The 51,964-nt window shown below is 32.1% G+C and overlaps 6 protein-coding genes across 9 annotated transcripts; 3 read left to right on the plus strand and 3 right to left on the minus strand.

Moving 5' to 3' along the window:
- Nucleotides 1-758: 758 nt before the first annotated feature.
- LOC148236216 (uncharacterized) lies at nt 759-6,179 on the plus strand. The gene is made up of 4 exons (XM_088185008.1): nt 759-908; nt 1,762-4,514; nt 4,577-5,743; nt 5,812-6,179. The coding sequence occupies exons 1-4, from the start codon at nt 881-883 to the stop codon at nt 6,094-6,096; spliced, it is 4,233 nt and encodes a 1,410-aa protein (XP_088041134.1). The 5' UTR covers nt 759-880; the 3' UTR covers nt 6,097-6,179.
- A 1,628-nt stretch (nt 6,180-7,807) lies between these two features.
- On the plus strand, nt 7,808-13,827 carry LOC148236217 (uncharacterized). Its single transcript, XM_088185009.1, has 4 exons — nt 7,808-7,944; nt 9,143-11,895; nt 11,958-13,124; nt 13,189-13,827. Exons 1-4 carry the CDS (start codon nt 7,917-7,919, stop codon nt 13,471-13,473), a joined length of 4,233 nt encoding a protein of 1,410 aa, XP_088041135.1. The 5' UTR covers nt 7,808-7,916; the 3' UTR covers nt 13,474-13,827.
- Nucleotides 13,816-24,451, minus strand: LOC148236218 (myosin-VIIa-like). Of its 2 annotated transcripts, XM_088185000.1 has the most exons (11): nt 24,301-24,451; nt 23,973-24,233; nt 23,711-23,895; nt 21,439-22,646; nt 21,123-21,355; nt 19,491-20,330; nt 19,026-19,358; nt 17,841-18,040; nt 15,450-17,779; nt 14,680-15,176; nt 13,816-14,607 (listed from the first exon to the last, which is right to left on the minus strand). In XM_088185000.1, the coding sequence occupies exons 1-11, from the start codon at nt 24,316-24,318 to the stop codon at nt 14,401-14,403; spliced, it is 6,312 nt and encodes a 2,103-aa protein (XP_088041126.1). In that variant the 5' UTR covers nt 24,319-24,451; the 3' UTR covers nt 13,816-14,400. The 2 variants fall into 2 exon arrangements, with proteins under 2 accessions (XP_088041126.1, XP_088041127.1); XM_088185001.1 differs by lacking the exon at nt 24,301-24,451 and having other exon boundaries at nt 23,969-24,096.
- Nucleotides 24,452-25,463: 1,012 nt separating this feature from the next.
- LOC148236219 (inosine triphosphate pyrophosphatase) lies at nt 25,464-26,254 on the minus strand. The gene is made up of 2 exons (XM_088185043.1): nt 26,182-26,254; nt 25,464-26,112 (listed from the first exon to the last, which is right to left on the minus strand). Exon 2 carries the CDS (start codon nt 26,108-26,110, stop codon nt 25,544-25,546), a length of 567 nt encoding a protein of 188 aa, XP_088041169.1. The 5' UTR covers nt 26,111-26,112; nt 26,182-26,254; the 3' UTR covers nt 25,464-25,543.
- A 1,895-nt stretch (nt 26,255-28,149) lies between these two features.
- Rpn8 (regulatory particle non-ATPase 8) lies at nt 28,150-30,950 on the plus strand. Its single transcript, XM_088185033.1, has 2 exons — nt 28,150-28,410; nt 29,942-30,950. Exons 1-2 carry the CDS (start codon nt 28,200-28,202, stop codon nt 30,751-30,753), a joined length of 1,023 nt encoding a protein of 340 aa, XP_088041159.1. The 5' UTR covers nt 28,150-28,199; the 3' UTR covers nt 30,754-30,950.
- Nucleotides 30,951-31,723: 773 nt separating this feature from the next.
- atk (artichoke) lies at nt 31,724-50,388 on the minus strand. Of its 3 annotated transcripts, XM_088185005.1 has the most exons (5): nt 50,205-50,387; nt 43,645-43,740; nt 38,388-38,599; nt 33,528-36,151; nt 31,724-33,460 (listed from the first exon to the last, which is right to left on the minus strand). In XM_088185005.1, exons 3-5 carry the CDS (start codon nt 38,516-38,518, stop codon nt 31,818-31,820), a joined length of 4,398 nt encoding a protein of 1,465 aa, XP_088041131.1. In that variant the 5' UTR covers nt 38,519-38,599; nt 43,645-43,740; nt 50,205-50,387; the 3' UTR covers nt 31,724-31,817. The 3 variants fall into 3 exon arrangements, with proteins under 3 accessions (XP_088041131.1, XP_088041130.1, XP_088041132.1); XM_088185004.1 differs by lacking the exon at nt 43,645-43,740 and having other exon boundaries at nt 50,205-50,388; XM_088185006.1 differs by lacking the exon at nt 43,645-43,740 and having other exon boundaries at nt 50,280-50,387.
- Between the last annotated feature and the right edge of the window lie 1,576 nt (nt 50,389-51,964).

Below are 51,964 nucleotides of genomic sequence, written 5' to 3' on the forward strand. Positions count from 1 at the left end.
GCTCTCCTGTTGACCAAAATTCGGTTTGAATATACTTTGATCAGCCCTCTTATATTAGAAGTCCATAGTAATATCGGTAAGGATAGCTATCATATTTTTAAAACATAGAAAAGTTGAAATTATATCATTTTACTAGTACCTGCCAGAGCAAACTGACGCTTTAGAGAACGATAGAGTGGTGTTTTGAATACACATCGCCTTATAAAAGATTATCATTTGGCTCATATTTGTACATTAGTATCAAACTTTGGCGACCGCTCGGCAAATTAGATAACAACGATTCTCGGTATCGCTTTAAAACTGCACACAAGCGGCTTCCATAAATTATGTCACAGTTTTAGGAGGAGGTAGGAGAGCAGAATTGTGACAGTGTGAAACAGACAGGAGCCTGGCCCAATGACATTTTGTAACATATAATTTAATAATAATTTTTACAATGGTAAAAATTCACAAAAAGTCTGACATATTTTATGGAAGCCGCCTTAAAGAAAGATAAGTAAGTAAAATTAAAATTAACTTATTCAAAAAAATATTATTTATAAGTGTCTAGGCAACGCCAGACAGTTTATTTTGGATCGTAGAGCAGAAAGGATAGCGTTCTTCCCTTCTTCTTGGTCTGACAACAGTTTATTTTACCTTTTAGCTTATCAAGCCAGATTGCAGTCTCCACGCTGCATCCACAAGGCAAGAACTTCCTTAGAGAGTCAAATAGGATTATGCGCCGCCTCGAGAACGACGACAGGATATCACCATCTAAATATGTGATAACCTATTCTAAGGTTATCACATACTTACAATTTATAAGAAACACGATCAGTATTTATAAACCAGTGTGCCATTGCTTCGTTACACTGTAAGTCGCTTATTTAGTGGTTTCAAAATGGAGAGACCATTTTTTCTATTATTATGTAAGTGATTTTTACATTGTACATAAAACATAGTCATCTATCCATCGTTAAAAACAAGAAAAAAATAAAATAAATAATAAAAAAACAAATTTGAAATAAGCATAAATATTTTAAGACATTTTTAATGTTAAAAATAATACAACATTTCACATTATTTTTTTGATAGCTAACTGTTAATTATATAATACCACTTTTAACCTTTATACCTTAATAAAGTATTGTTATTTTAAAAATAATTTGTATGAATTATAAATATTTATAATCTGATTAACATAACTTTATACTTATTTATTTGATATAAGCTTTGAGAATAATCGAAAATATTGTTATATAGGATTATTTCCTTTAAAATAATTGATGTCAATAGTTTAATTAAAGACACGCATGGTAATATATCATATTAAAAAATATATTATATCTATTTATATAGTTTTTTTTAACAAAGTAAAATTGAACATAATCTTGATTTAGCTTTTTTGCAACGGTTATTTATACCTAATAAAACCGCAGATTCCCTATTCGGCTTTTGAAATAGCATAGGACTTAAAGATTTGTCTTCTTTTGGATTGAGATAATAAAATTTTGCGAAAACTAATCGCAATACATTTTTAAGTACACAGTTAATTAATGCGTAAATTTTTACGTTTTTTTTTTTTTAATTTTTCACTTCTTATGTTAGGCTCAAATTATTTCAAAAAAATTAATAAAAACGATTTTTTTGTTTATGTTATATATCGAATGCATGCTCAGTTTATATTTGTTTAGTGTAAAAATTGGCTGTATTAAAAAATAAATAAACAATAACTATATAAATATATATATTAGATCAATATCAAATGTTTTTTTATTTCAGGTGTTTTATCGACATTTTATTTCGTGAACTCGCAATTATATCCAGTCAATCATGAAGTGGTATACAACTATAAAGGTATTGTGCAGTCTGGCACTGGAGAAGCAATTACATTCGTGTCAGATTTTGCGATCGATGCTAAAGTGCACGTTAAAGGATTCGAAAATTATACTTTAGTCACAATCGAAGACATGACTTACGGCCTTTATTCTGGTAAAAATAGCGAATTCTCAACTGAAAAAATGAACTTTCATGATATACCAGAACCGTCTAAACATATTTACAAGCCGTTCATTATCAAATACAACATGTACGGAAAGACCATCGGAATCCTCACCGAAAACGACGACAAGACTTGGTCGGTTAATATCAAAAGAGCCATCGCCTCTCTGCTTCAACTCAATGTACATCATTTAGATTCGACTACTGCAAAATCAAGCGGTTTTCAGTCTGAAGAACATACCGTTTATGGAATTTGTAACGTGCTTTACGACGTCGTACTAACAGAAACGAACAAGTATAATATCACAAAACATATCACCACATCGGAATGTAAAGAATACACGTGGAAAACTAACTTTAACGTTCAACCCAATCATTGCGATGTCGAATTCGAAAGTCCAATCTCCACGTTCGCTTACATAGACTACAATGTCGAAAAGACCGATAGCGGATTTTTGATCAACAACATAAAGGCTAAGAATAATATTTATTTGAATACGTTAAACGGGCATACCGATACGCAATTTGTATTAGTGGATCAAACATTGGATTATGAACGACAAAGTGAATTCGTAACGAATCCGAAATTAGAAACCATCACTAACAGTCACAAGACGAGACTGCATTTCCTCAGTCATTCTCCAGACGATAAACTCTCATCTGACGTCACAGGAGGTAGACCGGAAACCGTCGATATGGATGTAGCAATGAAAGATGCTATGATCGGTCTCCATAATGTGGTCGACCATATGCATCAACACCAAGTAGAATTGTCGATTTCTTTTGAAAAGCAAGGAAAAGCAGTGCATTTCTTACTCTTTAAGCTGAGGTTCCTGAACGAAAAATATTTAAGACGCTTCCATAAAAATTTAGAGGGCGACACTACCGAAGTCAGAAAAGATTTAATAAGAGCGTTCCTTCAAGCTCTTCCGCTTCTTGGAACTTACGAATCTCACATATTTATTCGCAATTTAATTTGGCAAGCTCATGTAAACGAAGAACAGTCCATCGAATTATTGAAAGAACTTCCGTTCAATATAAAATATTACAGCAAAAAAATATGGAAGGAGTTCAGTCTCTTAACTTATTCGACAACTAACGTGACAGAGCCGATTCGGTACACAACTATGCTCGCAGTATCAAATTTAATCTCTCGATACAATCACATGTATCCCGACGATGCTGTCGTAACAAACTACGTAGACAACTTCATAGATCAGTTTAAAAAATCTAAAACCGAAGAAGAAAAGGTTCTCATGATAAGCGTTTTGAGCAATATCAAAACGAGGAAAGTTCTCAAGTTCGTGGAAGAAGTAGTACAATCCGAGAGCAAAGATATCACACCACATATAAAAACGCTAGCTACGTTTGGATTTAAAGACGAATTCATTAAAAATAAAGATCACCTATATAAATTGTACTGGCCGATTTTCAGAAATAACGATGAAGATATAGAGTTGAGGTCCGCCGCTGTAATCGTGTTGATGGCGGATGCTTCCATGGAAACTATGCTGAAAATGTATTGGTATATGCAATCGTTCACTGGTCATAATGCGGAATTGTACAAAATATATTACACTACAATGGAGAGTATGTCGCAATCGAAGACTATTTGCAACCAACTGTCATCAGTACGCGCAAAGCGCATTTTTAAACTTCTAAAGAAACCTACAAAATGGGAACTCTCAAGCTTTACGAACATGATGTACGATTACTACGATTCAATGTTTGGATTCGGGGCAGAAGTGAAAACATCAGTGATTGGCAACATATTCAAGAGCAACTTCATGTCTTTCTACGTCCAATTATCTCCTCAAATCGCAAATATGAATCTGAAACCTATGGGTTTTTATTTATACCTGAAATCTGGCAATAAACTTGAACTAAACATGGATTATCCACAAAGTCGAGAACCTTCGGTATGGTTTGACTTAGCAAAACATTTAACGAACGAGAATAATAATATCGAAGTTATCACGTTACATCATGGACAAATTACATCTTTAAGATTTAACGATTATTTTACCTCTTTTTTAACAACAGAGCACATAAAAAATGAATTTTTCAACATAGCACAAATGGTTACTGGTGAACATGTTATGCCTACGCTCATGGGCGTTCCTGTAACATTTAACATACATATGCCTTCAATCAGTAAAGCTAAATTTGACTTAGAAGTTATAGATAAGTCAATAACATGTTCAATAAACTTTAATATTAATAGTACTACATGGAAGCAGCAAATTTACGGTATTGAAGTATATAATCCGATAGAAGACAGCTGGCATGGATGTAGGCGTTTCCACATATTTGAATCAAACTTTCCTTTGGAATTAAAAGTTATGAATAATGGTGAAAATTCTGAATTTGAATTCAACAGCGATAAAAAAGTAAAACAATTTGGAGTTCAAACGTTTGTCTTCAGCGATGTGTTCTTATTCAGCGACCACCAAAATTTGGAAAGCATGAAGAGCTTCTGCGGGGACTGTAAACCTAGATACATTGTGTCACAAGGAGAGCACAGCAAAAAAAAGGTATTATTTTCTTATTCAAAATATACATTTAACTTTAATAATATTATTAATATATTTTTCAGCACGTCCTAATTAAAAACAATGATGATTCTAATTTCGTTTATGAGGTATCGTACTTCGAATGCGAGCAAGATCTTACTATGAACGATATATCCGCAATTAGGAAAAATATTTTCCAAACACACAATAAGAACTGGGGTGGTAATTCCGCAATGGTAATACCGATAACTCTTCGTCACCTTTGGGGGTACTCTTCGCTGTTGCCAGGAAAAGGAATGTGTGGATTTGGGATAACAATCAAACCGAATTTTAAGCGCATAATTTTAACCAAAAATTATTCGTTCCGGTATAACTTTAATAATCTGCATACTTTCAACAATGCAAGTCTTGGCATGTCGTTCACAATAGAAAAAAATGATGGCGAATCTGATTCTTGTGAAGTGCAAATTAAGACCGACAGTGACGACTTTGATATGGAGGCTCTATATACCGGGAAGAAAAACTATAAAATATGCATGCATGGCAAAAAGTTGTGGCGTCAAGATGAGTTCGATCAAGAGGTGGCTATTTACGCTGGTCACAACATTAATGACAAGTGCGACTACAACGGAACGTTTATCGGGATTGTCACAAAGGGAATGAAGTCAGAAAAACAGACAACTAATGAACAAGACGTCCCGTTTGAAACATGCAAATCCGTCAAATCGACCGTAAATCCTCATAGCTGCATTGTCGAACACACAAATTTGAGACGATTTGAATATCACATAAGATACAACAGGTTCCCATCGTTTGTCCAAAAGTACGCCGATGATTTTAGCGACATGCTTAGATACTATTTTTCTGATTACTTTGAGCGCATTCACGAAAGCCAAGACACCGATGATCTCAAATTAATAATCGAGTATCCGTATGATCCGAAATACGAATCGAAATCGATGGATTTATACGTCCAAACGAAAACTGAGAATTACAAATATAAAAATGTGCCTTACGATTCATTTGCATGGTTGCCTTTTGTACAACCTTACAGTATATATTATAAATATTATAAATCAGTCTTTGGTGGAATGATACAACACGAAACTTGCCTAATTGAAGCGGACCATATGACGAATGTCTACGGAGAGTATGCTACTATTGCTAATTCCTCATCGTGGGTCGATTTGCTCCACGACATAGATGCAAATAATATCTTGATATCCATTAAGAAAGTAGATGATAAAATGGTACGTATTTTTATATTTATAATATAATCAATAACATTTAATTTGACTATTTTTTTTTTTATGTTAAGGTTCTACATACAAGTGAATATAAAAATACGTTGGAGGTAATCGTAAAAGATGATGGCATAGAAGTTTCACTAAACGATCAACTGGTAAATGGAACTGAACCTCATCACGGAGAATGGTTCAATTTCAAAGTATCAAAATCAGAGCATAAGATCTTCCATCAAATTATACGCTTCGGTATCTTTATTGAATTTAATGGAGAATATTTAAAAATGCTCATGGAATATAAGAATCATCCCATGACAGGAAGGTGTTTCGAAAGACTGAATACATTTGAAAAAGTATAAGAAATATTAAGATATTGCACATTTTTTAATGTGAATGTAATTAATGTACTGTATAAAACAATAAAGTCGATCTCTACTGAAAACATTTTATTTAACTTATAATCTTTAGATTATATTCATATAAAAATAATGATATATAACGTTTATCACAAACATAAATAATGCTACCAAAAAACATGCAAAATTGATAAAATTGAAATCGAAAGTCTTTGAAAGGTTATCTTCATATATTACATAATAACAATAATTTTTTCCACAAGTTATATAAGAACACGGACTTAGTTTATTTATCACAGTGTGCAACTACCCATGGCCGCCGAAAACGAACCTAGGCCTTGGGAAAACAATGATTTCAGACCTCATGACAAAAATGGCATTTTGTATATTTTTAACATGTAATATAATTTCTTGAATAAATAATAATAGGTTCGAGCTAACATTTATATGCTACAAATAATTATAAAAATTAGCCACCGTTGCGACATATTTTCTGAAATCATATTTTATGCGAAATTTTATTTAATTTTAATTAGGCATTAAAAATTATTAAAAGTAACTACTCATAATTAGTCGTGTTTTCTTTGCTACTCCGTGTTGCCATATAGCGAATTTCCAGTCCAGGTCAAAAACAATAAAATCGTGCCATCGCGGTAAAAACGCTCGATCATCAAGCGTGAGACTCGAATAAAGCACATATAAACCGAATTTTGTCCAATAGGAGAGCGCAAAAAACAATTATCCCTTCTCAGAAGGCAAAAATTCACGTCAAAACCAATAAAAAGTGGGAACGGTCGTTGCCAAGCGTTCCCACTGCGACAGCGCCGACACTATTTTATTGCTTTTGAGGTGAATCTTTGCCTTCTGAGAAGGGATAATTGTTTTTTACGCTCTCCTGTTGACCAAAATTCGGTTTGAATATACTTTGATCAGCCCTTTTATATTAGAAGTCCATAGTAATATCGATAAGGATAGCTATCATATCTTTAAAACATAGAAAAGTTGAAATTACATCATTTTACTAGTACCTGCCAGAGCAAACTGACACCTTAGAGAACAATAGAGTGGTGTTTTGAATACACATCGCCTTTTAAAAGATTATCATTTGTCTCATCCTTGTACATTAGTATCACACTTTGGCGACCGTTAGGCAAATTAGATAACAACGATTCTCGGTATCGCTTTAAAACTGCTCATAAGCGGCTTCCATAAATTTTGTCACAGTTTTAGGAGGAGGTAGGAGAGCGGAATTTTCAAGTGTGAAACAGACGGGAACCTGGCCCTATGACATTTTGTAACATATAATTTAATAATCATTTTTACAATGGTAAAAATTCACAAAAGTCTGACATCTTTTATGGAAGCCGCCTTAAAGAAAGACAAGTAAGTAAGATTAAAATTAACTTATTCAAAAAAATATTATTTATAAGTGTCAAAGTGTTTCCCAGAAACCCTATCCTTTCGCTAAGTGCCAGGGATATCAACAGCTTTGGGCAACGCCAGACAGTTTATTTTGGATCGTCGAGCAGAAAGGATAGCGTTCTTCCCTTCTTCTTGGTCTGACAACAGTTTATTTTACCTTTTAGCTTATCAAGCCAGATTGCAGTGTCCACGCTGCATCCACAAGGCAAGGACTTCCTTAGAGAGTCAAATAGGATTAGGCGCCGCCTCGAGAACGACGACAGGATATCACCACTTAAATATGTGATAACCTATTCTAAGGTTATCACATACTTACAATTTATAAGGAACACGATCAGTATTTGTAAACCAGTGTGCCATTGCTTCGTTACACTGTAAGTCGCTTATTTAGTGGTTTCAAAATGGAGAGACCATTTTTTCTATTATTATGTAAGTGATTTTTACATTGTACATAAAACATTGTCATTTATGCATCGTTAAAAATAAAAAAAAAATAGAATAAATAATAAAAAAACAAATTTGAAATAAGGATAAATATTTTAAGACATTTTTAATGTTAAAAATAATATAACATTTCACATTATTTTTTTGATAGCTAACTGTTAATTATATAATATCACTTCTAACCTTTTTACCTTAATAAAGTATTGTTATTTTATAAATAATTTGTATGAACTATAAATATTTATAATCTGCTTAAAATAACTTTATACATATTTATTTGATATAAGCTTTGAGAATAATCGAAAATATTGTTATATAGGATTATTTTCTTTTAAATAATTGATGTCAATAGTTTAATTAAAGACACGCATGGTAATATATCATATTAAAAAATATATTATATCTATTTATATAGTTTTTTTTAACGAAGTAAAATTTAACATAATCTTGATTTAGCTTTTTTGCAACGGTAATTTATTCCTAATAAAACCGCAGATTCCCTATTCGGCTTTTGAAATAGCATACGACTTAAAGATCTGTCTTCTTTTGGATTTAGATAATAAAATTTTGCGAAAACTAATCGCAATACATTTTTATGTACACAGTATATTAATGCGTAAATTTTTACAACGTTTTTTTTTTAAGATTTTTCACTTCTTATGTTAGGCTCTCATTATTTCAAAAAAATTAATAAAAACGATTTTTTTGTTTATGTTATATATCAAATGTATGCTAAGTTTACATTGGTTTAGTGCAGGCATGGCGAACCTTTTTGGGTTCGCGTGCCAAAAATCCTCCAAAAAAAAAAAAATATTATATCTCGATTGTGTGGCGTGCCCAAGGAGTAAAAAAATTACGAAGATAGAAAAAATAAATAATTATTTTTTTAAAACGATTGTCGTTTATCTTAGAAAACATTTGATAATTAATAAAATGAAATAAATTAATAATTCACGGGTCATTTAATCAAGATTTTCATTTTTAAGTTTCAAATTAAAAAATATTATTGAACTTGGAAATCGTTCGCGTGCAATCCAAATTCTCAAGCGTGCCACCTCGGGCACGCGTGCCCTAGTTTCGCCATGCCTGGTTTAGTGTAACAATTAGCTGTATTAAAAAATAAATAAACAATAACTATATAAATATGTGTATTAGATCAATATCGAATGTTTTTTTATTTCAGGTGTTTTATCGACATTTTATTTCGTGAACTCGCAATTATACCCAGTCAATCATGAAGTGGTATACGACTACAAAGGTATGGTGCAGTCTGGCACTGGAGAACCGACTACATTCGTGTCAGATTTTGCGATCAATGCTAAAGTGCACGTTAAAGGATTCGAAAATTATACTTTAGTCACAATCGAAGACATGACTTACGGCCTTTATTCTGGTAAAAATAGCGAATTCTCAACTGAAAAAATGAACTTTCATGATATACCAGAACCGTCTAAACATATTTACAAGCCGTTCATTATCAAATACAACATGTACGGAAAGACCATCGGAATCCTCACCGAAAACGACGACAAGACTTGGTCGGTTAATATCAAAAGAGCCATCGCCTCTCTGCTTCAACTCAATGTACATCATTTAGATTCGACTACTGCAAAATCAAGCGGTTTTCAGTCTGAAGAACATACCGTTTATGGAATTTGTAACGTGCTTTACGACGTCGTACTAACAGAAACGAACAAGTATAATATCACAAAACATATCACCACATCGGAATGTAAAGAATACACGTGGAAAACTAACTTTAACGTTCAACCCAATCATTGCGATGTCGAATTCGAAAGTCCAATCTCCACGTTCGCTTACATAGACTACAATGTCGAAAAGACCGATAGCGGATTTTTGATCAACAACATAAAGGCTAAGAATAATATTTATTTGAATACGTTAAACGGGCATACCGATACGCAATTTGTATTAGTGGATCAAACATTGGATTATGAACGACAAAGCGAATTCGTAACGTATCCGAAATTAGAAACCATCACTAACAGTCACAAAACGAGACTGCATTTCCTCAGTCATTCCCCAGACGATAAACTCTCATCTGACGTCACAGGAGATAGACCGGAAACCGTCGATATGGATCTAGCAATGAAGGATGCTATGATCGGTCTCCATAATGTGGTCGACCATATGCATCAACACCAAGTAGAATTGTCGATTTCATTTGAAAAGCAAGGAAAAGCAGTGCATTTCTTACTCTTTAAGCTGAGATTCCTGAACGAAAAATATTTAGAACGCTTCCATAAAAATTTAGAGGGCGACACTACCGAGGTCGGAAAAGATTTAATAAGAGCGTTCCTTCAAGTACTTCCGCTTCTTGGAACTTACGAATCTCACATATTTATTCGCAATTTAATTTGGCAAGCTCATGTAAACGAAGAACAGTCCATCGAATTATTGAAAGAACTTCCGTTCAATATAAAATATTACAGCAAAAAAATATGGAAGGAGTTCAGTCTCTTAACTTATTCGACAACTAACGTGACAGAGCCGATTCGGTACACAACTATGCTCGCAGTATCAAATTTAATCTCTCGATACAATCACATGTATCCCGACGATGCTGTCGTAACAAACTACGTAGACAATTTCATAGATCAGTTTAAAAAATCTAAAACCGAAGAAGAAAAGGTTCTCATGATTAGCGTTTTGAGCAATATCAAAACGAGGAAAGTTCTCAAGTTCGTGGAAGAAGTAGTACAATCCGAGAGCAAAGATATCACACCACATATAAAAACGCTAGCTACGTTTGGATTTAAAGACGAATTCATTAAAAATAAAGATCACCTATATAAATTGTACTGGCCGATTTTCAGAAATAACGATGAAGATATAGAGTTGAGGTCCGCCGCTGTAATCATGTTGATGGCGGATGCTTCCATGGAAACTATGCTGAAAATGTATTGGTATATGCAATCGTTCACTGGTCATAATGCGGAATTATACAAAATATATTACACTACAATGGAGAGTATGTCGCAATCAAAGACTATTTGCAACCAACTGTCATCAGTACGCGCAAAGCGCATTTTTAAACTTCTAAAGAAACCTACAAAATGGGAACTTTCAAGCTTTACGAACATGATGTACGATTACTACGATTCAATGTTTGGATTCGGGGCAGAAGTGAAAACATCAGTGATTGGCAACATATTCAAGAGCAACTTCATGTCTTTCTACGTCCAATTATCTCCTCAAATCGCAAATATGAATCTGAAACCTATGGGTTTTTATTTATACCTGAAATCTGGCAATAAACTTGAACTAAACATAGATTATTCACAAAATCGAGAAGCTTCGTTTTGGTTTGACCTAATAAAACATTTGACGAACGAGAATAATAATATCGAAGTTATCACATTACATCATGGACAAATTACATCTTTAAGAGTTAGAGATTATTTTAGCTCTTTTTTTACAACAGACCATATAAAAAATGAAGTTTTCAACATAGCACAAATGGTTACTGGTGAACATGTTATACCTACGCTCATGGGCGTTCCTGTAACATTTAACATACATATGCCTTCAATCAGTAAAGATAAATTTGATTTTGAACTTGTATATAAGTCAATAATATTTTTAGTAAACTTTAATATTAATAGTACTACATGGAAGCAGCAAATTTACGGTATTGAAGTATATAATCCGATAGAAGACAGCTGGCATGGATGTAGGCGTTTCCACGTATTTGAATCAAACTTTCCTTTGGATTTAAAAGTTATGAATAATGGTGAAAATTCTGAAATTGAATTCAACAGCGATAAAAAAGTAAAACAATTTGGAGTTCAAACGTTTGTCTTCAGCGATGTGTTCTTATTCAGCGACCACCAAAATTTGGAAAGCATGAAGAGCTTCTGCGGGGACTGTAAACCTAGATACATTGTGTCACCAGGAGAGCACAGCAAAAAAAAGGTATTATTTTCTTATTCAAAATATACATTTAACTTTAATAATATTATTAATATATTTTTCAGCACGTCCTAATTAAAAACAATGATGATTCTAATTTCGTTTATGAGGTATCGTACTTCGAATGCGAGCAAGATCTTACTATGAACGATATATCCGCAATTAGGAAAAATATTTTCCAAACACACAATAAGAACTGGGGTGGTAATTCCGCAATGGTAATACCGATAACTCTTCGTCACCTTTGGGGGTACTCTTCGCTGTTGCCAGGAAAAGGAATGTGTGGATTTGGGATAACAATCAAACCGAATTTTAAGCGCATAATTTTAACCTCAAGTTATTCGTTCAGGTATAACTTTAATAATCTGCATACTTTCAATAATGCAACTCTTGGCATTTCGTTCACAATAGAAAAAAATGATGGCGAATCTGATTCTTGTGAAGTGCAAATTAAGACCGACAGTGACGACTTTGATATGGAGGCTCTAATTACCGGGGAGAAAAACTATAAAATATGCATGCATGGCAAAAAGTTGTGGCGTCAAGATGAGTTCGATCAAGAGGTGGCTATTTACGCTGGTCACAACATTAATGACAAGTGCGACTACAACGGAACGTTTATCGGGATTGTCACAAAGGGAATGAAGTCAGAAAAACAGACAATAAATGAACAAGACGTCCTGTTTGAAACATGCAAATCCGTCAAATCGTACATAAATCCTCATACCTGCATTGTCGAACACACAAAGTTGAGACGATTCGAATATCACATAAGATACAACAGGTTCCCATCGTTTGTCCAAAAGTACGCCGATGATTTTAGCGACATGCTTAGATACTATTTTACTGATTACTTTGAGCGCATTCGCGAAAGCCACGACACCGATGATCTCAAATTAATAATTGAGTATCCGTATGATCCGAAATATGAATCGAAGTCGATGGATTTATACGTCCAAACGAAAACTGAGAATTACAAATATAAAAATGTGCCTTACGATTCGTTTGCATGGATGCCTTTTATACAACCTTACAGTATATATATTAAATATTATAAATCAGTCTTTGGTGGAATGATACAACACGAAACTTGCTTAATTGAAGCGGACCATATGACGAATGTTTACGGAGAGTATGCTACTATTGGCGATTCCTCATCGTGGGTCGATTTGCTCCACGACATAGATGCAAATAATATCTTGATATCCATTAAGAAAGTAGATGATAAGATGGTACATATTTCTAATTTTATAATATAATCAATAACATTTAACTTGACTATTTTTTTATGTTAAGGTTCTACATACAAGTGAATATAAAAATACGTTGGAGGTAATCGTAAAAGATGATGGCATAGAAGTTTCACTAAACGATCAACTGGTAAACGGAACTGGACCTCATCACGGAGAATGGTTCAATTTCAAAGTATCAAAATCAGAACATAAGATCTTCCTTCAAATTATACGCTTCGGTATCTTTATTGAATTTAATGGAGAATATTTAAAAATGCTCATGGAATATAAGCATCATCCCATAACAGGAAGGTGTTTCGAAAGACTAAATACATTTGAAAAAGTATAAGAAATATCAAGATATTGCACATTTTATAATGTGAATGTAATTAATGCACCGTATAAAACAATAAAGTCGATCTCTACTGCAAAACATTTTATTTAAATTATAATCTTTAGATTACATTCATATAAAAATACTACTTGTTCTATATTTATTATAATGTAGTTTTAAAATGTAAATTATATCAATAGCTAAAGTTACGTCTACCACTATCAACAAAAAATAATGTACAATTTTTTATTTTTATTTCACTAAAAAATATGTAAATTATACAAACATAGTAAATATATCATATAACTTGTAAACATTACATATATGTATGTACAGATTAAGCAATAAAAAAGTGTTTAATGAACATTGTACTAATAATTTTATCTTGTACAACTTACGTACAACGTTAAAACATAACATTATGAAAAAACTCAACATTAAGTATATTATATTTCATAATAACATAATTAGATGAGTATTACATAATATGCATAGATTTAAATAGAATAAATTTAATTCATATTAAACATAAATATTTTTATTATCAAACATTATACTTAGCTTTGTTAATTATGTTAATTTAATTTATTTTGCTAACATTTTATAACCTTTAAAGGAAAGCAGATTCAACATTTTGCCTTTAGTTTATTTATTTTAATAATAAATTAACTATGCGAAGCTTTAAAAATAATGAGCTTTATACTTTATTTTATTATCATCTTATTTTGCAAACTATGCTATAATGGTGAAATTTTGGTATTTCAAAATAATAAAGAAATATAAAACACAATAAAAACGTTAAGAATTAATTCATTTCATATACATTAGAATGAGTTTTACTTGACTGTACTGTAAATAAGAAGATTTGATCTGTTAGAACAAAATAATTAAGACAATTTACTATAATTTTCATATATTGACTTAACACTAGACTATCAAATACTAAAATTTAAAAACATAATAATTCTTATTAGTGTTTTCTTGCAGATAGTCGATGTACGATGTGATAAGATCGTCCATTTTATATCCCAGTGACGTTTCACATAACAATTTCGATCCATGCATCACATTACCAATAGTCATGTGGAAGAATGTATTACCGGAAGACCAATTATACAAATCTGAGAACGGATGTGTGATCAATACGTCCTAAAAACATATCACAATTCATAATTAGATCAAATCAAATGAAGTTCAAAATATATTGAAACGTTACTTTACCTTGCTCTGAGGATGTATAATACTAACACCGTTTTTACTTATACCAACAATTACATATTCCGGATATGTAAAATCAGTTGTCTGTTTCACTTCGAAGAAAGCCATGCCAAATGTCGGTAAATTAAAAAGCATTTTAAGGAATTCTTCCTTGGCATCTTCAGGTGTTTTACCAACGTCTTTGCTATAATCTGATATGATTTTTTTACGCCATTCAGAAGATGATTGTAAGCGAATCATATCGTTAGGCAACAATGTTTGCAAGTTAAGGTCAGAATGGGTTGAATTTTGTTGATCATCTCCAAAGTGTGATCTATATATTAACGCTGCAAGTTTAACAACTTCTACTTTTCCAAATCGATGATAGCCACGCAAATATTTAGGTAATTCTTGGTTAAAGTAAAATATTTGATCTGCGTTACTGTCTTTGCCGGGCGTGGTATTAATCCATAACTTCTTCATAAAGAATATCTGATATTGACATTGAATTTGTGATGCAGCTAGAATATAAATTATTTATAAATACATATATTTTAAGATTTTAAAAGAAATGCAACAAGGAGGTTTCTTATTACCAATTAAGTTCAATAAAAATAAAAGTTGGAGAGATGAATGACTCATATGCAAATAAGATACATTTACATAATAGGAAGATCTGAGAAAATGGTTCAAGTGAAAGCTGAAGCGGAATTATACTGAGAGATTGAGCAAATGAGAGGATGAAGCTTGGGATGAAGCAATTAGGTAAAAATATAATATATTCACATGCTTACCATTTCTTGATGGTCTTGTTTGTTTCATATAATCTATCAATTCATAAATATAATCAAAGAAGTAGTACGATTCAGGAACTGAAAATACTTTGTCAGCTATTTTAACAAACAAACTAAAACCATCACCGTTTTTCAACTCGAATCTATCGCAAATCTGCATACATAAATCTTTAGCTTTTGTCGTAGAATCGACTTCAAAAGCTTCATTTGTATCATCAGGGAAATAGACTTTATGATAAATTTGTAAACTACGGTGTTGAATTGCTTCAACTTCTACAACGTAAGGAGGACATTTACGCTGTCCACATTTCTGTAGTCTAAATAACCTCTGTGCACATTCCTTAGCAATTGAATGCACCCTAGTCTTCAAAAACTCGTTTACTTCTTTGAGTAGATTTTGACTGCAGCAAAGTGAGCCGGTAAGGAGCCACATCAATTCCCAGCCTCTCTCTTCGCTCAGTTGAATCTTATTATTCGTCAATTGTTTTAAGATTTGACAGTACACTTCGTCTCGGAGAACTTCGTGTTTAATCGCAGGAATGAAGATTTCATCGGTGTATTCAGAAGCGTATATCGGACGCGGAGCAGGTATATCTCCCATGTATTTCAATATGTTCATATAAATAGAGCAAGCCTCTTTGCAAAGAACATCGTTCCCTTGTAGTTTTTGTAATAGCGGCATCTTGATTGGAATTCGACTGTGCCTCCAAAGTTCCTCGGTAGATGATTTTTTAATTGACGATATAGAAGATGTTTTAGAAATGGAATCTTGACCAGGTAAATATTGACCAGATCGGAAGTGTTCCTGAGCATATTTTTGCAACGTGTGCATCTTTTGTCTTTGCAACGTTGCATGGATCGACTTTCTCCTTTGGCTATCCATTGCACCTGATTTTTTAAATATTTGAATTATATCTTCAGGCGGTTTGTTCATGGTTGGCAAGATATGCACTTGATTGGTTGGGAATAGACCTTGATTACCATTACATTCACCGTTACCCCACATCCCAGACATCACTGTCTCTCCAGTGCAATCATTAGTCAGTGTTATAAGATCGCCTTGTTTGAACGTCAAAAACGATGAAGAATCACCGTATTCCTTATAATCATTCTGTCCAATCACATACAAAGATCTTTTCTTAAGACCTTCGATTAAATAAATAACAAGATCGCTTAACTCTTCAGCGTCCAAACTTTCAAAAACAAATTCTTCTTTCTGTATCGTTCTAAAAGTTATATTGCTGAATTTAGACATTTTTTCTTTAGAATATCCAACAAAATTGATCTCAACGAAAGACAATTCCAAAAGAACTTGCTCTTGATCGTCTATTATAAATACACCGGTCCAATTGACGGCTATTATTACGTTATCTTTCAATATAGACTCTCCTTTGATACGAATAGCTTCGAAAAATCTTGAGAACAACAACGGCCAGTTAAGCATAGCAAATATAACAATATCTTCTTTACAATGCAAAGGATTAACTCCTTCTTTTATATTTCTGCTACTGTTGAATGCTGACCTTACTAAACTATCCCATTTAGATAAAGCACTTTCACCTGTTTGTAAAAATTGATTTGGAATATAATTATTAACTACCTTCAGCAATACTTGATTATCTATCTTAGTCCCGTAGTCGATGTAAAGTTGTTGGGCTGCTATCATAGCAATGTCGTTTTCAGTTTTACATCTATATTCACCGAATTTAATTCCTTTCACGATCTGTTGATATACTAAATTTGTAGAGATCGAATCTTCGGATGGATTGTACCATGGCGAGAATATTTCTTTTCTAAATAATAACTTCCACGGTGCACTCTTTTCAGACACTCCTTGTTCTCTAGCGAATTGTTCGCACTGCGACACAGCATCCATCAAATGATCTCCTCCGCTTCCTAACGACAGCACTTTATCATACAGATTGATGAATATCGAAAAACCAAATATGTCGGTGATTTCTAAATCAGATTTTATTTTATCTATTATTTCTTCTGAGATCGAAGCAGAGTCCGATTCGAAGTTTACTGAAGAGTTGTCAGTCAACGTAATAGTAAACGCGATTTTACTCTTTGATTTGACTGCTTGCAACTCTTTCCAATTCGGAGGCTGAGTCCTAGCTCCATTTTTCATCGTTCTATACAGTCGACTTTCACAATAAGGCGCATAACCAGGAGGTCCTTGACGAATGAAGGCCCTCAAATAATTCACAAATCGTTGACTTGGTGCAAAACAACCTACGATTAACGACATTAAAACCCAACCTCGAGCATGTGAAGCATTTGAAGGATTGCTCGACAATTGTTTACACAATTGACAATAAATTTCGTCCCTAAAATAAAAACAATTAATCACAAAATGTTTTTTTTTATACAATATATTTAAGATGCTACCTTAATTCTGGACGTAGTATGCCATGACCAATTATAAAATGAAGTTTTTCCAAGTTTGTGGTCCTTCTCATATTTACCCATTTATTATAAAAATCATTTGTTTTGTCATCCACAAGTAAACCATATTTTAATTGCTCAAGAAATTTAGTTTTTCGTTTAAGTGTAAGTTTGCTGTAGTTTTGATTTTTATTAGAGTCGTCCTTAAAAATATAAATAAAATACAATTAATATAATAAACACATATTCATAGTTCTCAAGTTAATCGCAAGTGAAATAATGACTATTATATTAATGGTTTAAAAATTCGCTAAAATTAATATTTTAATAATTTTTTGTTCATTTACAAATAAATTTGTGGAGGGCCATATATGTATTTATATGCATATATAGGTTTTATTATGGCCAAAACTTACCGACACTCTAGTAACACTGATGTAACGTACAGATTCTTTTGGCGAACTTTGGCAGGCTCGCAACTTGCTGATGTTGCCTCGTGCACTGTCCACTTATATATTAAACATGTAAAATACCACTGCAGCGGCTCAATAAGTGTCTAATTGCCACCCGTCACCATCCACAGCCAAAGATTAAAGCTGATATATCAGCATGTTATATCGTAATTTTTTAAATAATTATTTTTATAATAATAAAATAAAGATGTGGCGACTGTTTTAGTTACACCAAACTGCTTCTCGTAACCAGATAAAACTGGTTTACAAAAAAATAGAAAGGGTGACTTTCGATTGAAGTTTTGATAAATCGTCTAATTTTAAACTTTGATTCTCTCCGCCAGAAGTCAAATAATGGAGTTGATCCACAGTTGGGCCAGTAATAATTTACTCGTCGCCGAGAAAGAACAAACCACACACCACAAAGAGAGGCTTCACCCTAAGCCGATCGAGCCTGCAGAGGAAGCACCCTCAGAGACTCTACCACGGAGATTAGGCTTCCATAGAAAGCGAGCGCCACTACGTCCTTCAAAGGATCGATGAGATCAGAGCGCGCTGTGTTTTCAACTACCATATTTCATTGGTATTCATAATGTACTTTTATGATTATTCGAATTATAAAAATCTGAATTGTGTATCCTTCGGCGAACCTTTTTTATGTACTCTCCGTTAATTTTTCAATGGATAGATACAAGTATTTTAAATAAAAAATCATGTATGACTTAAAAATATTTACCTGAAAATTATCAGTGTATTTTCCAATTATTTCCAACAGCCTTATCATTATCGGTAATGATTCTAATTCGCCTTCGTCTCTCGGTTCAGAAATATCACCCATGAAGCGCAGTATTGTCATCCAGATTGCACGCGATGCACTCCACATTAGTGCTACGTCATTTTCAAACTCTAATAAAGGACGCTTCAATGCTTTTCTTGAATATTGATAACTATTATTTGAAGCAAAGTATGTAGCAGCAAATTTCTTGAAATCATATTCAGATAAATCTTCAGATTCTTCTTTAGTTTTTGGTCTGCGAGGCATTGTTTCAGTAACGACTTCATTTTCAATCTACAATTTAAATATAATTAACAATATTTTATCTGTACTTGTAAAACAACTAATGATACAGCTAAAATCAATCAACATGTAATCTTAATTTTTGGCAAAAAAACTTGTATAAAAATCAAGTAAAACACTCACTTCAACATTTTCTTTAGACATTTCTGAATCTTCTAGGAATTCAAACACACCGTCTACATAGCGATCATCGTCCGGTACATGTTTCTTAACAGATGCATTATCATCAATTGGATATTCATTCCAAATATTACTAATCAAGTGCTTATAGCGTTTCTCATAGTTGTCTTCAGCCTTTTTCATATAACCAAGTGTTTTTGATGATTTCATTTCCTCAATTTCATTCAGTTTCTTCTTTTGAAATAAAACTAATTGGTTTCTAATGTATGAACCTTTCTCTCTCACCATTTTTCTAATAAGGTATCCTTTAGTCAATGATTGCAACTTAACCATCACTCTCCTCTTTCTTGAAAATTGAGCTTTAAGCACTCTCGAACGGATCGCAGCCTGCATTCGCAGATAGCCTTGTTTGATAGTTAAATATCTTTGTCGATATCCACGAGCTCTCCAATACTTCTGTACCACAATCGTTGCTTGATGCAATTGGATGTATCTTCTTCGCCATATCCACCGCCTTATGTTTTTTTGTAATATCAATATATACTTCTCCAACTTCTTCTTGCGTGTTTCTTCCAATATATTATCATGATAATCTTTAAGAAACAACTTTGTATGCCCCAATTGATAGTCTTCGTTCTCAGAAAAGACGCTTTTGCAAATTTTCTCAGCTGATAATTTACAATTGCCTTTATGAGCGGGCGGTACATTGTAACCAAGAATTCTATAGCGGTTAACGAAATCAAAATATTTGTGTCTTATAGGATAACCGGCTCTACGTATACGAGCAGTTTCCATCATACCAGCATATCTTAATTGCCTGACACATAATCCATGATCGAATAACTGAAATTAACAATAATTGTAACGATTTTTATCTATGACGAGTCAAATGAAAACCTTAAAATGAGAATATTGTTGTTAATGATTTAAGGACAGAAGAACTTCTTAATAAGCCACTTAATTAGTATATAAAAAAACACCAAAATTCGTAAGCAGCCCATGAAATTAAATACTAGCAAAATAATAAATATTTTAAATAATGGTTTTAAATTTGAATAAATTTTTTATTGCTTATTTAAAAATTCATACATCTATTTATAATTTTTTCTTGACTTTTCTATAAAACTTTTACTAGAGGAGCAACATTCCATTATCAATGATATAGTTCAATCCAGGAACATACAATTGGAGTAAGAAGCTCCGAAATGTTTGAGATCTGTGATATATTGTCTTCGAAAGATTCAGACACACAATAATGGATTGAAGTAATTTAGGACTTTCAATACGTAGTATATATTTAATGCTAGTATTGCTTCTTTATAAATAATAATAAAAGTAGAAAATAATAGTTATAATTAAACGTTTATTATTTTAGAAAAATAAATGATTAATTGGAGGATGCAATAAAAGTAAGCGCTTACAAAGAAACCTCTGAAATCTTAATATTCTCATAATTATTTTTAACACAGATTATAGTTTTTATATTTATTAGTAAAAATATACTAAAAATTACATGAACTGTTAAAAAATCCACATCGACTCAGTAAATTATGGAAATAAAAATGTATAAAGCATAAGGTTTTCATTTAACTCACTCTTATATAATATATTAGGAAAATAATATGTAAAAATTACCTTAGGTTTTTTTAATTCATTCGGTTTTATACATCTAATGAAAAATGGATGACAAGAATATAAAGATTTCATTAAAACATCCAATGAAGTTCTAAATTGCAATGACAATGTAACATCCCTTTTATTGTCATCAACTTGTTCTTTAAAAAGTTCTTTTAAATAGGCATTATTGGATTGTCTTAATAGTTGTTGTATATCTGCGCTGAATGTATCTTTATTTTTATCCAAGAATCCTAAAACAATCATATATCGATTAAAGGAAATGACTCAAAGATAATATAATAGATATCAATTTGTAATAAAGATTAAATCTTACCGTCTACCTCATAATTGACATCACCGGCAAAGTGTTTTACACCAAATATATATTTATGGTCAGATTTAGGTTTTATATATATTTCTTTAGAACTATGCATAGAATGCAGCTTTGTCAACATTGTTACATCAGTGCCTTTAGGGAATTTAGTTTCTTCGTCTATGAGTGACATTATATTTAACTTTTGCACGCCAATCATTTGTAAAACTTCATCGTTATCTGCAAAACTTATATTGACCCAATCTATACCTTCCTTCGAATACTCTTCTTGCTCCATTTTGAAAATGTGTTTGACGAAAAACTGTTGTAAGTTTTCATTAGCGTAATTTATGCACAGCTGTTCAAAGCTGTTTACGTTGAAGTTTTCAAAACCAAATATATCGAGCACGCCAATTGAATTCTTACACTTAACGTTCGGTTTGCTAATTGTATTGTTTATCTTTTCAACGATCATGATGAAAATCTTTCCATATATAGCCTTCACAAACGAATCGCGTGTTTGAAACGCATTTTGCTTCGACAACGTTGTTACTAACTGCTCACCTTGCACCTTAATAGTTTTCTTGGTGAGCACATCACACAATGAAGATTTATTGACGCCCAAAATATTTGCCACTCTTGCGGCATTTGCGCTATCAGAAATTTCACAACCTTCTAAATTGTTAGTCGTAGTAGACTTGTATTTCATATTTCCCAAATGCAAAATAGCAGCCAATAATTGAAATATGCTCCAAGTGTCTTCGTCTTTGAAATTCAAAACCTTCATAGCGGCTCTCACATCACGGAATTGAGCAGCGTCATCTCTACCCTCGCACACGATAACCTTTCCACCTTTCAAATATTCATAATTCATTGCCTCGGTGAGCTCCAAGCGTTTCTTCTCTTCCGAACTCAATCCTGCCAATAGACAGTAAAATATGTGATAATTTCTTTCGCCTTGATTTTGAAACACAATCCTGGACTTTTCGAGTAAATATTGTTCTACTTTTGCGCCTTCTATCGCGCCATTTTCATTGAAGTTTATATAAATATATTTTCCAAATCTTGAAGAGTTATCGTTGCGGACCGTTTTAGCGTTTCCGAAAGCTTCCAAAATCGGATTAGTCTCTTGAATTTGTTGCTCGATCCAAGAATGTTTACCACTGACCATCGCCAAATATTGAAGTATTAATTTGGTACTTTCAGTTTTACCAGCACCACTCTCACCGCTACAAATTTATAACAATAATCTATAGAACTTTGTGTATTAAATCTAATCAAAAAATATCCCACTCAATTTAATTTTTATGCCAACTTTTACTCTACTAATTATTTATAATTTTTACTAGACTTGCAAAGGAGATTGCTGCCAGATGGCAGTCAGTAATAAATTATCTGTCTGTATTATCATTGATAAAATAGACAGCCGAAATGTCCAAACATCACTTAAAAGCAAATGTCCTCAACCAGCAGAAAATCAATAAGTGATGAAAGATTTTAGATTAGAGTGAAAATATGATTTGATTCAGTACAATAAATTTTGACTAATGATATTAGTATGTATTGTATTGTAACAAAATACTCAGTCACACCATCTCATAATTACAAGATTTTTGGTGAAATATGTATCAGCTTAATATCTAATATGTCTTTTTTCCCATGTCGAGTCCATCAATTAGACCACTTTGGATGTACCTCTCAAGTCTAAAAGCTTTTAGTGAAATTGACGCACTGAGCATGAGAAACAAAACCTTATATGTATAAGTCATAAAATCCATCCTTCAGCTTTACGACACGCCGACAGATCGGTAGGCCTTTGTCATAGCGACCAGTGAGCTTAAAGTGCATGTCATCAATTTTAAGGGATTAGCGTTTGGTACAGATCGCACGTGACAATTGACAGATGCATCACAATAACATATCAGGTTATTTTCAATTGGCAAGTGTTATTATATATTGTATTGCCATCACTTTAAGATGTTTTAGAAATACAAGTGCCACCGTGATTTTTTCAAGTTCAAACATAAAGCCAAACTTATTATAAAACGGACGAGAAAAAATCCAGGGAAAAAATGACTTTAAAAACTAACAAACATTGAAGAAACAGCTAAATAAAAACAAAATATACCGAAAAGGCTGGCTAAGTTATAAGCCGAAAGATCATGGAGTGCTTGGAATTTTTTCACCCAAATTCGACTAGAGCTACAAGCTACACAAATTACTACTATACTTCACAGGTCAAATATTTTTTGATTAGCATATGTATGTACATAATATATATAAATTAGCATACCTAATCACAATGCATTGATTTACATTATTTTCTTTCATTTCTCTATAACAACCGTCTCCGACCGCAAATATATGTGGTGGCATTTCTCCAATTTTTTTACCTAGATAACGATTTATATGTCCTCCGGTATAAATCGGTAAAACTTCATAAGGATTTATTGCCACTAGCATAGTGCCTGTGTATGTCTGTACATAAAAAAAATATTGCAATAATTATAGTACATTGTACGTTCATAATCAAATCAAACTAATAACTTACTTACATAAATACAACCACTGTTATAGCGCATGTGTAAATTTCGCAGGATAGCATACTCTTGTAAGTCGCCTAATGTAATCATATCCTCGACACCTTGGATAGACGTAATGTGCATACTTTTCACTATTTGATCGCTTGTGATCACAATTTCTTTCTTGTCGTCGTCACGAACTACCAATTTCTTTCCATCAGACTTGATCACCCGACACCCCCACGGAATATGGAACTCATCTTTTTTAATGGGTTTAACCCAAACATATTCACTCTAAAATTTAAATAAATTATGTATTTCTATACAATTATGTCGATAGCTCACGTAAACGAAATCTTACCACATTCCCATCAGCCATTGTAAAATATAGAAAGAATAACACTCACAAATACTAATACAAACTTCTGAGGCGATGCTTCATAGCCAAGTACAGAATTCACTGAATTCATATAGATTAGGTTTATCATGAAGGCTAATCTTTCTTATCAACGTGATAAGTCTCCAACAGAACAATTTTATTTTATTGCTTCTAACTAATTATATTATCAATTTATGGGTATTATCGATTATAATTATCTTGTATTTCTATTATATATAAGACCCAAAGGAGAGATATGTCAACTAACTATTCAGAGAAAAACATTCTACAGAGACTGCTTAAGTGATAAAGTAGTGATAAATGATTGATTATTGGCCAAAGATAGGAACAAAATAAAATATAATAATATTTTTTTCTGTATATTCCGTTTATGTTATATTTAATAAGTATGTGTTGATTAGATTTGTTTAGTGTATAAACAATTAGCTATATTAGCTAAATAAATTAATAAATATTTGGTCGAAAAGACTAAGTTTCATATGCTTATTCAAATGAACACCCCCGATGCTCAAAAAGGGCTAGCAGATGAAGCAAATGTTAATTATTTACCTGTGGAAGCTAAATACATAATTTATGATATTAATGGGTTTCGGCATTTGGCTCTGTATAGAATATAGATAACAAGTCGTAATTAAACATATTACTTTAAATTTAAAAATAGTTGAAATACCTTTGCCTGCCGTTGAACATGAGACACTACTGAAAGATTCAGCTGCAGTTTTGAAACTACATACAAAATTTTTCAAAACATTTCTTAACTCTCATCATACGACAAATAAATTCCATAATGAAAAAGTTCATTAAATATTTGAAAATATATTTTCATACAAATTCAATTTCCGCCCCATCAATTTCTATTGGTTAAAGAAAAGCATGGATGAGTCGAGTAAGTTGGTCACTCTTTCCAACAGCAGAGGTATTATAAATAGTATTAACCAATCTACAAGAAAATGTACAAGTACGAGTTACACATTCGGACCAACATTCTAATTCCAATCTTAACATTCTTTCAAAAGTCTGCGCTTTGTAATATCTTTAGCTGTATTTATGATATATCTTCTCAGTTTTTTTCTACATAGTTTGTGATTTGTAAACATGTTAAGGATATTAAATAAAAATCTTCATTTAATTTAATTAAATATATTTAAAATTAACAATAATAAATAAATTAATTTTATTTCGTAATTTAAAAAGGAAAGAAATTTCAATCTAACTTGTTGATATAGTCTCTAAATTTATCCAATGCTTTGTATCTATGTGATATTTTATTTTTTTCCGCTTTAGCCATCTCTCCGTATGTTACATCATACCCCTTGGGCTGAAAACAACTGTCCCAGCCGAAAGCGTTCGATCCCCGCGGGGAGACTATCTCTCCTTCTGTTATGCCTTGAAACAATTTTACTTCTTTGCCCCATTCCTCGCAAAAAGCGAAAGTGCAAACCGCTTGCGCAGTCTTGTCTTTGAAACCGGCCAACATGGCATTTAGTCCCTCGGGCCCGACTCGTTCCAGAAAATACTTAATGTATGGTCCAGGCATGCCTTTTAACGCACTGAAACACAAAGAAGTGTCTTCGACTACAACCGGCATAGAAAATAGCCTAGATGCCATTAAGCACTTAGCGATGGCCACTTTCTCGATCGTTCCTTGTTCTTCTACTAAATCTACACATCGTTGCTCTAATGGCCTCTTGAAACTATCTCCTAAAATGGCCACAACTTCTTCCAGCTTTTTGACATTGCCAGTAATGAAAGCAATCGGTTTTTTATTCATTTCTAAAACAGATACCAAAATTTAATTTTGTTACATGGAAAAAATTACACTTAACAGAAAACAAAACTCACTTCTTTGTTTTATTATAATATTTAAAAGCACCGGTAACGTTAACCTCAAACTACAAACGTCAGTGTTACTAGCGTGTTCGGAAATATTTGCGAATACCTTGTGAAATAACTATAATTTTAATTTATTTTTAAATATAAAAAATTACTTTTTAACTTTATATTCAAAATATAATAAAAATTACCATCAACTGTCCATTTCCTTTCCTATATGGGGCAAAAATCTGTGCCCTCCGTTGATGTAGCTCAATGTTTATGATTTAAAATAAAAGCAAATTTATAATTTAAAATAAACAAAATACTAATATTATAAAATCATTAATATTAAAATTATTATAATGTAAGTGCTAAAAATCAGTAAAAGCATTGTGTAAAACTGTACACACATCGCAATATGACGTTTTTGAGATATGAACTTTGCCGTTCGTCACAGAATTGAGGGGTCAAAATTTTTGCTTGCCATGAATTGAGGGGTCAAAATTTTCAGAATACTTTTTTCACAAAAAAAATTATCGTATGACGAAAACACAATAATAATTTGACTACAAATACAAATTTAGATAATATAAAACGATATAAAAATTGTAAAACTCTTACATCATTTTTCATTCTGGCAAATTACATCCAAAAGGCAAAATAGTAGCTGAGGTAAAAATATCAATTGTCACGCCATTGCAGGCCCGCGCAATGTATATATGTACTTGTATTAAACATGTAACTATAAATCGTCAATGAAGAAACTATTGCAGTGGCTCAATCTATGTTTAATTAACACCGTCACTTTCCGTCGCCAAACTATTAAAACTGGATTAGCCTAAAAATATGACTGTTTACTGGCCGAACCATTTATTTTCTATCAAATAAATTGTAGTTGAGTGAAATGAGTAATTTAAGAGAATAATTTCAAATTCATACTTGAACAATGGCTTCAGAAAATTTTGCATTTAGAAGATCTTTAGATAAATTATTTACCTACAATATTATTAAATTTCTTAAAATTATCAATCTGTCCTCAAAATATGATCAAGTGATAAAGAAACACGTAAAACGGGCAAAAATCCATATAAAAGAAAAAAATATCCAGAAAGAAATTATCGCTAAAGCTACAATAGACAACATTTTGAACATAGTTGAAAATGCTTTGTATTTTTCTATAATTGTGGACTGTACGACGGATGAAAATAATAAAGAACAAATGTCGAATGTTGTGCTATATGTACACATTGAAAAGAATCCAAAGTTTGCAACTCAAAGGTGGAAAAGAAAAAAAAATCATAAAATTCATAGGCGTTGAGGAACGAAAGTGGCTTGAATTTTGTATTTTGTTGAGTCAATATGGCTTAACCATAAAAAATCTTCGTAATCAAAGCTTAGACAATGGAGCCAATGTGCGAGATATAAAAAACGGTGTACAATTTCATTTTGCAAATATGAATCCAAGAACGTTTTCAGTTTATGTGTCTTTTTATAATAGTTTACAAATTATGTTACGGTGGACAAGACACCATCAACCGCTGTTTTCCAGTCGAGGTCCACCAAAAGAATGTGCTGCCTTCCGCCGTCGGTACGTTAGTGCTACCAGAGTGGCGGCAAGTTTTGCTCATAATTAATGAATAAATAAATAAATAGATAAATAACTCCCCATCTTACATTTTAAAATTTGAATAATATTTGTACGAAATAATAATATATTCAGAATAAAAAACGCAATTTGTGTAGACGCGTTTATATAAAATTGACTTTGTATATTGCAAGGGCAAATAGTGACATAATGCTCGTATTTTTTAAATACTCATGGCAATAAAAAATTATATTAATTTTTCATTGTATGTATTATATTATTTGAATTATTTTTTATTTAAATAAATTGTAAAGTATAAAAAAAGAATAAAATGGTTTCGCCCTGGAGCGAGATTTAGAGCGAGTTCGCGAACGTGGAAAGTGTCAAGTAATCTCGCCGCCATATTGGTTAGAAGAGGAAGAGGTACAGTCGGTTGCGAGTGTCAACTCTTCGCGTCATCATGCCGGTGCAAGAAAGCAGCAGCTCGACCCCAGCGGTGACGACCACCCTCAATACGGCGACGAAAGTCGTCGTCCACCCGCTTGTACTCCTTAGCGTGGTGGACCATTTCAATCGGATGGGAAAAATCGGCAACCAAAAACGCGTCGTCGGCGTGCTACTGGGCTGTTGGCGGGCCAAAGGCGTGCTAGACGTTTCCAACAGCTTCGCAGGTAATTGCCTTATTCACAAATAAATTATTACACTGTCATGATGATACTTGATACGTCTACGATGTTCGTACATATTCAGAAATTACAATTCATCTCGTTCAATTAACTCTTCATTAACATTAGCCCAAGTTTGAAATAGCTTTCTAAACGTCACATTCCTTGACTGATAAATGCTCGAATGCTTATTTGACCGTGCCGACATTGTGTACATCCACCATTTTCCACCAAATACAAAAATAGTTGTCATGTTCTTAAAATTAAAAATATAAAAAACTGAGCTCTCTAGTTTTACTGAAAGTCACATGACTATGTTGATTTGTATGAAGCAAGATTAACTTATCTGGTCTTTGCACCGACATTTCTCCAACTATGGTTGGAAAGAAGGAAAAACTAGTAGATGATGATGCATAATTATTATCATAATAATTTCTATTTCAAGTATATGACTAAAATTGATTGAATCGATGCAATTAATTGTGCAAGATGCTACAAAAAATTGTCTCAACAGAAAATATTTTAAAAGGCAGATCTGTGCCCGAAAATACATAGAGGTTTTAGTCAACATCTCGTCTCAAAATTTAGAGTACTTTCAAAACCTTTTTATATATCTAATCATAACGTCAATACTTTTGCCAAAATCTTATGATTTTAAGTTCATGTCATTCATATTAACAGAGTTCTAAAAACACATCAATGTATTCACTCGATTATTATTATCGAGCTTTGAGTTTTTGCCAAATTCTTATCATCAAAGAATACCCAAATTACTACAAAAGCCTTCACAAATCGCTCTATTATTTTTCCTCAGCTCAGGTCAGCAGTCCACTGTAGGTTGAATCAACTTCCTGTAAAAGCGCGGAAAATTCTCACTCGACATTAAGTAATTTAATTCTGTGAATCCTGCCTTGACACGCAACACCTAATGGATAATGCAACGAAAAGGAATAAGTGGACGTTCAATAGCTCCCGTAAACAATTTCACAAATCCCACATTTTTCCCACCATATTGGATGTATTCCCACTCATCTATCGTCACTGACACAACTTGAGACATATCGATGCTTAGGTTACGGAATGTTATTATAACTACCTTATATATTTCGTTCTCTGATTTACTTATTAGCACTGATTCTAACTTGATCAACTATTTTCTCGTTTGTGAGAACATCAAAATATCTATCAATAGCTTCAAGAGAAGTCCAAAAATATTTATAATTATTTAGGTCTCTAAATATTATTCTGTCTTTGATGACATTTATACTGAGTGGTAATTCAGAAAACTCTTTATTTTGTCTATCCGTAAACAATGCATGTCACCCAAAAAGCAATATTTTGTGAAACACTCAAAGTTTTTCCATCGAGTTTATAATAGTATGTTTAGTGTTAAAGAATACCCAGAACGCTCGTATGAATTTTCAAATACTTGTGATTTTTGTCAATCTTGAACTATGTTTCTAGTTCTAAAAGAACAACTAAAACCCACTTGTACGCAAGACTAATAAATAAATAATTTATAATTTTTTTATTTCAGTGCCTTTCGACGAAGACGATAAAGATAAATCCGTCTGGTTCCTAGATCACGACTATTTAGAAAATATGTATGGAATGTTTAAAAAAGTAAACGCGAGAGAAAGAGTCGTCGGTTGGTACCACACAGGACCTAAATTATACCAAAACGATATAGCAATCAACGAATTGATTCGCAGGTATTGTCCGAATTGCGTGCTAGTCGTGATCGACGCCAAGCCTAAAGACTTAGGTCTCCCAACTGAAGCGTATCAAGCTGTCGAAGAAGTCCACGATGACGGCTCTCCCACGTCTAAGACCTTCGATCACGTTCCCAGCGAAATAGGCGCAGAAGAGGCTGAAGAAGTAGGCGTCGAGCATCTTTTAAGAGACATCAAAGATACCACGATCGGAAGCCTTTCGCAGCGCATCACAAATCAACTCCTAGGCTTGAAAGGCCTCAACACTCAATTGAGCGACATCAGAAACTACCTTTATAAAGTGGGAAAAGGAGAGCTGCCTATAAATCACCAGATCATTTATCAGTGGCAAGACATTTTGAGTATGTTCCCAGATTTCTGTCATGATAACTTCATAGATAATCTTTACGTTAAAACCAACGATCAGATGCTCGTCGTCTATCTCGCCACGCTCGTGAGATCCATAATAGCTTTGCACGACCTTATCACAAATAAGTTGACAAACAAAGACGCGGAAGAAGGCAAGAAAGAGGAAGCAAAAGACAAGAAGGAAAAGGACGACAAGGCCAAGGATGATAAAAATAAGAAAGATGACAAAAAAGAAACTACTACAAGCAAAGATGAAAAGAAGAAATAGTTATTAACGCTTAATATGCATATTTTTTTATTATATATAAAAAATTAATTTGTGTTTAAACCGTTTAATTTAAGCATCGATTTTTATGTTTTTCAATATGTTTCATATGAAACTATCTCAAATATAATAGTTACAGATTACTCAATGAATATTGAAATTTTTATACAATAAATTTGAATAAATTGAGTTCAAATTTACTTATATTTTTATTTATTTACCAATAATTAAATGCTTTACGTTTAAAAATAAATTCAAGCATTATTATTATTACTACTAGCTTTTTTCCCAGTTATATCATATCCTTCAACACCACAAATTTTTCATTAAATTATTTTAATTTTCCGGCACATAGTATGGATGCTTGCTTGATTGCGAAATAAAATTGAACATGAAAGATGCATTCATTTCTTATTTGACTCCTGTGACTGGCGAAGATAAGGTTAATTAAGAAGTGAAGCTGTTTGAATCAAAAGATTATATTTTGCTGTGGTAATCCACTTCGATTCAATGAATTTAAGAGCTGGACAACTGGCGCAAGTATTGCTCGTATTTGTTGTGGCCATTAGATAATTATTTTAATTGTATAATGAATTAATGCAACGTATTTATTTCCGAACAAATATATCAGTTATTACCAAATAATAGGCTGCATATTCTACACGACAGTTCAAATCTGATAAATAGTATATATTTTAAAGCTTATTCTCATATTTGGTAAATCAAATTGTAGATTAAAAGAGTCCATTATCGTTATCACATATTGTATTGTGTGTGTTCATTACACCTGTACTTAACAGTGACTGTTTGCATTCACTACTGAGTACCGGGGTTTTATATTCTTATGGAATTGCAAATAACCTACCCTAAATCACAACTAATAACCTCTGTACAATATTTTAAAAATATATCTTGATTATAAAAACGCCATATAGAGTTACATTTGTGAATTTTAGTATAGATAGATTACAAATTACAATTAATCCATTACTTCTTTATTACATCTCTTATACAATATATACAATGCACTTATTTATACATAATTAACATTATTTAATTTATAAAATCTACGCAGATATAATATATTTAACATTAAAATATAAAACAGTCACTCCTAATATGTAAATATCACACTTTAAATTACACTGTCCACTGCCGGACTTGAGTCCGATCAATCCGGGGCCGACGTACGGTTCTAATTCACTTTCATTGTAATTTTTATAATACCAACTAAACGAATTGTTGTACGGCTTATTCATCATGTTTACGTTTGCATCGTAGTCTCCGTAAAATGAAGTCTTAGCTCCTCTACTGTTCGTCCTGTACGACTCGCTGGACGACGATGGAGTACTATCACTATGCGGAGACTCTACTTTAGTGATAGTAGCTGATTTTCTTCCCATGGGTGCTAAATGTTGCCCTTCCGTTATTGCTGTGCGTATCGAAGGTGTACTCGACGACGTGCTCAGATAAAGATCATTCATATCGGAATATTTGAACGGTTTTTCGATAGTTTCTAAAGACGATTGAGTCACGATTGGAATATCGTCTCTAACGGTCGGAGTCGGAATAACGTAAGGATGATGAATGGTCTCTTCGGAGTTGGATATGTAAATTTTAGACTTGTTTTCATACTTTCTATCGTCTTCGAACAACGGATATGTATCGTTAACTGGCGATATTATATTGGTCGTCGGTTCTGAATCGTAATGCTTAACGTTGATTTGACTGTATGTCACTTTAGAACTTTCATCGAAATCAGGATTGAAAGCAGATCTTGTGTACGTACTTTGATTCACACTTCGACTGGTTTCGGAGTCAAATAAAGCACCTTTATCGGATACCGTGCCTACGATTCCAAGCGAAGGTTCAATGCTTTTGATGGTATTATCAACTTTTGAATGCTTAGGAAAATCGTCAGGCCAATATGTATTATTCGGCTTGACGTTTTCTTTATCATATTGGAATAAAGTAGTGTTTGATATTGGAGTGAATCCACCGCTGACTCCTGGCGTCAATGGAATAAATCCACCTGCTTGAATATCCGGCTTCGTTAGATTAAAATCTTGAATGTTCCTTCCGTCGCTCGCTTTCCTCTCCGTCTTTCTTTCATTACCCCAAAATTTTCCAATATTTATTGTAGGTATCGGCATGCCGAAGAATGTAAAACTACTATCGTTAGGATTCGGATTCGTATTAGAATTCACAGATGGTATGATTGTTTTATTCGGATTCGCTCCGGCATATATAGTCGGAGTATCTCCAGGAGTGAAATGATATGACGGAGTAGAACTGAGCGATTGAGACCGATTAGTATTATAATGTCTAACGCTTGAATTACTCAACTCGATCAGATTCGTCTCGTTATATGGATAATCGACATATTCATCGTAAAAGTATTCAGATTCTTCAGGCGATGGTGCCATTGGCGCATTGCCTAATTGATTTATGGGATGAGATTGATCTCTAATCTTCTCCATCCAAGGCGAAAACACTTGAGATGTTCCATGCATTGGAACGTCTTGAACAATTTCATTTTCGCAACCGGGTAAAACTGGCTCTTCTTTGAACTTTTCACTTTCACACTCAATTCTGTAGAGTTTTCGTTCTTTTAGTAATGATCCATCACCACACCTGGGTCCCAACAGAGACGCTTCTTGTAGCCAAGATCTGAACCATGCTAAGCTGCAACCGCAAGCCAATGGATTTCCTGAAAGTAAAAATAAGATATTTATTTAGCTATTATTATACATAAATATGATATTCACACTACGTACCATCAATATCTAACACTGCAATATTGCTACGAAGCGATTTAACAGACGTTTCTGGTAAAGATGTCATTTTATTATTCTTTAAGCTCAATACCTTTAATCTAGGCATTCCGTTGAAAGGTGAGCCTTGTACGGCGCATATTTTATTATTGTCCATTTTCAATTCGACGAGCCACTCCATGTTTTCAAAACTCATCGATCCGACTCTAGTGACTTTGTTCTCACTCAAATCCAACACTTCCAAGGATTTTAAATTCTTTAAACCGGCAGACTCGATTCCTCCGATTTGGTTGTTACTCAAATTTAAGAACTGCAATTGCGGTATTTTATAAAACGCATTATTTGAAATGTGCTTCAAGTTGTTATCTTGCAACTCTATACTTCTCAACATGGGTAGTTCTGCGAAAGCAGCGTCAGGAATTTCTATCAAATGATTCTCGTTCAATAATATAGTCTCTATTTCGGGCAACATACGTACGCTTCCAGAATGCATCATTTCTAATTCATTCCCCCTCAAATCCAACATCTCTAAACTCTGCAAGTTTTGGAAAGATCCATCCTTTAATTCGAACAATTTATTATTCGACATCCTAAGTTCGCGTAGTGACGATAATGAAGTCAACACAGGAGAAGATATAACTTTTAATTGATTATTGCTTATGTCTAAGACTTCTAATTTAGCCAAACCTGATAGCGTCTCCGGTATTGTGGTCAAATAGTTGGAAGATATATTGACTACTTCCAAACTCCTCGCATTCTCCAAAGCATTAACTGCTATTTCTCTCAATCTATTTCTGCTTATATCCAATTTTCTCAAATGTGGCGTGTCTTTCAACGTTTCAGGTTTAATTACTTCTAAAATATTGCCATGAATATCTAGACGAGTCAATCCGATCATGTCTTTGAAAACGTTGGAATTTATCGACATGATCATGTTGTTATGTAGATGTAACATTTCTAATCTAGCAAGTCCCGAAAATGAGCCTTCTTCCACGTGCTGAAGCCCGTTCAGCGAAATATCTAATTTCCTCAATTGAGGCAATGAATCCATGACGCCGGACGGTATGTTTCTTATTGAATTAGCGCTAATGTCCAACATTCTCAGCGAAGGCAAATCAAGATCGGGCGAAGGAGGAAGTGGCAGAGCTGTAATTTGATTGCTGGATATGTGGACGTATTCGATCCCTCGAGGCAAACCTGGAACGAACTCCAACAATCTATTCTTGCTTAAATCTAGTTCGTACAATCCCATCAAATGTCTGAAAGTTGCCGGATGGACAGACGCCAAAGCGTTTCCTGACATGTTAATATGCTCGAGCATGGGAGTTTCGACGAATGTCATCGGATCTATAATGGCTATGTTGTTATGGCTTATATCCACCTTTCTCAACGAAGGGAGATTAGTTATCAAGCGAGGTTCTAAACGTCTAAAGTAATTATAAGATAAGTCCAATCCCTTCAGAGCTGGAAGATTCCAGAACGGTCCGTCTATATGATTAGAAAGCGAATTGTTTCTCAGTCTCAATTCGCGCAACGCTGGCATCGCCATAAATGCTTCTCTTTCGATCGTTTTGATTCTGTTACTTTCTAAATGTAATCTTTCAAGAGTGGGATGACCCCTCAGTGCACCGTAAGGTATGTCTTCTAAATAGTTTTTGCTCATGTCTAAAAATTTCAATCTAGGCAACGCGTCCAGAATTGCTCTCAGTTCCGATACATGATTTACTTCATTCCCCACCAACCACAATTCTTCTAATCCGCTTCCAGACGGTTGCAAAAATGATTCTGGATGGACGCGTTGAACTTCATTCGAGTTCAAATCTAGAATCTTCAAAGCAGGCACTTTATGAAAAGCACCATGGAATATTTCGGTGATTTTATTTCTGGATATCGAAAGCTCTTTGAGTGACGGGAGATCCACAAACGAAGCCTCGTTTAATCTATCGATTTTATTGCCGTCCAATCTCAAGATAGAAAGCGCCGGAATTTCCCTGCATGCTCTACCTACCATTCCAGCGTCGCTTATTTTATTGTTCTCAAATGCTACTTCCACCAGCGATGGCAACAAAGACATGGCTCTCAGATGAACCCAATTCAGACCGCAGTCCGATATGTTCAGCGTGCTCAATCGCGGCAAATCGTGCAGCAAGTTCGCCTCTAGCCTCACCAACCTCGGACTTCCAGTCACGTGGAGCTTCTCCAAGTGCGGTAAATTCTTGAAACTCCTACTGTTCAATTCGATTAACGATGGAGATTGAACTTTAAGATATTTTAACTTTCCGAGCCTCGAGAAACTCGGCAGTCTTTTCAACTGATCGCTTTCGATCGTGATCGCCTGCAGCTTCTTCATATGCGCCACACTGTCGACCGGCAGACTTCTCAAGTCATTTTCGACTATAAATAGTTCCATCAAGGAGTCCTCTAATCCTGCGAGCCATCCTGGCGCAACGCGTTCTAGATTGTTATGTCGCAGCATAAGTCGCAAGGCTCGCAATGGACGAAAAGTGCGGCCTGGTAAAGCGGGTAAATAATTATGTTCTATGATCAACTCGTCCACTGGCCTCGTAACATATTCTCCTATAGCTTTCAAGCCTTCCAGCACCTTTGGCATGTCACTATGAGTACACCTGGAAAAGCATAAAATGTAAATATCATAAGCTATCTCAACATAATATTAAAGGCAATTCACGAATATTTCTACAAAAAATATTTAAAATATCTCATTTTTATTTATTTTTTTCAAAATAGTTTTGCAAAAAAGATAGGATTATAAAGGTGATCCAATTTAAGTTTCCGAACTTTTTTTTATAAAACTTACACATTTAACCCTTTAAACGGTATCGCCGTACATGTACGGCGGTCGATCTTTCACGGTTTTGCGGTATCACAGATAGTTATATATTTACTTATAATATATAACTGAAGAAATTATTAATTAATTTTTTTTTTAATTTGATTTAATGTAAATGATTTATATTGAAAATAATACCAATAAATTAAAGAGTACGAAATAAATAAACATTAAAAAATATTTTATATTAATTCAATGAAATTTATCAATCGTATTATAATATGTCTTTTAAAGTAAATAAAAGGGTAAACTACTACTATGTTCAGAAATCACAGTCAGTAGGCAAAATTTAACAAAAGTATTGTACCGGTCAGCTTTTTCTAGATAGCCCGCCATACATTTTTTACTATTTACTAACCGTGTGCTTTTATCCCAAAAGCACACGGTTAGTAAATAGTAAAAATAAAAGTAAATAGTAAAATAGTAAATAGTAAAAAAAAAAAAAGTAAATAGTAAAAAAAAATAACTACAATTAAATAGATTTAATGACTGTTAACTTCAACTATATTAACGTACACATTATATCGATTGTTTTAATATGTATTAAATTGTGATAGAAAATATAAAAATAGTCATGACTAGGGATTCCAATCCCGGGATCCCGGGATCCCGAACGATTTTCAATACCCGATGAGTCCCGGGATTTTAAAACATAATCCCGAATTTTTCGGATTGGTTGATTTATCAAGCTCAATCGAATTATTATTGACAACATCGTTATATTTCGTGTACAAACTTGCGCGAGTTGCACGTGTCATCTGGGAATCTTTGAGGCTGTGAGTCTAAACGTGCTTTTTCAGCAGCAGGCTGCTTAGGAACCAAAATCAGATCAAGGCTGAATGATAAAACACTTGATGCTTTGATGTTACTATGAATGTACATAGGTATGTACATACATTGTCAAAAGTTCATTTTTTTCTTCTCAAATAAATATATAAGACCTTCCCTTTTTTATTTTTATTATATTATTTTTTATTTTAAGTCCAAGACTAAAATTATACGTACTTTATACATTGTACGTTATAAAAAACAGATGTAAAAATATAATGTATTATTCATTTTAAATTAATTTTATCGATAAAATAACATGAAAATTATCCCGGGACTGGTCCCGGGATCCCGGGATCGACTAATTGCAATACCGAAATCCCGGGGTCAAAATTATGGCCCGGGATTGGAATCCCTAGTCATGACGATCATATCTAAAAGCACAATAGACCATATACATAAGTCGATGAATAATAATTGAAAGACCTGGGTTTATATCCTATATGGACCATATTGATTTAAATTCCTGTTGTATCTGGAAGATCGGAATTTGTGGTTAATATATAATTCAAATTAAGATTGATCATCTCTGATTAGATTTTCATAATCAAATGGGTGAGTGTCGTGATTAATAATTATAATATAATTGAGCTAAGTCGTACATATTGATACATATTACTTGTAAGCGGTAATAATAGTACAAGAGCAGTATTGAGAATTTGTCAATGTTTGTTGATTTTCAGCTGCGAGCTTTAATGTCCTAAAAAGTTGTGATCGCGTCCCTTATTCTTGCGCGTCACGGCCAGGACGTCATATTTTACGATATATTTGCCACATAAATGAGTTTTTTTATATTTAACATGAGGGTTTGAATCTATAAATCATCCACAACACAAACTGCTTGAATTGAAAATATTTAATAATTCGACCAGGGTTCTGTTACAAGTTTGTTAAAATAAAAATTAGGCAAAATACTCGCGTGCATTAAACTCCAATATAAACAGATATCATTTCTCCCGGTTTGATTTACTGAGATTTTACAAACAAAACGAGCTAAAATGTTTCATGATGGCAGTTATCAAAGCAATACCTTGGACCATATTAGACACAAAACTAACATCTAAAACAAATTATTTTTATAGACTGATTTTTATTAAAAAATGTAATTGACTCTTAATGAAAAGAAAGATATTTTCATATTTTTGTAGCAATATTTGTTTATCGTTTAGATGTGATCTGCATACCAAACTTGAAGTTCTTCGTTCCTTGTGGCACAAACGCATGGTAAAATACTATCAGGTGGTGGACATGGAGGTCGCTGAGCCCCAGTCAGGGCCAGCGCCATCAAAACCAGGGCTCCCACAGCCACCGGCATCTCTGCTTCTTAGTTAAAACCTTTAACTCATCATGTGCGTCAGGTGCTAAGTCCTCATCGCCGTCCAGCATTGGACTTCATCTGAAACAAACATAACCTAAATGAATTGATAAAAAACATTTCGGAATCACACAACGATAATTAATTTAGGCGATACAAAGAAACAATGTGTGTTCTGTAAATGTTCACCATATTGTTCATAGCGTCCAAGGCGAAGTTTTGTGATTCCCCTTTGTATTCAAATCCATATTTAACAATGAAGAAGCAAGAGATTTTGTGGCAATTCTAGGATGTTTCATCATAGTGATTGTTGAAGTAAAAATGCTATCATTAAAATTGTGTATGATTTGTGTTCGTTCTAGATTTTTAGCCATCGAAAAATTACTTCCGGGAATTGAAAAAATGATCAATCGAAGATTTTCAAACAATCATTCATCATTCCCTTGTCATGCATATAATTATAAGGCATTACGAATATTAGGGTTGAACTCAAACGAGTGAAAATTTCTTATTTTTTAATAATATTTCTCAAGCCTCGAAGAGTAATATGTATAGATAAATACTCCTAAAATATGCTTATAAGATAATTCCCATATGTTTAGTTAACTCTTAATCTCATAATTTTAGAGTTAATTGTTTCGCAGCATACATTTTGATTTGATATATAAAATAGAAAAAAAATTGCATAGTTTTGAGCGTACTCAATTTTAAATATCGCAAATAAATTAATATAAATAATAATTGTAAAAAAAGTAAAATTTTCTTATGTTTATATGATTTTTTTAGTTCTTTTTAATTGTTTGTATTCAAAAATATAATTTTGTTTTCTATTTTATTGCTGTTTCTGAATTCTAAAATATTATTCTTCATAATTATTTTCTTCGTTCATTACAGCAGGTGACTTGAATACCAAAATTACATGTTTGTTTGGAAAATACATAGATATAATTGTTTCACATTGCCCCCTACACCGGATATCAAATTCATTGAGAGATTATTTACTGAAGATGGTTTAATTAACATGGCTTGAAGTACTAAAATCGAAACTCCATTTGTAATTGTTTCCGAAGAACCAGATTTATTAACTGGAACAGATGTGAACGAATTATATCAATTATATAGAAAATTTGATATTATGGTAATAAATATTGCTCAATGTTGAAAGAGTTTTCTAAATTCAACGATAGATAAAAATACATTTATATGCAATATAAAGAAATGTTACCGATTTTCTAACAGACTTCTCCAAAATAGTCAGAAATTATATATATTTCTACCAATAATGAAAACGACTTTAAACCAACAATTATTAAAAAAAATCTGAATTGCACAATGAAGATTTTTTAACTTCTCCCATAGTTTTTATGAATTCTGTGTTTTTTTAATTTTTTTTAATAATCATAAACCTTATAAATAAAGAAACGGGTGTACATATAATTATTTTATCTATTTTAAAATGCCAAAAAAATCAAATTATAACACATATAATAATTATTAATATTAACAGACAATCACGCGATATCAAAGTTATGGATATGACTCAAAAAATATTTATTATATAAGGTAGTTGAGTGAGTAAAATGTATGATATATTTATTATAAATTTAAATGTGAATATATTACTAAGATCCACGTAAAGCAATATAAGTACATATATTTTTTATTCAATCCAGTAATGATATGCATGATAATTTAAATATTAAAACATAATTTTATTAAAATATTAGTTGGTTACATAAGTCAACAACGACCACTTCCTAATCCATCATTTTATTGAAATTGACGCACTGAGCGTGAGAACAAAACACCTTACGCGTGAAAAGCGTCATATATCATATATCTAAGAAAGCATCGCAATAGCCATTTAAGACGTTCCAAATATGTCCAGATAGCAGATTCCAGCCTTTTCATACTGTCATACACCATATAAAATAGTATGGTAAGAAAAATATCTAATTCAATTACACCCCTAAATCGCATTAATTGATTATAGCAAAAAATGGGTGAGCTCTACACTTCTCTCAGGCTGGCAAAATGTATAAAAACAGATACACAGCACCAAATGAACAACTTACGTTTGATGCTCGCTTCCGACAACATCATAAATAACTTAAACCAAGCACCCCGTACTTTAAATCGTACGAACTCTGAAGCAAAAGCAGCCGCTTCCCTCTTCACGGCAATCCTAGCGCAACTCTACGTGCGAAATACAGAGCTCAACCCACTTCGGAGATGACTAAATCTTTAAGACGCAGACGCGCAAAAGAGGACTTCATCTGTACATTAACATAACTATTGAATTTTACGTAGACATTACTCAAATTATTCCATAAATAGCAATTACTAAATAAAATAAATACTTTGTCCTGTATCAAAATAATATCTTAATAGTATGAACCACTATATTAACAAAATATATTTATAAAATTAATAGTCAAGAACTTACCTTTTAGCAATAACTAAAATCTATCACAATCACTAATAAAAATAAAATTATAAAAGTATTATAATAATAAAATTATTTTTAAGTACTCGAATAAAAATTGAAAAAAATTAAATACCATTGAAAAAGCTACGATTCCTAAAATACAAGATCTTATAAAAATACTATTGACCCATTCATAATCAATTGTAATAATAATTTAAAGTTGTGCCATAACAAATTGTTCGCGATTGATGAAGACTTTCTACAATATTTGATCAACTCGGCTATTTGGAATTAATAAACTATTGTGCCCTTCAATTGTCTTTGGTTATAGTTGTTATTATGTTTTAATAATCCTAAAAATAATATATTTTATAGTTAAAATTAGTATTTTTTTATTATATATTAATTTAAGTTCGGAGACAAAACAACGGTAACAGGTAAAAATATCAATAGGGCGATAAAAGGTCTGCTAATCAAAGAACTATTATATTATGATTTGAAGCAAATTACGCCCTAAATATGAATCTTGACAATGCCACTCGACAAAAAACCTAAAGCTGTTATAAATTAAGAACAAATAAAATATAATGCACATACAAAAGATCGATCTGCCATATGACAATGTTTTGCCTATTTCTCACTACTTCACAGAGATAGAAAGGGTAAAAAAGCTAGATAGGTGGGTACCGCATGAATTGACTAACGGTCTGAAGATGAAATGAATGAAGGCTTTTTTTGTTGATTCGAAACAATAAATAATTATCTACAACAAAACGTGGATTTGGTATGCCAATGGAAAAATATCGTCATAGAAGATAATGGCCACTATATGGTGGAAAGACAACTGTGTTAATTGTTGTTTTTGAAACCAGGTGAATCAAATGGTCGCAAAATTCATACAACGAATGAAAAATGCATAAAAACAGCCTACATTGGTCAATATATTTAGGCTAATTCTCGAGTACATCATAAAATTATGAAGTTTTGCCGCATCCTTTTTATTTTCCAGATATCTTGCTAAGTATTCCACAATCAACCGGTCATTAAAAATGTATAGAACAATTCAAGAGTATGGTTAAACAAAATTATATCGTACAACTTTTTGATTATGTATATAAATCAATTTAACTTATATTTTTGAGTTGTTGTATAATGTATAATAATAGATCAAGTGACTTGTTTCTGAGCTTTAAGCTTTTCTATGTTTTTCACTAGTGTCCAACGTTTCCACTATTCCAGAACTCACGCACATCGAACGCCTTATTATAGATTCAATCTTGCAAAGGCTAAAGTAAGACAATAGAGTAAATGGAATAGATCGTCGCACCTTTCTACATCACGACGTGTTCGTAAAGCATGACTGCGAACTACAATAGCGGCACGTGTGCCGTGACGTTTCCTCACTTTGACTCGAATTTGCTCAGAAACATCAACAATGGCGTAAATAATTATTCGCGTAACAACGAGCACAGAAACAAATACCACACTGACTGCTACCACTAGAACGATATAGTCCAATTTGCGGGCCACGTTCAAAAGGACAAAAGTATTGTAAGAACGAGGGTGCGTTGGTATGGAACGATCGCTTACTTATATTATCGGACTAATTTACTGTTTGCGGTTTACAGAGTGGGTGGTTAATATTGCGTGCTTATATAAGGTTGAGTTCATTGATGTATGTGAACCGTAAAAATGACATGAAATGCTATAAGGTGGTGAATACGCGATAATCGTTTTATACTACTTGTCGTTATGTGGTAGATATATGTGCAGTAGAGAACAAAAATATTTTTTGTGTTGATATATAATGAGCCATTTAATTCAGTAGAACCTGAAATTTAAACCACTTTTATAAATGTATAACTTCATTTCCTTCAACACGTAAGGTAAAATATAAAATATGTTAACGGGATCTTTTCTCAAAAAAAAATTCGATGAACAGCAAATATTTTTATTTTTCATAATTAATATTTTTACAAGGAATTGCTTAACTATCGAAACTATACTTTGATTTATTCTTCCAAGTACATAATAAATATCAATCAAAAGTCTTGTAACAAGATATAAAAAAATAGCAAAATAAACAGAGCTTTGAAAGCAATAAAAACATTTTTGATTATGTCAAAGACGAAGACTGTAGTAAAAATTATATCTTACATAGAAAAAGATCTTGCAGGTCAACTGAATTTATTTATACAGAGGGCTGAAAATAATCCATATCCTGAGATAATGGTAAATATATATATCGAGCTGTAACTAAAGAGTTTTATGTATTCGAAACAATTGGTAAAATTACAGTAAAATGCGATTAAAATTATGTACACTAGACTAAAAGTCTGGGAATCGGTGACATCTATATTATTAATTATATATTAGTATATGCTATACAAGTTATAATTAGAATATGTCACTGCAGCTGAGGATCAGTTTTTTTAATAATAGCGCATTTTTTTATAAATAAAAATTCGAGTGCCGTTGCCAGGCCTTGAACCCACAACCTCAGAATTACTAGTCTGAGACGCTACGATCTACGCTACTCTGTCCTTATATATCAATCAGAATTTAGCCAGGTTAAAATCTCTTCCAGTTTTCCATTCTCTAGTCCAGGGTTTCCCAAACTATGTTTATAGGTGTTCCGCAAACTAAATTTAAAAATGTTTGACTTCATATTAACAGGCGAATGATAAAGAATGATCACCTTGAAAGACCGATGCGACAGCCGATCGTCAATAGTCTGTCGATAGTTGCCAAGTTATCAAGTCGGCTGGCCTCGCTGATAATTTTATTCACAAATCTGATAAAAAAATAAAAAAAACAGCTTCAAAATACGTTATAAATATGGCTAAATTCTGGAGGAAACAAGTCTGCGGGAATATTACCTATTTCACAAGTTTATGTTGTTAATGATTTAAATTTAATTTAATTTGAATAAAAATTATTTATAAATTATTCACATGAGGTTTGGTCTAAATGCATTCGAAAATATAAATTGTTTAAATTTTAGTAAAAATTACATTTTGCCAAAATTGTTTTTTCCTATTATTTAATCGGTGTATAATAGGAAAATAATATAAATAATATAAATAATCCTTACACGTATTATGTATATATTTATTGCTCATAGTTAAAATCATACCTAGTTAATTTGCAATCCGATTATTGATATTCAGTCAAGTCGAACAACGCAAATTATAATCACGTAAAATGAATGTTGTCATGTTGCTATCCGCCATCTTGTTTTATATTTAAATGCTTATTTTTTATTGGTCGACAACAAAAGAATTCATTACCGACTGTTAGGAAAACATCGAGTCCATTCAATTTTTATTTTTATTAATAATACATATAATTTAAAAAAATATATAATTTGAGGTTAAAAACAGTAACATTAACAATCGGAAGACGTGGTAGTTTTGCTGATACATCTACAATTCAATAAAAAAATTGTATAGATATGGTTTCTTCAAAATCTATTATTAAAGAACAAGTGTCATCTATGAGCAGGTAATAAACTTTATAATATTGTGCTTGATTTCAAGGACCCAAAATCATCGATGTCATTAATAATTTCATTTACATATATTTTATTTTATTTTTGTTATTTATTATTAGCTTCCCTACAAAATAAACTAGGCGGTTTATTCAATATTTAGTATTTATGAAATGTTCCATCGTAGGAAAAGTTTGGAAAGCACTGCTCTAGTCAATGTAATTCGGGACAGAAACAGACTATTTTTAATTGTGTAATGAATATATGTATAATTAGGCTATCTGCATACGATGATTCGAAAATTGATAAAAATTACAATGTATCATCAATTTTTTTTTAAGAAACAGTTCAAAGTTATATATTTCGAAAAAACTAATAGAAAATTAGTATATTAAAAAAATCGTAAATTTAAAAATTCAGTGCGAGTTAACTCGTCCATGGGGAAATTGGATCACATCTTTTTGGCGAGTATACTTGTTTATTGGGATTAGGCAGGAACCGTTTAATAGATATTCGTTTGGGTACGCAATCGTTTGTATAGCTTGCACGAGTCAAAAATAAAGTAATTCTGCAACTAATTTTGTCCCAACAATCACGGATAATATCGACAAGTATTTATACTTTAATTAATATGTAAATAAATTTTATTTTAATATTATACATACATGTTCAAGTCATATTGATAAATATTCTTTTATTGCATATATTTATCTATTCTATAAAATATAAAATACGCGTTTCTGTCTGTCTGTCACAAAAACCTCTCACAAACGGTGAACAGTAGCGACGTGACATTTGCACATGTCATTCTGGCTGCCATATCTGGATCAAATGTGCTATTTTAAACTTAAATAATGCCTTTGAATAAATTCCGGGCAAAGCCCGGACTTACAGTATACACATATTGGAAATATTAGCTTCGATATTTCAATGATGAGGGCATAATTTAGTATATTTTTTACTTATCTGGAATTAAAATTTAATTCAAATTAAACTGTTATTAGATTAATAAAGCTTATCAAACATGTATAAATAATAAGACGGTTTTACAGAAAATGTCTACATTACCTTCATCAATGAATACAAAAAATAAATACACATATTATCCTAATCAATGTCAAAGCAAATTACATACTGTTGTTTAATTTCAGGTAATAAAAAAGCAGTCCAGACCAGATTTTATTTAGGGTCATAAACTACAACTGAGCAAAATTTGAAACACATACCTTAATATCACGTGGAGGGGCTGGATCCTAACCGATGGCAGCGAGTTAAGTAGCGCAACAAGCAAAATTACCTATTGTTACTGAATACAGGATAACAATTTGCCTAATTATTAGCCAGTTGGAAGATTCAGCTCAAAGATAAATTGCAAACTTTACATAAATGTAAGTAAATCTTAAACTCGTATTTAGATAAAAATTTATTTAATTTGAACATTTGGAAAAATGGCATTTTAACTATATTAAGTATTTTTGGTTCATTGTTAAAATGCTATGTTGATTTAAGATTCAGTGAAAACTACCGTCGCGAAAAATCGATCCAGATTGTTGTTCGTTTTCCGCTCTAGAAATCAACGACTTCGTGGTCAGTTCCGTTCCATTTTTTGGCGTGTTCACCTGCCGGCCGAATTTTGGCGATCCAAAATTTGCCTACTGGGCCATTTGAAACGCTGACACCGCATATCAAATGCCAGTGAATTAATTAAACATGATAATTCACTTAAACGGCCTGACTATCGGTGATCATCTGAATTATCTAACCGTTTGGTCAGATTATGCTATGCTATCTTAGTCACAGTGACTATGTAATTTTTGTAATATATTTATATAAGAAATACCCAATTATAAAGTGAGATTAATTTATTTTTTAAACGTTTTACTATGTTTTAAAATACGACAATAATAATACATTAAAAATTAGATTCTTAAATTACACTTTCCATAGGTAATGATTAAAAAAATATATATTAGGGTTAGTATTGTGTCCTTAATTCTATCGACCTACGATTTTTCTTACCTATTGTAAATGAATTTATATAACTCTGTAATGGATACAGTTAATAGTTAAAAACCACGAGGGATATTCGGAAAATCAAATGCAAATTGAAGAATAAATACAGTGGTATTCTAAAATTATTATAAAATAAAAGTTTTTAAAAATATTTTCATGATTTATTCTTACAAATATATTTCAACTGATTGATTCATTTTAACTCCGTTTATAAATCTTATTATTTATTTTAAAACAAATTATACTTAATACACCCAATAGAAAAGTACACGAAATTAACTTATTTTAGTGATTTTTAGCAGTAACTAACATTTTTCTGCAATTCAATATTGCATTACATTATATAATTTACTCTAACCGACGACCAAAATAATACAAATAATTAGATCAAGATATGATGTGATATGGAAATTTATCTTGTATTTTTATTATGTAGTACATATGTACTTACATACATGTATATCCTGTTAAACTGAATAGTGAACGGTTCACTTGTAAAAAAAGTAAACGGCGGTATTTCGCAATGTTCAAAGAAGAAAATATGCATACGTGCATCCTATTATATATATATAATATCATAATTAAAATAATATTATTATTAAACCAGCACTTAATTAATTCTACGTTCACATTTTTGACCATGCGGTATGCAGGTTTCGCCACAAAGCCAACCATGCTTACTAAAAAAATTATGTATTCATTTTGAGTCTTTCGCAACGACAGTTTACATAGTGATTTTTATTATTTTCATCGTAGATAAATCATATTTTACACGTACACATGTCGACTGTAATAATTTAACGGTTATAAGGAAATAGTATATTTGTAAACCTAATTTATTTTACGAAAAACTATGAATTTGAGTCACCATGAAAAAAGATTTATGAAAGCAATTGGCAGTATGATAAACCAGTGATATAGTCGGTGACTAATACTTGAAAGACATGGGTTAAAATCCCATATGAACCATAGTGTTTTTCAATTCATATATTGCGTAGGATAATTCAGATCGACATTGATTAGGTTCTTCTAGATTTTCCTAATAATAAATAAAACAATATCGAGGCAGTCGTGCATAGTGATATTTTTTTATTGTAAGCTATAATAGTTAAAATTTATTAACACTGACTGATTTCAGTCTAGTCTCTCACTATAAGTCGCTGACTATTGAACTGAAGGACCTGAGCTCAAATCCCATATGAATCTTAATGTTTTTAAAATCTCTATCCTATCTGGGAAATCAGAATTAGTGATTTTTATATAATTATAATTCCGATAGATTATTACAAATTAGGTTTATCTATAGTTTCCTAATCTCACGGATGAATTTATTGAAAATTAGTACACATTAGGTACTGAAAATTTTCAACTCATAAAGAATATCCTATACCTATGTATTGAGAACAAAACGATATTTACGATAAATAAATAAATAAAAATTAGCAGTTGATTTTGTCTATATAGTTTTTAGTTTTTTTCACAAGACTTCTACGCCTTCCATTGGCATTTTATTAGCTATCCTGTAGATGAGAGATTTTGTTTCAACATCAAACAAACATACGTAGAAGATAATAAATAACAAGCTTATTTTAGTACATTAAAAACCAATATATGATTTAACTTCAAATCAAATCATTAAAAAAGCTATATAACATCTATACGAATTAAAGTAACCGATTTAGAGCTTTTTCGTATGATAGTATTTTTCACTGATTGTTTTCACTATGCAATTCTTGGATTTTTAGTAAGCTAATTATGATTCTTAAAAATATCTTATAGGGTTACAGAAAAATAAAGATATGTTAAAAACTAAATACATCATTTGTATAATCTTCAGTAAATGTATTAATTATCAGGTCTATAGAAATTAAATTATTTAGCATCTATTAATTTACATTGTTTATTTTTTAATTTTATTTTTATAAAATAGTTTGTGATAAAATTAATATAAATATAAACTACTACAGTATTTAATTATAAATGTGTTTAGACATTTATATAAATTTACATAGATTTTTCTAGAGCATATGAGGTATGAAGTTTATTACGTAACCGTTACATTTTCACGTAACTACTAGAAGATGTCACGGATTATAGTTTTTATAATGCATAGGGAAAAAACAGTTATGAAAATAGATTGCTGTGACGATTATATTAAAGATCGAACTGAGATTACTTCTATAACAGAAAAATATAACTATTTGCTGAATTTAATTTAACTTCTTTCAATAACCCTTATCGTAAACAACATGTAAGTTATTGGACATTTTCTATATATAATAAATTGTATTAACATCTTATAAAAAAACCAACAAGCAATTTGAAAACCCAACGAAATGAAAAAGAGAACATGTCCTCCTTTTGTCGAGTGATCTCTATTTCGTTTATGCTTCAAATGCTAATTTAACGCTTAGGTTTGTATCTATTTTTTTGCAAACTCGCATATTTATTAAAACGTGGTTTAGTTGAAGCTATCTGCGTAATAAGCCATTTATTCAAAATCGTCGGTTTAATGACATCAGCGAGCGAAACTAACGCAAGCCATTTTTACTAGATGTTCCATATGGTTAATTTAACAAGCTAAACTAACACATATAAATATACACACATATACGAAACATAAATTAATATAAAATTATAAAGCATTGGTTATTGATGTTAATTTACCTTTAATATTATATTTTTTTAATCAATATTTTTATAGATTTTATTAAGCAACTTTTTTAATGCAATTACATGCTTACTAAAGCTTAGTTTAAAACTAACGTTTGTTTAAACTTAAATGAATAAGTACTATCATATTTTGTTATAGGTGTATTGCCAATATTTCTATACTTTATTAATAACAAAAAAAACATTTATACAAGGGGTTGTATAAATGTTTTTTTTGTTATTAATAAAGTATAGAAATATTGGCAATACACCTATAACAAAATATGATAGTACTTATTCATTTAAGTTTAAACAAACGTTAAAAATATTCATAAAATAAATATATTTCAGAACACTTTTAACAGTCGCTGCGTTTGTATGTTTGTATTGCATTAAGGGGTTAATGCAATACAAACATACAAACGCAGCGACTGTTAAAAGTGTTCTGAAATATATTTATTTTATGAATATTTTCATGATAGCTTAAAATATGTTCGAGCAATGTTTCTCAACCTTCGGATTGAGGACCATAGTGGAGTATAAATTAATCCCATTAAAATTTGAGTATTATTTAATTAAATATAAATATAATACTTACGTTTAAAAAATGGTTGTAATGACTAAAAAAATTTGGGGTTCAAATGTACCCCGCTTAGGGATAAGAAGGTTAATGCAATTGTGATTTTAAAATAGCCCTTAAAATAAATTGTATACATGGTTAAATTAAAGTCTATATGAAATGTATTGTTTGTTTATTTGTTTATATATAAATTTCCAATTTTTAAAAAAATGATGGATGATCTATCAAAAAAGCAAGATAACGTAAACGACCTTCTTTACATTACCTTCGTATTTTTATGCGAAAGCAATTAATTACTGTATTTATTTATAAATAAATGCGTTAAACGATAAGCGAACCAAACAATGAAGCGAAGGGCACAGAAATTGTTGATCCTATCTATCGCACTAATAACTATTCTTTAACCCATTACCATATGAAGTTTACAATGTATTAAACAATCTTCATTTAATATATTTTTTAAGGAAGTAGTAAAGTTTATAATAACAAGAGTCAGAAATAATATAAAGAATGAGATACTTACAACTTGTTGTCGTTAATAATCCTTGGTGGTGTTTTTTTTTATTAATTGCTATAAATTGAATCTTCGAGTATTCACAACACTTAAACTAAAACAGTGTTTTTTATACTATATAAAATATGTTTTAATGTCAGATCGGAGCACTTGTTAACGCGATGCGTCCGGTGGTATGTTTCAAGATGCACTGGCGCGTTAGTCGAAGGCAGCTCCGCATCAGCTACCTTCATACACCAATGCACAACCATATCCCTCCCACACCTTTCAGGTGATCACAATACACTCATTACATTTTTCCATTCACACGTGGAGGATGAGCCAATGCCACTGACTGTCAAAGAAGAACGCGGAAGGTGCAACATCGGTGCACCCAGAAACGGAAGTATGCACCGACCTTCTAATTTCGTATAGATCTTTTTGATAGATAATATCTCAATAGGAAGAAGGATCTTAAAGATGTATATTAAAAAAACAATATTGTGTCATAATGTTTCCATTCAAAAATCATGGCAATATTACTTATATATGTACATAAATAAATCCTATTGTTAGATGCATACTTCCTTCCTGTTTAGCGTTAGATTATCATTATAAAAATATATATTTCAGGGATATTTAAAAACCCTACATATTGCCACTCTTTTAAGTTATAGTTATGAAACATTTATAACCATAATTAACCATAAAGTTATTATTATATATTTGACTAATCTTTAAAAAATATATATTAAACTTAATTGAATTGAAAAGAGAGTACAATACATACTATGTATATAAAAATTCCATTATTGAAGACGAAGAAAATTGTATTTTAACGTAATGAACCATGGCACAGTGAAAACAACTATTTATTTATTTATTTATTAAAATTATAACCATTGTGACCTGACAGGCAAACCCAATGCGTCACGATAGTCAAAAGTACTAATACATCATAATACATACAAATATAAACAAGACAAAACAACAGACACAAATCACCTCAACAGGTGTGCATTGTCCCATACGAACTGAACCAAAACTCCATATGTGCAAGAGAAAATGTCAATATTTCTATGGACAGAATTGAGCAGATAAATAGCCTTGGCCAGAGAAGAGTTGGCAAGTGCTCCAGTTCTAGACTTAACAGGCAAGAATAGTGGACGCGACCGAGAACTATAACCACCTTCAGGAGCCCACATTTGAAGCTGCTCGAGCACTGAAGGATTGTCTACGATGCCCTTGAGCAATTTCCAGAAGTGTTTAATTACATAAACACTTCTGCGAGTCGACAAAGAAACGTATCCCAGGGCTCCCAAAATAAAACCACTGGGAAACAAGAACGGATAATACCCGTATTCCTTCAAGTATAAATATCGAAGAAATTTACGTTGTACTTTTTCCAGCTTCAATTCATTACATTGATTCATTACGCCTGGGATCCAAATGATTGAGCTAGTTTCTAGTATGCTGCGGACTAGAGTATCATAAAGAGTGCGCAATACTAAAGTATTCCTGAAGTAACGCGCATTTCTCAAGATAAAACCGAGCATTTTTAAGGATTTGCTATGAGTCTCTGCAATGTGCTGGCTAAATTTCCAACGTTCTTCGAAAGTCTCTCCTAAATCCTTAGTTGAAGAAAACCTTTCCAGAAAATATCCGCCTAGATGGTATGAATATTTTGCCGGCGTTAATGACCTTGAAAATGAAATTGTGTGACATTTCTTTACACTGAAAGGCAATTGGTTATAGCAAGCCTATTTCCATATAGAGTTGAGATCCTCCTG

The sequence above is a fragment of the Plectrocnemia conspersa genome, unplaced genomic scaffold (genome assembly GCF_051122295.1).
Source record: "Plectrocnemia conspersa isolate PC_06_02 unplaced genomic scaffold, ASM5112229v1 ptg000004l, whole genome shotgun sequence".
In the NCBI taxonomy this organism is placed as follows: Eukaryota; Metazoa; Arthropoda; class Insecta; order Trichoptera; family Polycentropodidae; genus Plectrocnemia; species Plectrocnemia conspersa.

What these genes read in the sequence shown, in the direction of transcription:
- LOC148236216 (XM_088185008.1), top strand. Translation starts at nt 881, where the DNA reads ATGGAGAGACCATTTTTTCTATTATTAT. An exon ending in ACCATTTTTTCTATTATTAT is followed by an intron (nt 909 to 1,761) that starts GTAAGTGATTTT and finishes TTTTTATTTCAG; the next exon opens with GTGTTTTATCGACATTTTAT. An exon ending in AGAAAGTAGATGATAAAATG is followed by an intron (nt 5,744 to 5,811) that starts GTACGTATTTTT and finishes TTTTATGTTAAG; the next exon opens with GTTCTACATACAAGTGAATA.
- LOC148236217 (XM_088185009.1), top strand. Translation starts at nt 7,917, where the DNA reads ATGGAGAGACCATTTTTTCTATTATTAT. An exon ending in GAGAGCACAGCAAAAAAAAG is followed by an intron (nt 11,896 to 11,957) that starts GTATTATTTTCT and finishes TATATTTTTCAG; the next exon opens with CACGTCCTAATTAAAAACAA. An exon ending in AGAAAGTAGATGATAAGATG is followed by an intron (nt 13,125 to 13,188) that starts GTACATATTTCT and finishes TTTTATGTTAAG; the next exon opens with GTTCTACATACAAGTGAATA.
- LOC148236218 (XM_088185000.1), bottom strand. An exon ending in TGTCTAAAGAAAATGTTGAA is followed by an intron (nt 19,359 to 19,490) that starts GTGAGTGTTTTA and finishes TTTAAATTGTAG; the next exon opens with ATTGAAAATGAAGTCGTTAC. An exon ending in ATACTACGTCCAGAATTAAG is followed by an intron (nt 17,780 to 17,840) that starts GTAGCATCTTAA and finishes TTTTTATTTTAG; the next exon opens with GGACGAAATTTATTGTCAAT.
- LOC148236219 (XM_088185043.1), bottom strand. Translation starts at nt 26,110, where the DNA reads ATGAATAAAAAACCGATTGCTTTCATTACTGGCAATGTCAAAAAGCTG.
- Rpn8 (XM_088185033.1), top strand. Translation starts at nt 28,200, where the DNA reads ATGCCGGTGCAAGAAAGCAGCAGCTCGACCCCAGCGGTGACGACCACC. An exon ending in CGTTTCCAACAGCTTCGCAG is followed by an intron (nt 28,411 to 29,941) that starts GTAATTGCCTTA and finishes TTTTTATTTCAG; the next exon opens with TGCCTTTCGACGAAGACGAT.
- atk (XM_088185004.1), bottom strand. Translation starts at nt 38,518, where the DNA reads ATGCCGGTGGCTGTGGGAGCCCTGGTTTTGATGGCGCTGGCCCTGACT. An exon ending in AACGAAGAACTTCAAGTTTG is followed by an intron (nt 36,152 to 38,387) that starts GTATGCAGATCA and finishes ATGCTTTTCCAG; the next exon opens with GTGTACTCATAGTGACATGC. An exon ending in TGCAGTGTTAGATATTGATG is followed by an intron (nt 33,461 to 33,527) that starts GTACGTAGTGTG and finishes TTTTACTTTCAG; the next exon opens with GAAATCCATTGGCTTGCGGT.